This window comes from Solea senegalensis, linkage group LG19 (assembly GCF_019176455.1).
Source record: "Solea senegalensis isolate Sse05_10M linkage group LG19, IFAPA_SoseM_1, whole genome shotgun sequence".
NCBI classification, from domain to species: domain Eukaryota; kingdom Metazoa; phylum Chordata; class Actinopteri; order Pleuronectiformes; family Soleidae; genus Solea; species Solea senegalensis.
This window is the reverse complement of record NC_058038.1, coordinates 11,990,858-12,051,805: the sequence shown is the minus strand read 5'-3', so window position 1 is coordinate 12,051,805 and position 60,948 is coordinate 11,990,858. Positions and strand designations below refer to the sequence as shown.

The window sequence follows — 60,948 nt, the reverse complement described above, 5'->3', positions numbered from 1 at the left end:
TTTATTTCATTGGACCTTAATGTGGCATTGTGGAATATATGGATGTAGTTGTTTGTCTTTTGTTATTTATTCTGTCTACTATATATTGATTGTGGGGTTGGTTGCTGCTCTCAGAGCTCTTACAAAGGTACGAGGGAAGAGGCCTTTTGTCCTGTCTCGCTCCTCTTACTCTGGCATTGGACGCTTCTCTGGAGTGTGGACAGGTGATGTCAGGAGTGACTGGGAGTAGCTGCGATTCTCCATCCCTGGTGAGGAGATGAGCTGTAGTTTCCAAAACGTCCACAATAACAATCTTGTTTCAAAGTGGGTTTAGGTCTGTGGTAGTCTTTTTATGGACTTGCATATGGTTAAATGAAACATCCAGTCCAACAATGGAAATAATTATTTATATTTATATATATTTTATTATTATCATCATTTTTTTAAATGAAACGGATTATTTGATATACAGTATTTCCATTGAGCTTTTGCTTTTGCTACCCCCCAGCTGTGCTGCAGTTTAGCCTGTTCGGGGTTCCTCTGGTGGGGGCGGATATCTGTGGATTTGAAGGCAACACCACTGAGGAACTGTGTGTGCGATGGATGCAGCTTGGGGCCTTTTACCTATTTATGAGGAACCACAATGACAACTTCAATGCTGTGAGATCCAAACACTGTTTCTGTTGACTATATGTGTCTTTGTATTGATTCACTGAGTTAGTTCCATTTCTCATACTGTATGTGCTGTCACAGGGGTGGGGTGGGGTTATGATGGAGGTGAGGTCTGCCCTGGATGTTTAAAGCGAGTTTCTCTGTGTCATGTATCATGAGTAGTGGTTATAGTATCTCCTCCCATTGTCTGTGTGTTTTTGTGTGTCTGTGCCCGTTAGCCTCAGGAGCCATATGTATTTGAGCAGGAGGCTCAGGCTGCCATGCGGAGTGCACTGAACCTTCGTTACTCCCTTCTCCCTTTCCTCTACACACTCTTTCATCATGCACACACCTCCGCTGACACTGTGGCCAGGCCTCTCTTCATGGAGTATGTTTCATCATTTTAGGTTTCCCACTAACCCTAACTGTCAGACCATTAATTAGTATTAACTGCTTTCCGTGTGGGGTCTGCTCTACTGTCTTTTGCTCTCTAGGGTCAGCCTTTTTACAGTAAGGGTCAGTACCTGCTCCTGTCAGCCCCTCTGGACACTATCAACGTGCATGTGAGGGAGGGACACATTATCCCACAGCAGGTACGTGTCTGTGCTGACCACACAATCTAAATGTAACATTCAGTAGGAGACAAAATGTAGTTCCTGAATAGGGTTGGGTTCAAAAATCAAATTTCGGATTAATTTAGATTTTCATTTAAAAGATCTGATATTAATTCATACAATCTTTAGATCAATCTTCTTATTTATGCCATTTTCTATATCCTCAGCACAAATCTCATAAGACTTGACCACGATAGTCTTGCATGAGAGAGTCTGAAGATTTGTTCATTAATTTGTCATTTATGGTGTAGAACCAGAAATGCTTCCACACGCTGCTTTTCAGAAGCGTTGTTGTTTCGCTCCCACAGCAAACCCGCTACTGGATAACTTGGTAATCTCTTCAAACTGTGTAATGCTCTTCTAGACATTTTTTGATCTTAAGGTTCTGGTTTTTAAGGTTCATGGTTTGAATTATCATCTACAATTTTAGTGTGGCGTTGCACTGTGTGGCCATATTAAATTCGCATTAATACAACTACTTACTATGGTCAATATAAATGTGAACATTAATTTGTTTTTAGGATGCACCAAGTTAAAGACCTGCGACCCTCTGGTGGAGGATAAAGCGGTAGATGATGACTGACTGACCAAGTTAAAGACATCCAAATTTTGTACAATTTGCAACATTCATTGTGATTAAGTCTATTTCATACCCAAGCAAAGTTGTTTTGGACGGTGAAACATCTCCAAATGAAATGATCTTAAATCAAATTTAATTGGGACATTGTGAATTGGAATTTAATTGAATCGGGACATCAGTAGCTATACCCGGCATGATTTATTAATTATTTATAAAAATAATTTAGTTTTAAAAGAAATCCCAAAACACCTGGATTGCCAGCTGTGTGAAGAGACGCTCTAACTTCAGTTATGGTTCTAATGATAAACGAAGCTGAATCCAAGCTGCCAAAACCGTCACAAAAAAAAATTAAATGTAAATATATGTAATGTTAATGTTTTTTTTGTTTATTTTACTATTCTCAAAATGATTATTTTCAGATTGTCGTAAGTCTTAAATTCAAGGTTGTTTTTTTTATAGTAAAAGCCCCTGACATTCCGGAAGCAGTGGAATTAGAGGGGTTTGGTCTCGATCGGCACAATCAAGTTGCTGGACATATACTAGGCTTATTACAAGAAGTGGGATAAGTGTAGCTTTCAAAATAAAAACATTTGCGATGCATTCTTTAAAATTGCATTTTACTTTGAAAGGAATGGCCGGAAGGGTACGTGATGCTCTAAAAACAACTGCAGCGACGGGCGTATGGTGTCACTCTTGGAAAACAGGGGGGCAAACAGGGCTACGCTATCCCACACCTGAGCTAAATCCTTGACAAGTGAGGAGAAACGACGCCGGTACGTGCTGCTCCGTCGCCGCCCGCCCGGTGACATGGGTGTCCGACACGGGCTGTAGACTCCTGCAGCAGGGACTGAAGGTGAGAGCTCAGCTGTCTGGTCCCGTTTCTCTACACGGTGCCTGTTATCATTCATTTATTCCTGCTACTGGAACAGGTGTATGACTACACGCCTCTCTGGCGCGAGGGGCATCTGTCATGGTTATCTTCTTTAGCAGCTAGCGAAAACAAACTTTTAAGTTGCAATTGGCGAGGGTTTCGGCCCCGACAGAGGCAGCTAAACTAAAATACTGATGGCTCACAATAGATGGAGTATCCCACACAGCAGATAATGTTAGTATGGGCCTGTGTGCGAGTAATGCTGCGGTGTCGAAAGCCTGGTCCCATCTTCTACATCTTATACCGTCCGCCGGGTGCTGCTAACTGTCAGACCTCAAGATGGGATGAGACTAACGATGATAACGTGCATCACGCTAACAAAAAAATAAATAAAATAAAGAACCGGATCAATCGATCGTGGGGAATTTCCATTTACGAGATTATCTTGGACAGGAACATTGTTGATATTTCACATGAGTGGTTTGAAAATGCTTTCTAGCTCGCCAATATACAATCCTAGTGATTTAGGTTGAAGTTCCACAAGGGGGAGCCATTTCATTTCAGAACCCCACATTTATTAAGTTATCTTATATTAAGTGTTCAGTAAAATATATTCCTATTGAAATAGCATTTTTTTTGCAACACCTCAACAATTTGTAATGTTTGTTGTCAATGCATTTTATTGTAATATTGGTAACACATATTGTACTATTACAACATTTTGTAACTACATTTTGTGTGTTTTTTGGTTATGTAATATTTGTGTAACATAAGTTCAGCTGGTTCCTCTGTATCCATAGGCTTTCAGAAAATAAGCACAAATATGTGCATCCACAGTAAAGGGAAATGTTCGTTCACACGTATAATCTTTTCCACTGTTCTTCTGTGTCTTAGTTTTTCTCTTTTTCACCCTTCAATCATACAGTATGTGTCCTGAAAAAACACAGTCCATCAAAAGCAACATTATCTAATGAAATTTGCTCAATTATACTTCGAGATGAAATGTGTGAATATATGGGAGAATAATATCACAACAATCCTTGCGAATTTAACTGGGAGTGGAAGACAATATCTCAGTAGCTCTTTGCTTGTAATGATTTCACACACCTTTTATTATCCTTAAATTAACAACTGTTCAGTACACACTGAACAGGCTTCAGGATGGTATGGAACATAAACATTAGTCCTCATGATCAGGTCTTTTTATTTGTTTACACCTTGATTGTTTTTTATGGTGATGGCGTATGGGGAGTGGCTGATTAGCTGAAAGTGCAGCACGTGTGGGTGAAGGGGAGATTGTATGATTTTTACTGCCATACAAGGCATGTTGACAAATTATTTGTGGTGCCAGTTTCTCCAGTTTGTAGCAGAGGCTCAATAACGGGGGGTTCAACCCATAGATTAAGTTTGCCTTGACACCCATTCAATGAAGCGCTTTACCCACTTTAAGCAGACTGCCTAAAAATTGGACTGATTAGTCACTAAAACCACTATATAAACACTGTTCTTATGACTGAGTGCATTTAACCAGAAGTCACTCATTTTGGTAGTTTTTAAACAATTAAGTCAGAAAACCAAGTGCAATGTGACATTTCTTTCTTGTGTAGAAGTTTTTCACGGTCCGACTGCACAAAGCTCTTGAAATTGCTATGTTTATTGTTAGTTTTGTTTACTTATGAAAGTCAAACAAAGAACATCTGTAGATATGTGTGCACATCACTGAGTCACATCATAATGTTTCCTTATTCCACAAGAACCTTGTTTTTCAGGCTTCTTTGTGAGTGTTCCCTTCCCAATCTGCCCCAGGCACGTTAGCATACTGTGCAGATGATAAGGAGAGGATGTTCTACATAGTCTCATCTATTCAAGTGTAGCTGACAACTTAATTAATATTGCCCAGAGTTGAGAAGCTAAGTTCCTGGAAGCGTGTGGCTTTTATACTTGCAGCTAAATTTCCATGGTTTGGGTTTCAGGTTTCCGAATAAAGACCTTCTTTTACCAGGGAAACTGTAAAGTATTTTGAGGGCCACACAGTGGTGTTAGACAGAGTTTGGGATGGTTTTTCAGTCCAAGGTATGCGAGTCGTTTTGATTAAAGGGAGAAAGGTCATAGAGGAGAGGCTTAGCTTCAGCACACTGAGGTGTTGACAGCATAAAATGATGAAGTGAGAAGCAAGCAGTGAGAGGAGTCTGTGTGGATGGATAGACCATATCAATCTGACCTGACTCACCCTGTAATCACACAAAGACCAAAATAGCCACTGGATAGTAACGTTTCTGTTGATGCTGTTATTAGTCTACTGGATAAACAGTTGTGTGTCATGGTTAAAGTGCCAGTCTGTCGATATGCACATGGTTTTCAGAGCTAGCAGCTTGTTTTTTTGGTTGATTCGCAACTGGTTGACATCAGTCATAAGAATCTGAACTCTTATTTTGAAGCCTCCAAGATTCATGATCAGGCTGGTGCCATGTTGACATTTTGCAAATGGAAGTTCAGAGGCATCACCTGTGTGTCCGTCACACTGGTGTCCACCCATATGTGCTGTGCTTTATTGCCAATTTTCCTCTGAACAGGAACATCAATTCAATTCAATTCAAAAATCTACATCATGTGCCATTTAGGAGACTGTCCTTTCTTTGTAATCAGGAGTTTTCTGGTGGCTAATCAGTATATATATTGTGTGTGCGTGTGTGTAATGTTTTAGATTATTGAGATCACACATTAGCCTCTTTTTAGAAGATGTATTGCTCTAAATTCATCCATTCATTTCCTACTGCTTTATCCTCCACATGAGGGTTGTGTCCATCTACAAATAATAATTAGTACCAATGGTCTCTTCTCCTGGGTCCTGCTTGGATTTCCTGTCTGTGGCCTGGCATCAGGAAGTGGGGTGCCTGCTTAATCAGGCAGAAGTAAAAATGCCCTCTGAGGAAAAAGGAGGGAACATTCCTCAGATGGAGTGAGTGAGTATGTGACCAAGAGCCAGCAAGAGATCAAGGTTGCACACATGAAGTGGCTCCAAAGATGCAGACATACATGTCAAAACAAGAGGGAGAGAAAACGATGACAGTTATAGGTCAGTCAGCAGTCACTCATCACTAGTCAGTACACTTACATGATGATATAAAGAACAAAATGATTGTGTTATTTATACGTTCAGCAGGATGTAAGCTGGCCTTGACACTCTACACGTGCTCCTCAGTTCCTAAAACTAGGTTTGGACATGAAAATAACACAAGAAGCAGGTACACAAAGGAAGAAGGAAAAACATGGCAAAATCTATACCGCTGCATTTTTTGACTGATCAGCGTAAATAATTCAATATTTTGAAGTGAATAACATGTTACCACTGGCGAAAGTTGTTTTGGTGTGTCACATAATAGGTAAACTGGGAATCACCTCAAACTAACGAGCTAAAAGGGGGCATATCACCACCTAGTGTAGCGGAGGCAGACACACTTAGTGCAATAAATCACTCCTCCACTAGTACTAGTGCAGGTATATTGGGACCAAGCTAGTTGTCCAGTTAAGTGGCACAGACGACCTACAACCGTAGTTCAACTTAACTGCATATGGAAACTTGCTGAGTATATGTGAATTGATCGTGGTGACGTTTCTCACATCAAACAAGGAAGTAGACAAGTTTAGCAGTGGTGACATGACATGCTGGTCCCAGTTGAGCACTGGTGTTGATGACATCTGTTAACCACTGATAACTACTTGGAATTTCACACGGATGGAGTGAAGTGTGTTTGCTTTGCTTACGTCTTCCCGTGCGTCTGTGTCTCCGTGTGTTGTTTACAAAAGGAGCGGCACACTAGTATCCACCGTACCTGTGAATGTGTGAGTAGTTGCAGGTGTGAGTATGTGTAAAAAAAAAAAAAAAAAATGTGGCAGGGAAAAGTACTAAGGGGAGGGGACACTGTGAGGACACTGCAGTAAACAGGTGGAAGGGGAAGTGACGATCTGTGCACCCTCATAGCGCTCGTCCTTACAATGACTGGCATCTTTGTTTTCTTCTGTCATTTTCTCCCATCTGTCTCCTTGTCCTTATTCATTCTCCTAAAACTTCCTGTTCTACTCCAAAATCCCAGAGGATGGGCCCGGTGTCCCAGCGCCTGAGGAGATGTCTCTGGGTCGGCTCCTGCGGCGTGCCTCCTCCAAAGCCTCGGACCTCCTGACCTTTAACCCCGGAGCAGGGGGCTCAGCCTTGCGCTCGGGCATTGATGGCGAGATCATCTTTTCCAAAAATAATGTCTGTGTGCACCCTGCGGAGCCACTGCCTGGTCAGGCTGAGCACCACCCAGGTCAGACTGGACTGATGTTGAAACTGTGTTAGGGCTGCAATAATGAGTGATTATTAATTCATTCATAATTACTAAATTAATTGCTAAATATTTTGATAACTGATTGCACAGTTTAAGTTTTTTTTAACACAATAAAAACAATTTCTTTGATTTAAGCTTTTTAAATTTAAATATATTGTGTTATTTAGTTTGATGGCGTTATATTGCAATGTTCCATCTTGTTTTAAATGTATGAGTGAATATTACATCGAAGAAAAATTTAAAATGCAGTTGCCGTATATGTCAGATAAATTGTAGTTAGACATTTTGTAGATATATTAAAAGACACTTGATGTAATTGAAGCCGCTCTCTTAAGGCCCTCTTCTTCGATTTTTTTCAAATCCTTCACCTCTATTAAAACTAACAGAATTTCTCATCTCTTACTTCCTGTGATTGTCCTTCTGTCTGTGTGCTCTGGGAGGTTACGACTCACCATTCAGGTTTCTGTCTGAGTCGTCATCTTTTCGTGGGCTCATATCTTCTTAGGTTTCATGTTTGTTTTAAACCTCCAACTGCCTTTGACTTGTAAAAACTTTTATCCTCCCCTCTCATGTAACCTGAATACTCTCATTGTGATTACTACTCACATGAATGTGGTCTATGTTGCCCTCTGTAGGCTACCTGTGTGTGCACGTGGAGAAGGACGAGAGCCTTGGCTCCACTCTGATTCTGACCTGGGTGCCCAATTCCCGCATCCAGAGGCAGGATGAGGAGGCGCTGCGCTTCATCACCCCCGAGAGCTCCCCTGTACGCAGGAATGCGCGCCGCCGAGGCAGACGGTGGGCAAAGTACATCCTGAAAATGTCATGCATTCAAACAGATTATTTGAAATCCTTAATTTAGTTTGAATGTTAAAATCAAGACAACGTGCCTCTGTGTCTATGGTTCCCCACTATGAATCAATTTGTCATGCTCTAAAATAGTGTCTGGCATGGGTTAGTGATATCATGTTTTCATATTAGTCCATCCATCCATTTTCTACTGCTATATCCTCCACTTGAGGGCTGTGGAGGGAGGTGGAGACAATCCCAGCTGACATAGGGTGAAAGGCGGGGTACACCCTGGATGGGTGCGCATGCAAACTCCACACAGAAAGTCCCTTAGTTCAAACAGGGATCTGAACCATGTGGGCCTTCAAATCAATTGATATTGATAATTATCACATATATTCAATTCTAAATTTAATTTTAATTTATTACATTATAGTTTTTCTCATTGGTGAAAAATGTAGAAAAATTATAATTCTGGTTTTAAACTTCTTCGTGTGTCCACAAATCCGAAGTAACATATTCAAAGTCATTGTATGCGTTACACCACAATTTATTTTTTGTCCAATGCATAAACAAAGGGCTTTCAAGAAGTGTGCTGCTCTGCCTCAAGGCTACATATACGTTATACTGACGATGTGTCAAACTTGCCCTCCTGCGCAGACCTAACTCCCGTCCTCGAGTGGCCCAGGAGGAAGACGAGGATGAAGAGAGGAACATTACCAGCAGCACCTCTACGGACAGCCAGAGCCTGGTGGTTGAGGCTGGAGTGGACGTCTCCTTACACCAGCAGCAGCTGCACTCGGCTGGGGACGAGGGGGACGAGTGCTCCTGTGAGCTCTCCGATGAAGTGAGCAGGGACAGCACCATGGGTTCTGACTCGGACACCTTCTCCTCCCCTTTCTGCTTATCTCCTGTCAGCGAAGCTCTCTGTGAAAGCAGCGGCTCTGTCTTCCTGGACAATGAAAGCAGGTCAGTGAGAGGGTTGAAAATCGACATTCCTTATCTAAACTCTTACTAACACAACGGAAAAGTTAGTATTTGGTTTTGGAAACCCTTTTTGAGAAGTCGGGGGACTTTTCTATACAGAAAAAAGCAATTTATGTTGTTGGTGTTGATGATGTTTGGTCTTGGTGAACAAAAACAATACATCATTATTTGTGTGCTGGGTAGTTAACCTAAAAATGGGGTCTGTTGGGTAATCCGACCTGGCTAAGAAAACATTTATGTACATCTGCAGTGCAGGGGCAGGTGGGGAAAAGAAGCATTTATTCTGTCAAACTGCTGAATGAATAAAGAGTAGAATTTCCCTCTGAAACCTTTCAGGGGCACTCAATACTCCAACTTGTGTGTAGACGTTTCACTTTATCAGCGCGATGTTGCTATTTCCTGCTATCTGTTTTGACTTAAAACAAATCAAATAAAAGTAATTTGTTAATTTTATATCTGCTCTAGTCCTGGTTTGACCGTGGTCTTTCTGTGTGGAGTTTGCAGGTTCTCATTTTCGGCTACTCCAGCTTTCTCCTACAGTCCAATTACTGTTGGGTTAAGTTATATGGAGACCCTGAATTAAGCTTAGGGGTGAATGTGAGTGTGAATGCTTGTTTGTCTCTCCATGTTGGCTCTGTGATAGGCTTGTGACTTGTCCAGTCTGTACCCTGCCAAATGTCAGCTGGGATTGGCTCCAGGTTGGAGTTTTATAACACTATAACCGTGGTCTTGGTTTACAGCCTCGCAACAGAATTTGTAGCATCACAGAAAGATTTGGCCAATCACAGGACAGTTCAGAGAAAACGCGGCTTATTCTATCGGCTGTTCCACCACACCTACTCCCCTAGTTAGAATTAATGATCCTCCAGTACTGGCAACAACATCTGCAACAAAAGCCTGAAAAAGGAAGCAGTCTAAAAGAGAGTCTGTCAATAAATGCCATAAACTAAGAGTAGAGAGTTAGAGCAGGAACTAAGCTCAGAGAGTGGCCATCCCAAAACACGAGTGACTGAATAACCTGCTGATGAAACTAAGCAGTAAACTGTTTTTCCAACAAACTTGCCTACTGCAGCTTTTAAGGATAAGATGGCAAAAGGGATGGATGTCTCTTTGAAAACAGGTCATGTATTTGCTTTCCAACGTGCAGACACAACATAGGAATTGTTCTCTTAAAAAACAACAAAAAAAACAGATTGAAAAGATTCCTCTTGTAGCATAATAATCACAAATGTTTATTTGTTCCACAAGATTCAAAGTGGATTATAAGGGTGTTGTAGCCACCACTACAACCTACCACAAGGTGGAGCCAAAAAGAAAAGAATGGATGCCTGAAGAGTCATTTACACCCTTTGGCCACATGGTGGCTTCCTGCACTATGTGAACAGCAGAGATGGCTTAAACAGAGGCAGTGAAGTGTTGTCAGACTTCAAAGTGGCTTTTCTTATTTAAAGCAGATCTCAATTGTGTTTTATGCCATAGATGGCACAGAATAAGTAAAGACCAGAGACCTCAGCATTTCCAGTGCACTTTCTCTAATCAAGAGAGCCATCTGGACAGTCACTGTGTTAGACATTTGACTTTATGATTCCCCCCGTGGTCATTTCCTCATGCAGCTATTTGGTCTGACATGTTGCCCAGAATGTGCGAGTCTGTTTTAGTGTGTGTGTTGAGGGGAGAGAGAGAGAGGGAGAGACAGTGTGTGTTTAAGCCTCTTTTAACCACTCTCAGACCCCAGCTTGCTGTAAGTGCAGTCAGTGTGTGACTTGGCAAGGCTCTGAGCTTCACAGCTTCTAACCTTTACTCTGTCCTTCTCTTCCTGCTCTCCTCTGTGCTTCACTCACTCACTGTTAGGGCCTCTCCAGCTCTCTGGCACTAACATCCATCTGCCTGTTTTTCCCTTCTCCTCTTAGTTTCTACCTCTGTCTCTGTCTGTCCATTCCTTTCACTCTTCATCATGTATTTTTCCTCTTGGTTGTTCTCTCTGTTTTTCTCGATATTGTTTCTTTCGGCATATCTACCTCTCAAATATCTTGCCCTCCTCCCCTTGCTAAAGTCTATGTGAAGCCCTTTGATTCCTGGTGCTCTTGGGGTTGTTGTGCTGTGCTGAATGTCAGCTCTCTGGATTAGAGGACTGAAGAGACTGGAGCAGCAGCCAAAACCCTGGAACCCACTCAATCTCTATTTCTCTCCCTCTCTCTCTTTCTTGCTTTAATTGACACTGTTAAGGGGCCAGAAACTGGAAACATGTCACTTGGAATCACTCAATGAGAAAGAACTGCATATGAGAGTGCAGGAATGGATGAAAAGGGGAGAGGAAGAATGAGAATGGTGGGAGAGGAAAATCCACAGCACTCTCTATCAAGCTTCTTAAGTTTTTTTGAAAGTTCAACAGCAGTTCATTAAGATACTTTTGATTGTATTTGTGTTTTTTGAGACTTTACCTGCAGAATTATATCTCAGTTCTGTCAACTTTTCAATCCAAAAGTGAAAAATGAAACCCTCACAAGTCCCTGCTCTCTGTTTTCAGTGTCCTGGCCCTCTTTTTCGTTGATTCTTAACATGTAGAAACTTGAACTTGTAGTATTTTGGTTCTGTGAATGTCGATATACCACATGTTTAATACATTTCTCAAAAACCCAACCTGCACTGACCGATTTCCAGGGTTTGCCCTCAGAGCCCACACCAACTCCTTTACTTGAGCCCATCTTCATGTCTTTGTTCCGTCCATAGATTAGTCAAAGAGCCTGGAAGCCCCTTGAGGCCTGTAGCCCTTGGTCCTGGTTCTCAGGGTGACCTGGCAGCATCTTCCCCCAGGGTAAAGCCTCCTTTATGTGGAGAGAGGTGTTATGAAGAGCCTGAGGGCAGTTTGATCTCTCCTTGGCCTTGTGGGACATGTCAGTTACAGGAGCCTGGCTTGTTTACATAATGTATTCTGTGTACACTTTATGAGGAGACTTCTGTCTATAGTACATGTTAATCATTTGTTGAGTTTGTGCTTGAATGCAGCACAGCGGGCAGCCTGTGTTGTAATGACAAGCAATCAGAACAGCACGGCCTGCTGTTTTTCAACTGTGTTTCATTTTGCACATTTATGTCACCGCAGGGAAATTCACAGAAACGCTCATTTGAAGATGTACTGTACTCGCATATGTTGCATGCTAGTAAGAAGAATGAATTTCCGCTGTAAATGTGCTGAAAAATTCAGCTGTAAATGTGCTTATAAACGCGCTAAGATTGACAGTCACTGGCATCGTGAAAAAGTGTGAACAGTAGTCCTTTTTTTTTTAAAAAGAGCTCCTCCACATTTCAGATTGCTTAACTCTCTGAACAGAGCTCTATGTGCCTCTGCCCCAGTCTCCTCCTATTCCACAGTCTGGTCTGTGGCATGATACATGAGACAGAGAGCAGTAAATCACCAGATAGCAGAGGAAACTGTGCAGCTTGGATTGATCAGCCATGTTATTCTCCCATCTGCTAACGGGGAAATGATTAGCCGGACATGATTGATTCAGGGTGTAATAGATTAGACCTGGTCCTGCCTCCCTCGTCTCTTCAAAATGCCCACATGCCAATTGTGTTTGCCTTGTAAACAGGTGATTGATTTCTGAGCGAAAAGATGTGCCCTTTTTACAGAAGGATACTCGTAAATGCACACATGCTCAAAACAGAGGTAGAAATGGTTCTTGTAGGATACTTATTCAGGCAATATGTGTGTGTCATACTAAGTGGTACACAGCCTAATTTAGATGTGTGTGTGTGTGCTTCTCGGATATCAGTTGCTTTAGCTCATTTCTGTGTTGGCCTGTTTCTCAGTGTTAACATGTCTTGAGACGTGTTTGAGAGCGCATAATGGTCATTAGCTCTGGTGTGTGTGTGTGTGTTAGTGAAAGACGTAAACATGCCAGTTAGTCAGTGTTTGTTATAATTGCAGAGTTTGTGTGTGTTTGCTGTGGAACAGGGTGTGTGTGTGTTAGCCACATATTCTATTTAGTCTGTTTTGTCGCATGTGTGTGTCCATATTTATTTATATAGGTGTGTGTGTGTGCTTTTGTGTGTGTGTGTGTTTGTGTGTGTGTGTGTGTGTACTTCTGCAGCAGAGGAACCATCAGATCAGGTTTCGGTGCCGGGAACAACATGCTGGCCATGGGGGAATGACAGGGGAAAATGGACGGCAGGCAATGTGATTTGTGTGTGTACAAATTTCTGTGTGTGTGTGTGTGTGTATGTGTGCATGTGTGTGTCCTAAGAAGCCGCCATGCATTCCTCCCATTCTCAGCGTCTTGGAGGAACCATATTGAGACACTAAACAACAGGCCAGAACTAAGCTGGGGATAATCCCATATGTCTGCACGGTTATCACTGGCTAAACGCTGCAGGCTACTGTCGACATAATATTTATTACCAAAGTAGTTGAGTAGATCAGTATCCGAATATGAGACACAAGAATGGAGAGATTTTTACACAGATGGGATAAACAACATCATGGAAAATATGACTCACTTCCCCCAGTTAAGAAACAGCTTAACATCCTAATTCATAAAAAGTCATTCACCTTTACTTCTTCTTCTTCTTCTTCTTTTTTTTTGTAATTGCCAGAGAGCTCTGTGATGAGACCATGACCCACTCGGCTAGTTCTGCCTCCAGCCTGGACAGCCATGTCCCGTTCGAGAGCAGCGGCCAGTTGCAGAGCATGCGATGGGAGGAGCAGCAGAAGGTGCTGGCTCTGGAGCAGTTGTGCGGTGTTTTCAGGGTGGACCTGGGTCACATGAGGTCGCTCAGACTCTTCTTCAGGTCAGCAGGGTGTGCCAAAGGTCATAGGGTCATGTGGGGTCACCTCATCACACTACTGTTCTAGGCACCACACTGTGATGTACTAGGTTTAGGATAATGGCATGGTTTAGATGATATTATAGAGACAGATAAAAGAAGCCCACTGCAAAATTACAAGAGAAGTTGTTTATTTTTTGTTTGAGTTGGGCAATTGCACATTAACTAACTAAAGGTTAAATTAACAAAAGGTTGCATTCATAGCTTGCCTCTGCGAAGGAGGTACCTGAGGACACACTGGTCATCAAATGACAGAAACTCATAGACACTGTAAAAAGTCAGGAGCGCTTTTAGCCATAGGTTGCTCCTGTCTCACTGTGCCAGAAAGTGGCACAGGAGGTCATTCCTCCCTAGAACTATCAGACTTTTGAACCCCTCTACCTAAATACAGTATATACCACCACTTTAATATATGTTGGCACCATTTATCAGTGTGCAAAATGTGTGGTCCCCAACTGTATTTTAACTTTTTAATTTTGAGACTTTTACTTGTTATATCTATGACTTGTTTTATTGTGTGGATTGTATATTGCTTACCGAGCTATGTAGGTGTCGTAATGCTGCTCCAAAACTAGATAAAGTCTATTTGTCTGTCCGTTTGTTCATCCATCCATCTGAACTTTGTGTTTTTTTTTCCTTTTTAGAAAGAATGGAAAAAGAATATTAACTTATACTGAAAACTAAAAATCACATCACAAGTCTAAGCATAGCTCATCCCGTTCATTTGTAAAATACAGAAACTGTTGTGGTTAACCACATGATTCCTGTAGGATGTGTGTATATTAACACAGTGATTTTTTTGTCTTTGTTATTCATTATGTGGCTGCAGTGATGAGGCATGTACCAGTGGTCAGCTGGTGATAGCTAGCAGAGAGAGCCAGTATAAGATCCTCCACTTTCATCATGCTGGACTGGACAAGCTGGCTGAGGTCTTCCAACAGTGGAAGTGCTGCAGGGAAACTCAACTGAAAGACCAGGTTGGATTACAATCAAACATCCCGTGTGGCTTTTCAGCCATGGCTTGTTTTTTTTTTTTTTAAATTTTTTTGTTATGTCTTTTTTTTTTTGCTACTTCAGGTGTCAGATGAGAAATCCTGCATGCAGTTTTCCATCCAGAGGGCCACCCTGCCATCAGCGGAAACCCACCCAGAGGAGAGGCTCTATCGGCGGCTGGATGTCACCACCTGGCTACGTCATCTCAACCACACCGGGCAGGTAGAGGAAGAGTATAAGCTACGCAAGGTATGTCCGGGGATGCATGTGATTATTTTCACAATGTTTTCACTAGGGATGAGATGGTATGATATTCCAAAGGTATGATAACTTATCACAGGGTTGTGATTACAGCTACAAAATGTCTCCTTGTTTGACTATCGTACCATGGGAAAACACAGCTGAGAGACTGCTTTCACCAACCTGTCGGGGGTCTGGTGGGGTCACTCAATGCTACACACAACATGAGTGATTTCTGCACTTTGTTTTTAGTCATTAAAAACAGCTCAAAGCTCAGGCACGGTATGACTGCAAACTTAAGCTGTGGCTTTTTAATATCATGGTATACTTTGAAACCAGTAACTGGCCCACGCCAAGTTGTGAACTCAGTCAGGAAAATACACAGACTGGCCTCTCGAGCCATTTCTCCTGCTGATATCCATACAATCGAATGTCACATTTTCTTGGGTTTTCTTTTCAATCTGACTGACTCAAAGTCAACTCCACAGTGTGTGACTTTCAGTTTTAATCAACTCCACCTCCACTCTGTAAACAAAGAGAGCGTTGTTCTTGGTCGATGCCTTCCCGTGAGTCATTTAGGTTTCCTTGAGATTGACTCAAATCAAGATTCACCATCTTACTGAAATGAGTCAGCGGCAGTTTGACTGTGACCGAGTCAGAATAAACGGTGTTTATCAATGTTTCAGTTTCAGTTTTGCAACATTTTGCAAAACTCGTTAAATAATATATCCACTGTCCGTTGCTAAGGCAATAGCTCTGTGCATTTTGTGCTATTTACACCTTGCATGCTGATGTACGTGATATTTTCACACATTTATTTCTGTTTGTGTGGCCCCTGTTTGCCCTCTGAACATTTGAGAGCACTCCCTTTGAATCACTCCGCTTGCTCACTTTTCACCAGGCCATTTTCTTCGGTGGTATTGACCCATCTATCCGTGGCGAAGTGTGGCCCTTTCTGCTCCACTATTACAGCTACGACTCCACCTCCCAGGAGAGGGAGGCATGGAGACTGCAGAAACGCACCGACTATCATGACATCCAGCAGAGGAGGTGAGGATAAAAAAAGAAAAGATAAAGAAATGAAAACTGACAAACAAACAATACGTTAAGATTATTTTAAAAGTCTGACTGAGGCACGGCAGTAGTTTTGACACCGTGAAACGGCAGATAAACTGTCATGTGGCGGCAGTATCAGCTGCCAAATGCTCACTCAGTCAAACATACAACCATATGTGACTCCATTGTGGCTTTTCATCGCAGGCGCTGAGCAATCAATAGGCACAATCAGGGAGGTGTTAAGGGGAGGTGCTGGGTGTGAAATAAAAGGTCTCTGGAGAAATAACATGTCGGCGCATATCAGATCATACTCTTGTGAAACGCAGCTCTGGTGCACACAGATGAGCACATGTACACATGTCACACGCATAAGCACTTACGCCGGTCTTAAACTGCACTCCACCATCTGAAGGCTAAGCATGCACATACTTTAACATGTTGTGCCATGCTCTCTTGTAATGAATATGATAATTGGACTGGTTTCCTCTCTATGGCCTATTAACATTTTAGTACATCAGAAGCTCTTATTGAAGTCGGGTAATTAGAGGCCTTGTTCTAACTCTGATATGGATTCCTTTAAAGACCATTTGATGCAAGCAACCTTCAGGGCCACTGGTTGATCATTAGGTCTAAGGATACATGTCTGTGGTTTCCTTCTCATCTCCTAACCCCCTTGTTCCTCCCTTAGCTGTAGAAATGGAGACAGTGCAGTTGTAACAAGTAACTGCACTTTGTGCAGAACCACAGGCATATTGGATTATTGCAGGCATAAGCCAGCAGATAAAATTGAGTGGCATTAATACAAGTGACAGAGAAAAATACTTCGATTGTTGAGAAAATGGTACAGATTCAATGATATTAGCATCTCAATGACATCATCTTTCTTAATATTGACTGGCTTTCTTGTTTTGTCAATGTATCATTCTGCCATACCAGAGTATGCTGTAAATCCAATTTGTTTGGGATACATTTTGAATTTATTACATGCTGCATGCTTGATAAAATGTCCTTGGCAGCCAACATGAACAAAAAGGGCCGTTTTATATATAGTTCTTGGTTTTGAACATAAAACTTCAAGGATTTGTCTTTGGTTTAAAGATTTGGAGAAGAAGAAATTCCCATTCAACTGTCAGTACCACATTCTTTGTACTTAAATTTACATTTACATATGTACACACCAACTGCAAGTTATTGTATTCATTATCACATGTTTTTCATATATTCAATTTGAACATCATTTGTCTTGCTTTGTCTGACTAACGGAGTTTATATGAAAAATTACTTTTTTACAGTATCAAAATGATTACTGATAAAACTAGTGTCTACTTAATTGTCTCTGTTGTAGAGCAGTTTGTCTTATCCATTTTGAATTATTGAGCTTGAAGCTAAGAAATCAGACTTCTAACTTCCCTTATGGCGTCATGAACGGTAACATTTTCAACTTGAGTTGAGGAATCAGTCATGTGGGTGATTTGATGTGGTTTTATGTTACTTTTACTGTGCCATTTGATTGTGTTTTGTGCTGTTTTTCCTTGTCGTTTATGGATTTTAATGATTTTGTACAGCACTTTGGCCATCACTGTTGCTTTATATGTACAACTGGATTGGATTTTGTGCTTTTGAAGATCAAGTTTTAGCTTCCAGCTGTAGTCTGTGGGTGTGTGCATTTCCCTACAATGAATTAAAATAAAACGGTTAGTAAATAGTCTTAATGTTGCCTTAGCTTCCTAGCCTCAGAAATATTAAGTGTTGAAAACACGAGGTGAACTCCTGAGTAAAACATCCTCCAGAGAGAGCAGAGTAGAAATGACACAAACACACGGCACTGAAACTAAACAGTTGCGTGGCATTGCATCAGGTGTGCGCTTATTATTCCTGGTGGGGCCACATGGAAAACAAACAGTGTTAATTAAATCCCCTCTGCTTGTTTGGACTTGAGTACATTAGTGCCATACACAGAGTACAGTGCTAATACAGTCCCTAACATTTAGAGGCATGGTTGGGGGTTTTATGATTGTGGTGTTTTCCTCAGTGGGGTGCTTGATGGTGAAATAGCCCTTCAGTCTACTGCCTGCCCACCCACACATTTCTCACTTTGTTGTCAGCTCACTATTAGTTTCTTTTTACACCAGTGTAACATTTAAGTTAAAGAATATTTGATTGTTTTTCTGTATCCTAATTAGAAGGCATCCCCTAAGAGGTTATATAGTAAAAAGTTAACTTTATAAGCCACTCAAGAACAAATGCAATTTTCTTTTAATATATCTAACTTTTACATTTCTGTCCATTGTTGGCATGTTTCCTTCAGATTGTCGATGAGCCCAGAGGAGCACAGTGAGTTCTGGAGAAAGGTCCAGTTCACAGTAGATAAAGATGTGGTGAGAACAGACCGCAGCAACCACTTCTTCAGGGGAGAGAATAATCCCAATGTGGAGATCATGAGGTTAGATCCTTTTCTCCTCATTTCCCCTTTATCCCCCCCCCACTGATGATCTCTGTTTCGTTTGTCCTCTTTTTGTGTCACTGAGTCCATCCTTGTCTTTGCCATATATTTGCCGTATATTCCTCAGCCCAACACAAAGGCGTACCAATTAATTTCATATTCTAAACTTATTGACCGTGACTAACCCGTCTGAGTACTTTTGATGCATAGGCTGAGCTAATGGCTTTCTAAATGAGGAGCAACAGGATTTAAACTGCATTTTAGTTGAGTGCCTTTTACCAAGGTTTTTCCTGGTATTAGGTCTTATGCTGTTTCTGGTGCTGCGCATGTTCAAATGTAGGGCCCTTAGTTCATGCATCTTCTGTTATCTGTTGTTCTGATATGTTACGGATCATTTTCTCATTTAACTGACAGTGGCGTCCTTGTATCTTTCCTTATCTTATTTTCAACTGACAAAACCACTGCAAAGTCTGGTTCTGCAACCAGACAGGAAGTAAACTCCTAGTTTACTTCCTGGTTTTTGCAAAGGACATTGGTTCACTCCTTTTTATTAAAATTGCACTAAAACTATATAATACATCCTCAGGGTTTTCTCTTTGTTTGTTCAACACTTGCTAATCACAAGGACTGCCAGGGAAGTTTTCTTCAAAGTAGTTACCATAGACAAAAAAAAAAAAAAAGGAAAGGAAAAAAGAAAGATCATTAATTATCTCCCTAGTTACTAGAAGAGTTGGCATAGCAACCTCTAAGTGGAGCTCGTCATGTTTTTCTGGGCATTAGCAGCAATGCAGAAACACATGTTGGATCATTCAGAGTGTTTGGGTGGGACCTCACTTTTCAGTGGTTTGGCAGAGCTGCAGGGTCGTGAACATTTCTATAGAAGGGAAATTAAAATGTTTATGATGTTTTATTGCCCCATCATGTCAGTGTGTTTTCTGCTGCGATGTTAACCTCAGCACTAAGATGTCCATGGCTGTTCTTGCCCCAGGCGGATTCTGCTCAACTATGCAGTCTTTAATCCAGACATGGGCTACTGCCAGGGCATGTCTGACTTGGTGGCCCCCCTGCTCACTGAGGTCCAGGACGAAAGCGACACCTTCTGGTGTTTTGTTGGCCTCATGGAGAACACCATCTTCATCAGCTCACCGCGGGATGAGGACATGGAGAGGCAGCTGGTAGGTCTTGATCTTGAGAAATGACAAATTGAAACACTGATGTGGACATAAAGGTTCCTGTTTACAGTATATTAAATTCTTGCATCAATGAAATGAAAATGCCAAAAATGTACACCATTTTTACAATCATTATTATTTTTAATAACATGATTATTGTGTCTCTCACCCTTTCATTGAGAGCAGGCTTTTTCACCCCATCTTCAAATTCACCAGTTTGTCAAACTACTATTTAACTTCTGACATGATCAGACCACATGTTATAGCATTTGTGGGCTTTTGTTGACATTGTGGATTTGCTAAACACGATTCTGCTTCCGAGTCGCCATATACTGTACAAGTATAAAGAGAAAGACATGATATCTGTGCATGTTCACTCACTTGCAACCTAGATAAGCCTGAAATATTACTAGAAAACACTGGACTGTGTCTGTGTGTTCTTCCTGACCTGTCTCTAGATGTACCTGCGGGAGCTGCTGCGTCTCATGCTGCCCCGCTTCCACCAGCACCTGACCAGGCTCGGGGAGGACGGCCTCCAGCTGCTCTTCTGCCACCGCTGGATCCTGCTCTGCTTCAAACGAGAATTCCCAGACACGGAGGCTCTGCGTATGTGGGAGGCCTGCTGGGCACACTACCAGGTCAGGGCAAAGTCTGCGCAGCTCCTTTGCCCACACCACTTTGTTAAAAAAACAAAAAACTGCATATGTGAGGGCATGTGGGCGTTTCACCAAACCTTCCATTTCACCAAAGTACTACAGTGTTTCATGGTTTTTCTTTCAGAATGCGGAAGATAATTGTTAACATGTGGCATCACCACAGACTATTGTCACCTTTGAAATGTCATGTCTTTTCCTCTTGGTCCAGGAGAGATTAAATTCAACAGAGATTAGATTTGATTTCATAAAATTCACATTCCATTCCAAAGTACAAAAAACGCCGCTGCTTTTGAAATACAAAATCTTTGCATCTAACTCCACCGTGTGATCGTCCAGTAACTGTTTCTGTGTTGTATTCACTGGCAGTACTTAGCACCTGACTTTGTCATGCCATCTGTTCATACGCTGCGGGTTGTTCTGATCTTCAGCTACAGGTGGTGATAGAGGCGATAAGAGATAGGAGACTGAGACTGAGACCTCAATGTCCCAAACTGGATTTTCAAATGATATCTGATTTGTCTGTCAGTTGAGGGCAACGTCATCATCATCATTTATTGTTTTTTTTGTTATTCATTCTTGGCTCTTGTAATCTGATGTTGAAGCAGAAGCTGAACAGCTGAACTTAAATGATAGTATATTGTTGGCAGGATCATTTGTTTTATTATAAGAGTTTATAGTTTAAAGAGATGTTTAGGGTACACTTTAAGTGATTAAGTGTGAGCAGTACTGGGCATATAAATATCTATATACACATACATATCTTCTCATATGTGATCACAAGTCCTTGTGATCACATATGGTCCTACTCGTCCAACTTGTATTTGTCTTCTTCAAACGCTGCTCTTCATTCAGTTTCCTTTTAAATGAACATTTTCATTTGTTCATTGTCTACTGCTTCACCAGCAGCCCATCGCTGGGCAAACACACTCACACTCTCACATTCACACCCACCGTCAATTTAGATGTGTCCAATTACCCTCTGCATGTTTTTGGACCGTGGGAGGAAACCTTGAGAGAACACAGAACCTGGGATCTGAACTGGCGACCTTCTCACTGTGAGGCAACAATGCTATCCACTGAACCATCTAAATTTACATTTTCTATTCCTATAATTTTGTTTCGTGGGTTACAGCAATTTAAACCTGTCTTCCTATCTGTTGTTGGTACTGCTTATTTATCAATTGCTTTATTTTATTGATTATTTGAGGAGTGAAATGTATAAAATTCAGTTTCAGAACGGCAAAAGACAAAAAACTAACGATTGACAATGTTTCAATGATTATCAAAATAAACATACATTGACACGTACAACAATGACATTGACTAACTACAACAAATAACAAGAACAATTGAAAAAAAAGGTAAAAGGTAAACTTATTAATATAACCAGCATCTCAGTGTTTATAACCAGAGTTTTATTTTAGGGTTCAAAGCTTTTGATCATTTCTAATGTCAAGCTATTCCAACTCTGTGCACCTTTAACTGAAAAATAACTCATCAAATGTGTTGCGTTCAGGTGGTTTACGGTCTCTTTTAGCTGCTCCCCTTTGAGTGGCTCTTAATTGTCATGGTTTAGATTTTTTGATTCACTATCTTTGTGGCAAGGTTATTCACACGCCTTTGTGTGAACATTGAAAAGATATTGAAGGTTTTTGCAGTAGTGCCATTCTTATTGGCTTCTGATCCAATATGCAGTATTCAGAGCTTTACCGCTTCACCATCCTCTTTTCTTCTCTCAACAGACAGACTATTTCCACCTGTTCCTGTGTGTGGCCATCATCGTTCTCTACGGGGAGGACGTGACGGAACAGCAGCTCGCTACCGACCAAATGTTGCTTCATTTCAGTAACCTCTCCATGCACATGAATGGAGAATTGGTGCTACGTAAGGTATCGATTTACGCTTTTCTTACCTCCTTCTTTTGACTGTCGGTCATTTATTGAGACACGTTCAGAGATTTCTCAGTACGTGAAGGTGACGTTAAGGTTTTTATGAAATGTGTGTTTGTTTTTTTCTTGAGGTATTAATACATTATCAGCACTGACTTGTGCCATGTGCACCACCATTTCCATGTTCCCACCAGCAGGACACTTGCTGTCACTGATAGCATGGCTACTCAACAAAAGTACTTCCTAAATGTACTACACCTTCAGCCTTTTCTAGCTATAATTTGAAGTTGGAAAAACTGGTATTTGTCTGCTCCAAAGTCCATAGAGAAAATCGCCAATCAGGGAACACAGGAGTTGCTCATCCACTACTTTTTCTGTCAGTTCAAATGTGTTAACTTGCGATTTCGGTGTTTGAAATACTTAATTTGGATTTTCCGTAAGTGGCATAAATCTAACAAACAAGGCAACCTCCTGTGTACCAAAAATATGCAGATTTTCTTTGGTTTTCAAACTTCAGTTACCCGAAAAAGGCCTTCTAATGGAGAGTTAAAGCAATAAAGCTCCTACGCAGGTTTACAGAAAGGGCGAAGACGCTATTGATCCTGTTTCAATACCTCATACAACCACACTTCGAAAAAACCTGAGCTATCCCTTTTAAAATAATAGAATAATCTGTGATTAATGTGCACGCTCACAGTAATACCTCCGCAGTCTTCTGCATTTCTATATGGTGTTATGTATGTATCAAGTGGCCATGTCCAGTGCTGCAGCAAAGCAGCTGTGATACAGTGTAACCTGCCCCGCGGAGGCCTTGAGATGCTGCCACGTGGAGGATTTATGATGTGCATCCCTGCTATTGTGTCTGTGCCTGCATCCTCATGTTTATGGATGCTGTGTTAGTACTGCTTCACCACAGGCAGTGAGTTTGTGTTAGCATGCAGGACACACTACTCCTGTTGTTGTTGCCTGAGATTTTGCATCCAGCGTTTCAGGAGCATGCAGAGCAGCTTTTTAGCTTTAGGTAACACTGTGGAATGGTGACCTTGACATGCAGTAGATTTTCGTCTACATGATATTAGAAAAAAAATGATTGTGTTAGTCCGACTGAAACGGGACTTTTAAAATAGATGTAAACATGTTATTCAGGTTGTAATAGCTACTATATCAGAATTCTCAAAGTCGAATTAAGACACCTGGATAATTATTATTGCATGTATATGTTCAGTCAAACCAGGGTTGCATGCAAACTGGCCCGAGTACTCTGTGCATGCTCATGTTCTCATCCTCCCCGTCTTAAATCCAGAAATAATAGCAGAAACTGTTAAGATAAGATAATACTTCATTGTCTGTTTGCATAACCATTCTGACAGTCATACCAGACAGAGATAAGACAAAGTCAGACACAGGACAATGCAGCCATAAAAATAAAGTCCATAAAATACACAAAATTACACATTAAATACATTAAACTTCCTCAAAGGCATAACCAGGGGATTCATTTTGGCTGAAAAATTAGATGGAGTAAGGAAAGAATGAAAGTATTATATTATATCTGTTCCCGGTACACAGGAAAATAAGAACAACAACATTGACAAAAAAACATTTTTGGACTGACAAGGAGACCAAATTTATGCTCCGTCAGCCTAAATAAATGTAATATTTTTTCAACAGTTCATGGATGGTAGCAAAACTTGCTTGTCATGCTAACTAGCTGCAAGCTGAACTGGAAACCACCTCCCCTAACACGCAGAAAGGGCCCACATCTTGTAGCGGAGGCAGATAAACTTCATTCAATAAATAGATTCACTGCTAGTTTGTTTACTGGGACAAGGACAGAAGTCCAATGGAATGACGCAGTCTAGCGGTGCATGGAAATGTAGTCTTTTAGTCCACTTAGTTTTACATCTTCCAGTTAACTTTTTATGTTTTTGTCTGATTCTTATCAGTCCAAAGCTCCTTTTTCCTCTTCTACATTGAGAATTTTTAGTTCATCCTTCCCCTTTCGTCCTGCTCTCCCAGGCCCGCAGCCTTCTCTACCAGTTCCGCCTCCTACCCAGGATCCCGTGCAGCCTACATGACCTTTGTAAACTGTGTGGTCCTGGGATGTGGGACAGCCGCTACATCCCCACTGTGGAGTGCTCAGGTGAACACCCAGACTCACAGAGCTGCCCCTATGGAGGCACGTCCACTCCGCAGCCGTCCACACCCTCCCCGTCGTCCACACCTTCACCTTCACCAAACTTCACCCCCACAACTCCGTCAGAGGGCAAGAAAGGAGCCAAAGCCCGGGATATTTTCACTTTCCGCAAACAGTCCTAAAATTGAGTTTTTTGGGGGGGGGAAACAAATGCGTTTCCTTCAGCATTTGCTGCCCTCTGACTCCTATGTCCAAATGCCCTGCTTCTAATTCGTCACCTGATCCTTTCCCGTGGTGCAATGTGGAACAATGCCTTACTAGAGTGTTATTTCAAACATTGACAGAACCTGCGATGGGGATGGATTGCTGTTGGACATCCTGGAGGTCAAGAAGCTGCTTTCCTCTCAAAGCAGAACAGACAATCACTAGCCACTATGTTGGTCTGGAGCTACTTCAGGTTTTCGTCTGCTGCTGGCCTGGCACACATCCCTGGCCTTTGTTAGCAGGAGTCACGCAAGAGTCTGAGGCAACTGGCCTGAAATCTCTCCGGCTCTGAGCACAGGTCGAAAGAACCTGAAGATTCATTCACAGGAACTCTTCCCTCACAATGGGATATTTGTGGAAGTCTGAGCAGAAACATTTTTAAATCAAATCCACACCCTCGGTGTTGACAGACTCCAGAAATAGGATTATAACAAATTACTGGTACATTTCATTTCTTTCTTTTTTCTTTCTTTTTTTTTTTAAATTTTCATTTTTCAACAAGTGAATGTTTGCTTTTTATATCGGCAGTTACAAAAATATTTAGCAATATATGCTTGCATGAAAGATACTTTCCGTATAGAGGGCACTATACTGTATGTTTGCTGGAAAACACACATAAGCCCCAAACAGACGCAAGAAAGCGTTTACATCAACGTCGTTATAGGGCTCTTCATATTTCCTCAACAGAACGTGGTGAGAAACATGATCGGGTTTTTTTTCTTTTTTCTTTTTCTCTCTCTGTTACAAAGGAGGAAGCTCGCCATATGTTTCCTTCTGACAAACTCAGACACAGATGTTCATGTTACCTCTCGTGCAGCAGGAGCTCCATCACTTTCACATTAGCATCACACGATTTAAAGACGAGTTCCCTGTCAGAGGAGTACGGATGGATGTGACAGCGCTGTCTGCATTAGCGAGCACAGATCATGTTCGTCTTGACAGTGAAATTGAAGGCCTCCTGTTTTACTTGAAATGTTACCTTCTGTGTTGAATAATGTTAAAGCAGGGTTATGGAAAAAAAACAAAAAAACACAACGTCAACACAGTGCTCCACCCTCACCGGAAAAATGAATGATAAGGCACTATCAACACTGAGAATCAGTCCACGGGAATGTACCTGTCTTCTCACTCCACTAGAGAAGTGTGAAGCTCTTGTGTGTATACGTGCATGGATGTGTTGTGTGTGTGTGTGTGTGTGTGTGTGTGTATAAACTGAAGTGACCTCTCAACATCTGGTAATGAGTCGGAGAAGAGCCGTAGAAAGCCTCCCCTCTGACCACTCTCTTTAATTATAGCAGTCATCGTGGGGAGAAGCAGGCAGAGGAATGACGAAAGAAAAAAGCTGGCCTTTTAGACTCCTCCGAGAAAACAATCACAAGAGAGGCGAGAGAAACGCGATGATTTAGGCCTCAAACGGGGGATATGTAGTAATATGCACCTTGTCTCCGTGATTTACGATTTCCAAATGGAAAAGATGGCACATGGAGGATATTTCCCCCCCTGGAGTGGAAGAGGAAAGAGAAATTGGTGCTAAAATGTAACATCCTGACCTTCAGTCAGTATCTCTCTCTCTCTGACCCCTCTCTTTCGCCTCTCTTTCTCCTCTCTCACTCAGCGAGCATTCTCTGCAAGTGACACTCAGAACCTTTTTCCTTCTACTTATCGTGTGCAGCTGTTCACTGGAAATGCCTGCAGGGTTTTAAGGATTGGTGGCTGCAGTGAAATGAGCCAAGTCAGAGATGTAGGATGGAATAATCTGTGTGTGTGTGTGTGTTGAGGTCCTGATAGAGTCGCGTTGTCCGCACAGGCACATGTAAATCGCAGGCCTAATTAATGACCACTCCTATTTAAAGGGGGTTGTGACCAATCATCACTGAATGTACCACTGTGTGTTGCTGTTGAGCTCTCTGACATGTTGCGATGACTATATAAATCACAGGAAAAAAAGAAAAAAGAGAGAAAGAACCGACTCTTACTCAATGCAGTCATGATTTCATGAAACATTTCTAGGAAGAGTTTTTTCAGCATAGTCACCAATTCTTTCGTCATTAAACGCTGCTGAAGTAAAAATGAAAATGAAGGGTATGTTGTTTGTTTTTCTAACATATTTAAAGAATGTAGCAATATATGCATGAGGTTTCACAGAAAGAAGCTTTTTAAACACACATTATGTGAATATATTAATCTAACACTGAGGCTGGGAATGAGAAAAGAATACATTATTGAATACCTGCAGGCCCAGTGTGCTCATTTTATAGTCATGTTTTCTGCATTCATTTGTTCACAAGCTAAACTGAAGATTCACTCAAATGCAGACTTCCTTTTGTGTCCTGTCTGTTACTTTAATAGTGAGGTCAAAAAGAACTTTTATCTGGTCATTTGAGCATAAAAAAAACCTGACCATGAAATCATGAAGTTCTGCTTTTCAGAGCTCACGCAGATTTTCTGAGGTTATGTATGTGATATAGAGGACATAGATGTCGGATAAAAAAAGGTGTAAAGAAGACCTTAAAAATGCTAAATGATCATGAAGAGGTTTGAGGCATTTTGTGTCTCTTCTACTGAGGGGTTCCTATTTAAGAGGACAGAGACCCATTTCTGTCCCACTGCCCATTTTCTCATAATCTCTCCATTATGAGAAAATGGGACCTATTTATGGTGAACCGTGGCCACTGAAGCCTCAAATAAGACGTGCTGTTAAATTATGAACACTGTGAAACAGCAGCACGATCACTTTACAACTATGCACTATAATGTTGGTCGGTCCTAGTGTTGCTTTTCTGTTCGTCTCCTTTTGCCGCAGAGAGAAGAAAGCACTGCTGTGTTGGTGTAAAGCTAATTCATTTACCCAAGTGTTTTTCCCTCGTCAAAATTAGGCACAGAACTGAATGGTAAGCTGCTTCTCTTTTATCGTACACTGGGACAGAAGACGTCGTCCTCTGCAGTTTGTGGTGATTGTACATACACGCAGCTGCAGTGTCGATGAAACGCCACATTTCCGTGTCTGCAGCTGACGTTACCGTGTTTTTGCTTGTTGAAATGAAAATGGCAGATCAACACTGAGACAATGTGAAGAGAGAAAAAAAAACATCCTCCCAAAAATACTCCCACCTTCTTTCTTATTTTCAGAAATACACTTGACCAACTGAAGTTCTTCCTAGTGCTCTTACATTCCCCTCAGCAGCTATAAAATATAATGTATTTTCTTTTTTTCATTTTGCCTTCTTTAAACTCTTCAGAGATTTAAAAAAACAAAACAAAACAAAAAAAAAAAAGGTGTGAATTCTGCCTCACGGGGGATTTCCTTTCCACTTCTCTGATAAACAATACAAAGCCTCCCATGAGAAAAAGTCAGCAGAGGCAGAGAATGTGTTTCCCAGAGTTTAACCCTAAACGATCCAGCAGTCTTATCAGCCACTGCTGCTTGTTGTGGCTGTTTGACAGTGTTTGCGATGGCTCGGGCATTTGCCAGCAGTCAACTGACTGTCACTGCCAGCTGTGGAGATAAAATCAGACACTGTAGTCAGGTGGCTGGTTCCTAGAAAACGAAGGAGACGGTCGTTGAGAGAAGATATTCAGATTTAGTGACTCAAAGAGTAGCTTGAGGAAAACAAAATTTGAATAATTACCTAAGTATATGAATTTTTAGTCTTTATTAGAGTTTTTTTTTCCATCCTGAGGCACTGGAAAGTCCCTTTCACTTCTCCTTGTCTTTCTGTTTTAACCGCTCACTATATTAACCACAATGATTAATGCAAGACATTGCCGGGATGAGTATAATGGGTTTCAAAAGGAAAATGAGTTGGAAATTACCTTAACCTTTACCCCAGGGACCCAATCCATTGTAACCAATTCTCTACTGTACGTGTGATTATTCTGCTATCCAGAGACCCTGTTGCCTCTGATGTGGGGGCCCGTCTGCCTGCAATTACAACCCATTAGCCCCTGATTGATAGCTTCTCCGAGGGGCTAATGCATTTCTACAGCAGAAAACAAGATAAAGGGGGAAAATGACAATAAATACATAAATGAATAAAACGCCACTTTTAATTACTCCAAATCTTTGGCCTCCTTGCATCAAAACCATAACCATAAACTGCCGTGTTGGCACGATACATGAGTCCACTATTTAATCTACCTGACGACTGTAGTGCTTGAGATGTTACATCCTCAAATTGTACCAGCAACCGTGTCACAAAGTATCAGTACACAAATCATCTAAACCCTGGAGACTCTTAGACTTCCTGTGCTCTATCGTGTTTATGCCTGTGCTTCACATGTGTTACTGCTCCCTCTACCATCAGTGCTCCATCCCCTCCTTGTTGAATTACAGACCACCCTTCCCCTTCCTCCTCCTCAATCCTCTCCCCCCCTCATCGAGGGACAGTGTGGGGCCTGGCTACACTCCTGTTGTGAGGCCTGCACTGAATGCCGGGTTATTGCCCCCTAATTTTCAATTACAGGGCCAGGCTTCTACACCTGGAGCAGGCCAGGCTGGGAATGAGCTCAGCCCATTAGGGTGGACCTCCGGCTGGGCTGTTTATGGAGGGGGCTGGGCTCTGCCCTCTGGAGGTGTTAATGGACCTTCCAGGGATACGGACAGCATGCTGATCCATCGGGGTCGAATAACAGTATAAGAGCGCAGCTTCATGCTGCATTTGCTGCTTTCATTTTCAAGATCTTCATATTTATTCATATATTGTCTATCTAGTTGCCTGTGTCCATATATATACATATGTATATGTATATATACATATGTATATATCTGTATATATATATATGTATATGGAGGTCTATATAGAGGTCCACATGAATTAATCGGTAATTTCACTCGTGCTTATGCAGGAAGCCGGCGAATCAGCGTCTTTCTCACCAGAGAGGAGAGAGTTGGAAAAACGCCTGTGCATAGTTTCTTTTTTTTGTTTTTGCATATTGAGAAAACTAAAACAAATGTTACTTTATAATGTAAAATATTTTTTTTAATTGTTAATACACTATTTTAACATACAGTAAATTGTCAATAACTGCCACCAGATATTTAAAGTCATCCTGGAAAAATGGCATATTAATACCAGGTCAGACAAAAGACAAAAAAACAGATTTTACCCCATGAACAAAAGACTCACCTCATCAAATCTATGGCTGCTTAAGTGAAAGCTGTTGCTGTGAAAGCAACAATTTTCTCTTTGCACTGAAGTGTTGCTTTCATTCCACAACCAAAATCCTGAACTATAAGTGGTAATTATGCCAGTTTACCCACTTGAGTATGAAAATCATGTCCCTCTGCAGCAAAGATTAATAGCGGCTTGATTAAGAGTTTTGTCTCTAAAATGATTGCTTCACTGCTAAAGCTTTCTTTGAATGCACCATTCAAAAATATAATATATTCAGAGCTGGTGCAACATTTAAAAAAATAAAAACGACTTGAGTTTGAATATTGCCACTTGCAGCTTTCTTGATACTCAGTGAGTGTGACAGAAAACATGCTCAGGCTGCTGCTCTTCGAGTGACAGAGGACACAGCCACCTGTGTCATTCACTCTCATTCACCCTAAACAGACGTCTTTTCACCCTTGAATGCAAAACAAATTGACTTTGCCTCTTATCGTTTGCAATTGTCGTTCCTAAGAACCGTCTCATTTCTCTGCCCCGCTCAACTGTTTAGGTGGCGTTTAGGTGAGGAGTCAGCTTATGGCAGACGTGCTCTGCATTGTACAGAAGATTGAAATGAAAATGAGGCATTTATCAGAATAGCTGCAGGCGAGCGGGTTGGGAAGGAGGATCGAGGGCGATGGGGGTGAAGATATATGTTGTGAAGGTGTGTGTATTTTAGAGTTGTTGTGGAGTCTGCGTCGTGCTGAATGCTTCTGAGATATGTCAGAGGTGTTATGACAGAATGAGGAGTGTGGTATGTGCTGCATTAACTTTGTAATTGGTTTGAAAATGTAGGCACACACAGAATTTACAGGTGTACGTGAGTTCTTGTGAATGCATTTGGATCCCCTGGCTTCCTGCATGTGTGTGCATACCTACAATAACCTATCTTGCTGGGGACATTTTGACCTTGTGAGGGCATTTTGACTTGTCCCCAAAAAATGAAAGGGCCCCTTTGGGGTTAGAATTGAGCTCCACTGTCTACCCTTAGCCACATCAAATTCATATCACTCATGCTGACCTACAATGTGCTTCATGGGTCTGCTTCCTCCCACTTAAATGCTTTCATAAAGGCTTATGTTACCCCTCGACTACTCCGTTCATCAAAGGATTGAGACAAGACAATCCAGACTCTTTTCACGTGCCGTTCCACGCTGGTGGAATGACCTACTGAGCGCTAACAGAACAAGGGCCGTCCCTGTCTATCTTCAAGAAGCTCTTGAAGACCCAGCACTTCCAAGAACATCTCCTGCTTACCTTACCCCCTCCCCTGCACCATCTCCTTCTATACATGGATCCAGTTCTGTACTCTCACCCTCGGTCAGTCCACTGTTCCTGTCCAGTAGACTTCTTTCGGAGACTTCTTCTCTGGGGGCTCTGTTATGTCTTTCAGTGTCCTCATAGTCCCCCCCGTGTGTCGTTTATGTTTTTTTGTTTTTGCATAATTTTAAATAGGAAATGAACACGGCTTTGCATTTATTCTTCTCCGTTTAAAAGCAATGATGGAGGTTTTAATTTGATCCTTTTCTCCACCTCTTATGTGAATGCCTATTTGAGCATTTGCAACACTTTTTTGCCATATACAGACCATAACCGTCCGTTTTCTTGATTTTCCCTTCCCCGTTTAATCTGTATTTCTGAAACCTGGGAAATGGGAGACCTATAGAATAACAGGTCTTGCCATATCACAACAACACATGCTACAATAAATAGATGATTGTATAAATCAAAACAAAAACAAACAAAAATCAACCATTCATCACAGTCAACCATTAGCAGTGTTGCCATGTAGTATCCACACACTCTCAGTGCATTAGGCCTCCCTGCTGTCTCCTTTCGTGGCTCACTGGGGCTGTGGGATATGTGCACTGACGCAAGCTTTGGTCTCTCTTGGGCAGCCATGCAGGTAAATAAAGTGGCGATTGTGTGCTGAGGGATGACATCACATGCACAGATGGAAAAGCCTGTTGATTCCTGATTGCTTTGCTGGGCTAATAATATTCTATGTCCTCGCACTGAGCCTCGGGATGTATATGTGAATCTGTCTCATCAAGTTTCTTATCTCTTTTGTGTGTGGGCGCTGAATCAATCTCAGAGTGTCTCACCTGTCTCAGCAGATACAATAGTTTGGCTACTAGATAGTCAAACTGCCTTGTGTGTTTTCCTGTGAAATCTTTGACTGGCGGGGCTGAAAAATGTTGAAATATGCGTGCAGTAATATAATATATTATGAATTCTTCCATGTCTATTTGATTCTTTTTTTATTTAACGTTTTGGCACATGCATTTCCCACTTGTGCCACTCTCTTCTCTCCTGAAACTACTGAAGTTAAGGAAGTAAACACACACGCACACACACACACACTTAACATGGTTCTCAAAAAGACAATCACTGCCATTTTCAACAATGCACCAATTAGGGTATACCCTGTGCAGACAAAGTGCTTTGTTGGGGGCCCAATTCCTCACATTCTTGATTCCATATCTTTGCCACTTCAAATGAAAAGCACTTGTAACAAGCGACAAGGCCTATCCACCATTATCCCTCTTTACCATTATATATCTGCAGTAAGCAGCAGCTCCCCTCAGGGCGACAAGGCAAGGTTTGATGCAATCCAATCCTAATCAGTCGCTATTTGCCTGTTTTTTGGATTGGGTGTTATATACTCTCTCACAATGTGAAAGGCACTGCGCCTCAGGCACAGCTGACTGTGACAGGTCCCCCATGAGGGACCCCATGGCCACTCCATGAGGGGGAGTTTCTAATCCTGGATTATTCCCCCAGACCCACAGCCAGCTGGATTAGGGGATAGTCGGCAGAAAAGGGCACCGTCAGCACTCTTTCCTTAGCAGCTCAGTGGATTAGAGTCATGCAGACGCTGAGCTGCCTGTGAGGTGCAGAGACTGAGAGGAACAGTAAGCCCTGCCGGTCCCCTCGCAGCTACACAGCAGCACCATACATGGAGATGGAAAAAAAAAAAGGGGATGGTTGAGTGAACGCTCATACACTATGAACCTTGATTTTTCCAGTCTTCCCTTGGTGTGCTCAAATATGGTGGTGGGAGATAATGGTTGTCTTTGCGGGTGCATGGTGCTGAACTTAAGTGAGGACATTTAAATAAAAACTCCAGTCGCACTTTCTGCAGCGAAATCCATATCTCACTGTCCGTATACGCAGGCCACACAGGCCCCACACAGCTGCAGCCTGCCGTCCCTCATTAGAGAGATTATCTACATTACAGTCACAGCATGGGTGTGCATTTGTGTATGATGAGAGCGTCAGAGGGTTTGTAGATCTTGGCTTTTTACTGTGGTTTGCGCGCGCGTGTGTGTGTGTGTGTGCAGTGCACAGCAGCGGCACAGTGTCAAATACCTCAGCTAGTTTTCTCCCGCCAGTAATCAGCTACTCTATTGATTGTGTAGTAGTCAATGAGAGTAAAGTCTCAATATGCACTCAAAGCTGCTGAAGGCAGATCGATCACGGCCTGCTGCTGCTGAGCCTTTTGTATGACCACCATAATGGAATGTGCACGGCAGTGTGCGGTGTTTGCGTTCCAGAAGAAAATAAGATAAGAAGAAAAGAACATTCACAGGTTCCACCCAGTGCAGGTCATTCACCTGCAAGATGCTCGCGGGTTATGTCGTGAGTTTAAGTTTCTCTTCCTTCCATTTCTAAAACGTGACACAGTCTGTTAGTCACCGTGACAGCAACGGCCTGTGTTCATCCTCGACACCGTGACGCGTGCGACCACATTACCTCCCCATCAAAAACACATCCTATCTACTTAATGCAGAGTGAGAGGCCATATTGAAATTGCCAGGTGCCTAATTTGGTCTTTGTTGCACGTAATTGAAAGCACTCACCCCACACCCCACCCCCTCAAGTGGAGGGGAGAAAGAGAGGTGGAGAGGGGGAAGAGAGGAGAGAGAGATAACTGCCTTATAAGGCAGTGGGCCGTTATGAATGTGACGTCTCATTCCCAGCAGCGTACTGGCAGATGATACGGTAAAGCCCACATCTCAAATCCATCTGAAGAAGGCTGGCTCTCACAGGCTTTGGTTTGATAGCTCCAGCTGTCTCATTCAGGGCAGCGTGTGTGTATGTGCACATGTATGTTTGTGTATATGCATGTGGTTGGAAGGCGGGGGATGGTACATATTAGTGTGTGTGTGAGCGAGTGCATGTACACTGTGATATTGACTCCTGAATTACTTCTCTGCAGGGGGATTTTGTTGGAATTTTGTGTGTGTGGCAGCAGGCAGGAGAACATGGTTGATGAATAGAGGTTTGTGTGTGCGTGTGTGCGGTTGTGGGGTGCTGGTCAGGTGGGTGATTTACAGTGTTAACATTGCAGAGCAGGTGGAGGCGTGCACACGCACACACAGAGACATGCCATGTGTAACAAATTTCTCCCTCTTCCTCCTCGGCTTCTGTGTCTTACATTCCTCCTCCCTGCCTCCTTGTGCTTCCTCATCACTCATCCTTCCCTTCCTTCCCTTCCTTCCCTCGCTGCGCTCTTTTCCTCGTCGATCCTCTTTTCCTCTATCCATCACTATCCCTCGCCGTCTCCCTGCATCTCTGTTGCACCCCTCCCCCAACCAGACAGCCAGGCTGGATCTGGATATGTGTGCGCATGCATGTGTGTGTGCATACATGTGTGTGTGTGTGCACTCCCAGCTGGGGGCAGCAGTAGGGAGGGATGTTCTTTGGGGAAATGGAGGATGGCATGCAGTCTGCTGCTCTTGGAAAACCGTCAGTGTATCATCTCTTTTCTGTCTCACTGCCTTTTGTCAACTGCAAATTTCCTTTCTTAAAATCAACCTTACTACTAACATTAACCAGGTCCACAGAAATCAGGTTCTTCCTCATTAGGACCAGGTGTTGAATAGCTCCAGACAGTCAGTGTCTATATCAGAGAAGGCTCTAAAGAGGTAACAAATACAAGGACTCGCTCTCTTTTCCGCTCTCTTTCCATCTTCCTCCGCTGTCTTGTACTGCTTTCTCTGTCTGATGTGCCAGGATTTTTTTCCCCTGTTGCTTGTGCCCTCTCAGCATGTGCTGCTAACCCCCACAGAGAGGGGTTTCTGCTGTCACTACACACTCCTCACAGGGTATCCTCTCACTACCAGCAGTCTCTTTAAAGTGCAGCCCTCCATTTATCTCGCTTCTCCTTTTTTTTTTTATCTCCCCTTTTCCCTTTCATAGCAGAGCCGCAAGCTCCTTTCAATTATCTTCCTCTCAGTGGTCGCTGGGGGACCGCTTTTCTGTGCAAATATTTGTTTTTCATGAATATGCCATCATTAAGCACCCTGCATAGGTGTGGGCGCAGCACCGATGAAATGTTAATTTCAGCACGCCGAGGCCCTCTCGTGCATTCCTGCCCTTGCAGGAATCTGGCAGGAGCTCAGACGGGGAACAGACGTCTGGGTCAGGGCAGGCTCAGACAGAAAAAAAAGAGAAAGGAGGACTGAGAGTGAAAAAATAGAGGGGCGAAAGAGAGCAAGGAGTGTGAAAGAGCCTGAGTTAGATGTAAATAAATGAAGAATATAACATCTGAAACCATCAGGTTAAGTACACAGGCCTCCAGGTCAAACATGAGCCACAAGGGTTTCGGTCTTTCAGTAGAAAGACCGCTTTGCACAACACACAGACACACTCGACTTATTAAAAGAAAAGAAATCCCAGAAATATTGTCCTAGTATATCAAAGTCTTCCCACAGCTTCAGATTTGACATTTTCCCTGTTGTTTTACCTGCTTTGAATGTCCATGCAGCTCCCTCCCCCTATTTCCCCTTTGAGTGAACCGTTTAATGAAATTTAATTGATATTTATACATTTCATTATCACCATCATCTCCAAAAAATTGATTGCATATATACTTTAGGGACTTTAGTTGTCAATTCTAGTGCAACTGGATAAGAACCAAGAGGCCAACATGAAACAAGAGATTAGAGCAGACGTGTCAAACTGGTGGCCCCCCAATTAATATCTTGTTATAATGAAAGCATGACAGAATACAATACTAAATTTGCTATAAAAGTAATAAGACATTTGTCTAATATTACATTAAAATTACATTATTAAATGTATTACATTCGACATACAATCACATATGAAGTTGTTAGGTGTTTTAATTACATTTGTGCACATCATCATTCAATTGATGTTAGATTTATTTCTCTGATTATTTTTTTCATCATAAATATGTTATTATTGTCAATGATTCATCGTTCCTTATCAGAACAAGCACTTTTACTTTAAAATTCAGTGGAATATCATCATTTAATATCTTTTTTTTTATTGTCCAACTTCTACTGAACATTTGCCCCCCCCTTTCTCTCTAGTCCGACTCATTGCCCCTGGGTCATTTTGAGTTTGACGCCCCTGGATTAGAGTCATTTCACCATGGAGCTGGTATCTGTTGCAGGATCATGTTAATGCGGTGAACAGCAACAGCTTTGTTGCAGGTTTGGAATGCAGCCGGTCCAACTAATTTGGAAGTGGCCATGTCTGTTGGTTATGCTACGTTGGCAGAGCGTCTCCATGGTAACGCCACAGACACGGCGAGATGGTGTAAAACAATGGACTTGGAGCCAATCAGAACCAGAGAAGGTCAGCTGACCCGTCACCACATTCACATGATGTCAGAAAAAACTGTGACTTTTGTGCACAGGTGCTGACCTGGAATACTAGGAATGACGCTCACCGGGCTACTAACCAGCTATCATTTGTAAAAGCCTGTCTGACTGCAATAGATTGTCTTGTAGTGTTTGGATGTGTGCCGCGGTCGCTCATGTTCATGGCTCTGACAAGAAAAAAAACAGTCAGTCATTCATAGCTTTAGAGAAGACGGACAGATACATATTTGAGGCTTTCTGTGTTGTGTCTCTGAGGTTGGAGTGTGAGAATATGTGTGAAATTGCTGATGCAGACAGGGTGCAGTCACAGGACTTACACATGACATGATTGTGCTTAGTCACAGTTAGGCCAACGTGACTGCTGCCACTGCTCAGTGCGGCTGCTTTGGTATGTCGCGGCCCCCCCGTCGTAAAACAGCTCCATATTGTGTCTGTCCCAAGCTCAGTCTCGGCGTCATCGCACTTCGCAAGTTTGTTTTCACACTTTGAAGAGTGATGGAGCAGGCAAAGATGCTCCTCCATATTCTTTTCCTGCAGACTCGTACACTGAGATGCATCTGACATGTGTGAGTGTTTGTTTGGGTGGAGAGATTTCTTCTTTGCCACTCTCTCCATCAGCGGCAATCTTTTATTTTCCCTGTCAGTGTCATCCACACTCAAACATGAAACTGTCTGGGAGTGGAGGTGTGTGTGGGCAGAGGGATGCTTCCCCATTCCACATAATGCCTTTTTTTTTTATCTGTTTGCTTCAACACTAAAACATCCTCCTCTTCCTCACCTCTGTTCTGCTCCTTTTCCACAGGTGAATTCTCCTGCACATCCCTTTCCTTTGTCTCTCGTCTATCACTCTCCCCCAACTCCTCTCCCCCTTCTTGCCTGCTGCTCTCCCAGAGATGTCAACCTGTTATCGGCAAAGTCTATGAATAGCACAGAGTTGGAGCAGCGACCCACTCACCTCCCAAACATAGCTCATGTCTTATGCATTACTCCCGAATCCCTACAGCACAATTTCTGCTGTTTTCTCGGCTCTAGTTCTGCTCGTTTCCAACATCCGTGGACAATACAGAACAGCGATTTAAATATAATGAATTATTGAATGTGGACATTCAAGGCTAAAATAATCTTTCACTTGATTAGCAGTAGACCGTTTATGCCAGCGAGTGAATGCAGATGTGCCAGGTGATGCATTATCTTTCTGCTGCTCTTGCACTGAAAAAGATGATGAAAAAAAATGTGTGAAACACTAAGGAAATTCATTTTCTGCTCATATTCTCTCCCACCTTTGCTACTGCAGACTCTGGCATGTACTGTACATTCATTCTAAGGATTTCAGCTCAGCACTGACAGCTGCATACATACATACATGCATACATACGCAGATGCAGCACAGCGATAAGCAGCGGCTGCTGTCGATGCCATCATTCTCCTCACATTGCCTCTGAAAATGCAGTCATACAAGATACTTAACTGCCCAAACACTGAAACTGTTTACAATGCTGTGAGCATCATCATCATCATCATCCTCCTCCCAGTGTTTCTCCTCCGTGCCACAGCTCCAATAATACACCAGGGACAAGGAGCTTAGCAGTGACAGCCTCAAATCCCTATTTCCACAGCACTGATTTGTGGATTAAGGAGGGGAGATTTTCACACCTCTGAAATTGTATTGTGTTACGGGGCTCATTGCATCTTTTCATGCATCTTTTCCCTTTCCTCTGTGCATTGGAATGGGAGCCTTATTTACACAGATTTGGTGTGATTCTGGACGGAGCAGAGGAGGCTCAAGCATGGATGAGGTTTGAAGGGAAGGGACAAGGTGGAGAATAATGGTGATTATTGTGGTAAATCCCCTTTATACGGTGTTGTTTTGCTCATGCATATTTTAGTTCCTGAAAAGCATGTTCTGTCAAGGCAGTGCAGATTTTATTTTAGTTTTTTTATTTCATTTAGTTTAAAAAAAAAAAAATCAAGCCTCAAATCTGGATTCCCAGTCCTCCCGTTTCTTTGACAGATTTGGAAACCTCCAAACGCTATATTTTCATTCCAGTGTGATAAACCTCCTTGCTTCATTGCTCTCACTCCTCCTCTACTTCTTTTTCTCTCTGCTTTTTCCTCCCCTCTCCCTTGCTCCTGATATTAACTACAGGAGCCTCCTCACATCCTCCGTCATTTTTCCACCGATTCCATTACTGAGCACTGTTTTGACATTCCAGGTTCCGCATTCCTTCACACAGCATTCCGACCTGTCAGAAGAATTCCTGGCCTGTGATTATCCACTCATATTTCATTCACACACACACACACACACACACAGGACACGGCATTGACTTCCATTTATTTGGACAGCCTCGATAAAGCATCATCCATAACCTTCCACTTAATACCTAACCCTAACCTTAATCCAAGCACAATCCAAATCTGAGCCCCACACCTCACCAGCTCCCCAGAAATGAACCTATGCCTCATTAGGACCAGGTTTTCATCTCCACGAGGACGACTGGTCCTGACAGGGACAGTGTTTATGCCAGAAAAAAGGTCCTAAAGAGGTAACACACACACGGGGGGGGAGGCAATAAATTAATCGAACAGGCTTTACTCTTTTATTACCTCTGGAGAAAGGTTTATTGTTTCTTGTTGTACTGAGTTGAGCTGATTTATTGATGCATTCCGAAATGTCTGAATGCCATTGATTTGCTTTTGAGTGATCAATCTGGGGTTACTGGTGTTTTTTTTTTATTTGCTGTGTGGCAAGCAGAGCGTGTGCAAAGGTGTGGGTGTGTTTCTCTTTTGAGAGCCAAACTATGTGCAGATTTATTGCGTGTTTATTTTACATTTACTGGCAAATTAACTTCCCGAAGAGCAATTAATTAGGAGACGGAGATTATGAACATTTAAATCAGTCAAACAAAAGTCCGCCCCCCCGGTGATGCATCTGCAGATATGTACGCCTACATGTGCATATTCTTAATTATGACAAAACACATTCTGTCAGTGACACAGTTATTCTTTACCCAAATGAAAGAAGAAGAAAAAAAATCAAAGGTGTTTAAGTATCGAGAGCAGACACGTTAATGCATGTACACACACACACGTATGCAAATGTAACACACGCGTGCGCACACACACACACACACACACACACACACACACACACACACACACAAGACACAGCCTACCAGTTGTCAGTGGGTGTTAATTGTGTTGGGCCTCAGGGCAAAAACAACATTTCACCAATGACAGAGTGAGCGAGTGAGTGTGCTCTGTCTTTCAGCGACCTGCGACTTTCTTTCAAGACAAAGCAACACAATCATATCGCAGCCATTAGACACACACACGCACGCACGGTAACTCCTTTATTACTGCAGAGATTATTACCCATTTTACAGTGTAACAAAACCACTTCTTTTCTTTCCTTTAGATGTTCTCTTCAGAGCCCACATCCCCCAGTGAGTCCCAATAGGCAGTGTTTTCATGACTATATGACTGTTAATTGCTAATTAGGCTGGTGTAGCAACAGACCCCTGTGTGAGGTGATGGCACTGTCGTCGTACACAGAATAATTACAAAGAAAGGTGTCGTAGGAGTGTGTCAACATCTGCTGAGAGAAGAGGAGAGGGTTTGAGAGAAGCTCTCGCGAGTGTGACAGGTTGTACTGCATCAGCACAATAGTTTCTGTGCACATTTTGCGATCAGTAAGAGCTGAGAGCGTTTGTCTGAAAACTTCTTCTTTTGTTTAGTGTAAACTGAGTCATGTAACTTCTGTCTTTCTTTTTTAGATGCTTTGTTTTTTAAAATATGAAACAGGTACAAGGTCAGAGAGTCGAGAGAAAGAAGATATACATACACAATCTTTACTGATACAAAAAAAAAGTGTGTTACGTTCACCTACCAAATCAAAATCAACAAGCCTTTATTTCATGTAGAAGTTTAAATACGGTTGTGATTACTGTAAGAGTTTTGGTCTGTACACAGTCAGTCAGTATATAAACTCACCATAGGAAAGAAATTAAATGAATATAAGTAAAACCAAACCAAAATAAAGCCCCTGCTCTTCTCTGTGGCAGTTGGATCTCCTGACTTTTTGTGAGTGCAGCAGGGCTGACTGACACGCACTAGTTTTTGCACTCAACACACGAAAAGAAAGGGACTTAAAATCTTGACCTTTCTATAAAAAAATAACTGAAATAGGTACAAAAACACTGTGTTGTTCCAACGTCCAGAGGCTTCTGACCTGTTTTCATTGGTGCTTTTTCTTTCAAAATTCATATCAAAATGCATTATTCTGTGTTGTATGTCATCAGTCGCTGGTCAATATTCTGATTTCATTCATTACATCACATTTTGCAACACAGAATAATGTCAGCTATAGGTAAGGCTTTACATAAACGTGAATTATATTCAGAGAAAATGGCTACACCACTTTTTATAGTTGTGCATTTTACAACAGGGTTCACTGCCGTTCTAACACTGTGGACACATTATTGACAGCATTTGTTTAACTTCAATTAACTTAAAACTTAACTCATCAATTCTAGCTGTGGACTCTGCGGATGAATTAGTGGAGGGGGAGGAGTCCGTCATGAAGCTAATTTAATTCTTTCTTTCGTTCTCTCTCTCTCTCTTTTGCAGTGAGACATGAAGATGTGGGATTTGAAAGCGAACCAATCTAGTGATGATGTATTGTTCAAAATGAGCAAACTGGGACTGCATCACTCACCACAGTTGAATGTAAATTCACTTAATGGGGGGAAAACATCCCTGATGGTTAAAAAATGAACTAAACAAACAAACAGATAACAAACCAAATTTGTCAATAGTGCAACTACTGGAAAAAAATGAAGTCCCTTTACCCTAAATGACTACATTGTGAAGACATATTTTAAAGTTAGGCTGAGGTTAGTGTTAGGTTAAGGTTCAGGGTTAGGATTAGGCCTGTAGAAAGTATGGTTAAGGTTAGAGTAAGTCTACAGGAAATGAATGTAAGTCAATGCAATGTCCTCTGAAGTCATGGAAACGTGTTTGTGTGTGAGAGAGAGACAGACAGCCCAATCTGTGTACCACAAAAAAGGATTTTAAATTTAACAACAAAGACCTTCACATAAAGCAGTTGTCTCTCTGTCTTTCAGATTGTAGCTTTCATGCAGCACACACACACACACACACACACGCACCACACATCCCCCCCCATGATCTTCTTTACTTGCTGCCCACGTGAAGCATGTGCCTGTGTTTGAGGTTTGGTACTGCAGCATGCTTGACAAGCTTGTCTGTGGGCAGAGCTATCCTGAAAACACATGTTGGTCTAATGGCTTTAATATGGCTGTAAATTAGTCAACAGAGTGCTGGAGCATCAGCACCACTTACATGGAAATGTGCACTACTTGAGTGCCTTTTAACATTGCATTCAACGCTTTATCAGTGGTGTGTGTGTGTGTGTGTGTGTGTGTGTGTGGCACATCTTCATTTCTGCACACCTCACACAGGACCGGTTTGACAGTGTCTGCAATCAGCTGCTGCGTTTTTCATATTTTAAAGGCGATTCTTTTTCTTTTCGCACATTTCATGCCGTGCTTCATAAACCGGGGCAGATCGCACTTCTCTCTCTCACTCTCTCTCTCTTCAGCCTATGATTAATTTCATGCTTCATTTGAATGGGTGGTCTCATTAAGCAGACAACTGATTAAAATAACCGGCGAGGGCCATAGCGAATTTAAACTGCAATTTGTCTGCATCGCTATTTATTTCTCTATTCATAATCTGCATCATTAACACCGGTGTATGATTTCTCATTTGTGTGTGTTTTTTGTGTGTCCGTGTGGTAATGTAAGGAGCAACAGTGGCAACGCTCCTGTTCATGTCAGTAACAAGCTGTGAAGCACAGGTGGGTATATATATATATATATGTAAATATGTGTGTGTGTGTGGAGTATTTTCATGCATTCATAGGTGAGTGTGCGCGTGTGAACGTGTCTGCCTGTAGGTGTGTGTTTAAACAGTTGATTGTGTGAGTGGTGGTAACACGCTGGCAGATTTTAACCTGCCCCTCTGCCTCATTAGGCCTGCCTCCGTTGCCATGGTTGTCTATTAGAGCAGCAGAGATTAAAGCCTAATTTACATGTGAAAGACAAGAGTGTGTGTGAGAGAGACAGGAACAGACAGAGAGAGAGAGAGAAGAGAGAGAGAGAGTACACTTGAGTATATTTTGGTTGAGAGGGGGTCAGATAGGCCACAGGCAAATGTTTGCTTTAACCATGTACGTGTATTTGTGTATGTTTGACCTGGATTCTTTTTTCTTTTTTGGCAGCAGCAGCATTTTGCAGTGAACTTCTCATCAGTCTGTACGTGTCTGTGTGCATTGAAATAACTACCATTAGCTTTCATGATTGGGTGTGCTTGTGGCTTGTGGTTGCAAACACAACCTGGACCTCCTCATGTTTCCTGTCTACTTACTATACTGTCAAATAAGGACCAATAGGCACCTTAGCAACTGAAAAACAAGCAGACATTTGATCCAATTAATGTCAACTGTGTAACGTGTGAAGATATGGTGACATAAATCTTCGAGTGTGCGCGCCGTGTTTGTGTGTGTATGTGTGAGTCACACAGCTTCCTAACCCAGAGAGCCAGCATTATTTGGTTCAGTTGAAAGAGTCTAATGTAATCCAACTGCCGTAAACTTTTATGATGTCTATAATGTTCCTTTTGGACACTGTCTGGTGGTATTATTTCAGTCGGAGATCATAGCAAGTGGTGGTGTTGTGTTGCACTACACAGGTTTCTGCCTTGCTCATGTTTGTTAACGCAAAAAAAAGAAAAAATAGAAACACCTCTGCTGGTTGCAGAGAGAACTCTATGGGAAAATTAGGCTATACTTCCTACTTGATTTATAATGACAGTTGAGGGCCTCACCGTGTCACTAGTGTCAGGTCTTCTTCAGTAGTATATAATGAGTTTTGTCATTTTACTCTCATTTAGAGGATCATGGATGATAAAGCACGGCACACGTGAGTGGACGCCAGTGTGATTGACGGCTGGTATCGTCCAATAGGAGCCTGGTTGCAGGTGTTCAGATTCTTATGGTCACCTAGTTCGGTAACGACACATTTCATGTTGATACTGGTGTACAAAATTGTGTTTGATTGTAAAAAGAAAAAAATAGCAGCCGAGTTTATTTTGTGTGTAAGTGAGAGAGAGAGAGAGAGAGAGAGAGATGAGAGAAGTTTTGCATACTGATTGTGGGCCAACATCTGGCACCCTGCCACGCCTGGTCCTCAAGAGAGAACAAGAAATAAGAAGAGAAGTGAAGGAGAACAAGACTTTGAAATTAATTACAGTGTAAGTGAAACAAGTCAGTTTGAAAGAGGGGTGGGGGGGTGGGGCTATGTGATGGGTGGAGGAAATGCAGTAATATTTTTGTCTTAATGATGGAACATGTAATTACCAAAGCAGGACACGGGCGACAGGAGTTACACCTCACCAACTGCATTCCCTGCACTCCTCCTCCTCTCACTCTCTCTTACTCACTCACAGGGGTGTTTCAAGAGGACTGAGGGCCCCTGCCCCTTGGCGGTTTGCAACCATTTTGTCATTGCATTCTGTTCAAAACAATACATTAAAGTTGTTTTTGCTGTGGATTGACAAAAGCAGCCCCAGACATCTGCAGACATGCTACCAGAACAGGGGCGTCCCTGTCTGTCTTCAAGAAGCTCTTGAAGATCTAACTCTTCCCAGAACATCTTCTATCCTAGCACTTACCTTTACCTGCTCCCCGGCACAATCTCCTTCTGCACTCTCACCCTCTGTCAGTCCACTGTTCCTTTCTAGTGGATTTCTTTCCAAGACTTCTTCTTTGTACTGTACGTTATTCCTCTTTGGATAAAAGCGTCTGCTTAATGCTTCAGTGTTAAATGTAAAGGTATACAGTTTTGCGACGCCGCTGGTCACTCCACTGTGGTGGCGTTGACCGCAACACACCGAAAAGATCAAGCAGTTCGTATAACAGTGGATTGTGCTATGTTTCACCTCCACATTAAAAGTCCATGCAGGCAGTCTATGAAAATCACAGTAGCCTTTCCAAACACAGAGCCTGCTGGCCAAATTTTAAATTTCTAATAAGCCAAGTCTGTGTGCTACAGGCAGCAACAGACAGCAGGGCGAAAATCTTCTCTATGAATATTAATGTGTGGTTTGGGGGAGGTTGAGGGGCAGGAAGGGTGGGGATCCAAAGCCTCTTCCAAATCCTTCGCAGATAAACTGAGAAGGGAAGGGAGATGATTACACGCATGGTTTTTCACAGAGCTCTCCCCAAATCTCATTTTCAGTAGTGCATTTTAATGGGATCCTCGCACACACCTCAGCCAGCTAAGTCCCTGGATGCTGCCGCTAAGAGAGGGCACTGATAAATTCACAGCTCCTGTGAGGGTTTTTTTTTAATTTTTTTATGTGGCACAGTGAAGATGAGCCACACCGCGGTCTTGTCACGGTTTTTTATGCGAGACGAACATTTCTTTGAAAAAATCTTGTCGACCCTTTGTCTTTGTAATGTGCCGTATGCATCACTGTCATTTAAATTCAGCCCCGGACAATGGAGAGCTGCGAGAGATGGATGAGACTGAGGCACTGAAATAGGAATCAAAGTCATTCTCTGCTGCAGATGATGGAAGAGGTCACCACATAGAGGCCCAGAGGGAAAAGGATTTAGACGTATGTGTGACATGAAGACATGATGGAAAATTAGTTCATATGAAGTGGAATTAGTCCCGTTTAACGATGCGGTTACAGTTATTGTAGGTATTTGGACTCACTTTCCAGTATTTATAATTTGGAGAAAAAAAAGAACATTTACTCCTCACAAACCCATATCCTGTATCATAATTTCCCGTTTGGGAATCGGACACTCTCACATTGATCCCAGTCCCCTCTTCCTCCCTGTTTGTCTCCTGTTTATTGCTGATAGCCATCAGGGTGACCTGAGTACACACGAGGGACTGTTTAATTACATACTCTTTCTCCACGTGTCCATCAATAATATGACTGATGCAATCATTCATGTGGCTACTTTAATCAATAGCTGCAGCCGAACTCTGGGTCGCGTGTGACTGAGGCTGTAACATTGACTTTTATTGCATTGTACTCTACTCATTTTACTATCTGGAGTTGACCTGTGGTTTACTAGCAGACTGTTTGGCCAAATGAGCTGTTCATGAGGTGATTTGAAAGCATGTAAAGCCTTTCAAACAAGGGTGTTAGTAAAAATATCCAGAACATACTTTAATTAAAAATAACTTTTGTACCAATACCAGAATAAATAAATAAACATGGCAAGAATGAATCCTCAGAAGTAATATAACCTGCAGTTCAGTCAATTGTGCAATGGCTGCTGGAGCAAAGTTATTTTATACTGCCTTTTTACTGTTTTACATCCGTGCACTGTCGAACTTTGTCCTACAGGAAAAGGCTTAAACTCACAATGTAGAGGCTGCGAGTCAGCTTTTTAAAATTGTGTTTGTTACAGTTTTGTTTTTTTTTATTTACTAGCATTCATTGATCAATGCTGAAGCTGCTTTTTCCAAAACTCTTCACACAGTCTGCAGTACTAACACGTGTCTCAGCAAAACAGTTCATCTCACCTCCAAAACTCTTTATCACCAACAAAACACATCATACATGTTAAAAAAAAGAAAAAAGAAAAGCCCATTCATCCACAACACTGGCAACAAGTCTCACTCAGGAAGCAGACACTCTTCTGTCTGTCAAACGTCGAAACACATCTGTTCTCGCTGGCTTTTCACACTGTAAGACAAATTTGGTTTAGACTATTTTAATTGACCCATTTAACGTTTTTATTGTTTTATTACTATTAGTATTCATTTTATTGTACATAATACCTTTGTCAGTTGCAATTGTTGTTTTATTTTTTTTTTTTTTTATATATGTTTGGCCTGTTCAGGACTTTTGGTTTTGGTTTTTAAATGTGCTATAGAAATGAACTTAATTTACTTACTCTGAGGACATTGATCTACAAACATTTTAAAAACATTTTATCACTTTGAATGTTTTTTTCCAAAATGAACAGTATTTTATTATATCATGGGTATATTTTGCGTTACCGTAATTACGAAATAGTTGGTGCTATCGGGAAAACTCCAATGGTTTCTGAAAGCTGGGAAGTTGCATGTTAAAGCCAACGTGTGGTTACTACAGTAATTTCACTTGCGCTGTTGCAGGAAGCCAGCGAATCAATGGCTTTGTCACCAGAGAGTAGAGAGGGGGAAAGACGCCTGTACATAGTTTCCATTTTTTGACCGGTTTTTGCACATTGAGATGTTTTATACTGTTCAAATTTCTAATTTAACATGCAAAATTATTCTCAAATATCCTACAAGAAAGGTTTCAGGTTCCTACAGCTGTTTTGCATGTGTTTCCCTTGTAAATTCAACAGTATTGTTCCATGATAACGGGGCTTCTGCTTTCTTAAAACCATGACGCATTCATGATTTTCCTAGTCAGAGGCCATTGTCTCATGCTTATGAATGTGGTGCTAATTGAACTGGTTCCTTTCTTCACCATCACACACATGCTCACAGCACTGGAGGCCCCACATGCTCAGAGCTTTATTTTCAAGCCTGCATCACTGAGTAAATTTACATGCATGTGAAAAATCTGATTTTAGTCTAATACAATAATTCAGATTTAAGTCCAATTAAAATTGAGCCAGTCTTAGTCGGACTAGCATACCTGGATAATGCAAATCATAATCCAATTACTCCTGCATGTATACGCTTAGTCGGGCACTTGTCGTGCACCAAAATGTCCGTATAAACTGCTGTACTGTTGCCGGAACTCATATGGCAGTGGTGTCTTTCTTCAGCCAACAAAGCAACCACACGAGCCATGCATGCTCCATCTAATTTGCATCACAATTAACCTGTACAGCAGATACCAAACATACAGAACGATCCATTTTTGGTTTTCCTGCTGTTTTAGTGAGACTATGACCTTTGCTCGATTAAACTGTGCATGTCTGACTGTGACTCTGTAGCTTCACCCATTCAAACATCGTGCACAAACAGTACGTGTCATTTTGCTTAAGGTCTGGGGGAAACCTGTTGAGAGTCGCTTTGCACTTCCGCAAACTTCCTGAATACAACCTCATGCAAGTTTCCATTGTAGTCTTCTTTGTTTTCTCTTTTGACCAAAACAATGTCTACATCACGTGGACCCTCGTGGACCTCTGTGTACATGCACACGCAGAATATATGACCCAGCCTTAGATGGACTTTTGTTGACAGGTCACCAAATCACAGGTGTAAATGATCAAATGGTTGACGGTTGAGTTCCATTGAGTTCACTGTCACACTGACCTGACTTACGTAAACAGAACGGAGCAGAGCCGCTGTCTTTTCATGCTGCACAGTTTGTGGCTGCCACATAAAATGAGAAGCTTGTCTCACAGGATGCATCATTTGAATTCAATCTCCAACCTCTCTTTTTGTCTGTCTGCATTGATCTGACGTTCAGGCTCGTGTTGTGCTAAGGCTTTGAAGGCGATGCCACCCAGAGAAACAAAAAGACTAACCCTGTGCATGTGCTGTTATATGTGGTAAGTCAGAGCCGATTCAGTGGGAAGCTTGAAGATGAAGTGCGAGTGTGAGCTCAAGCTCAGAGGTGTTAGATTGATATTACACATCTCTGCCCTTCTGTCTATGTGTGTATGTTCTTGTATTTGTTACCTGTCTAGGACCTTTTCTGGCATAAACACTGACCTTGTTAGGAGTCCTCATGGAAACCATAGAAAACCTGATCCTACTGAGGCAGAACCTCATGGTTAAATTTAGGGCTAGGATTTGAATTTTGGTTAGGTTAATGTTAGAGTGAGGCATTAACTGGTTATGGTTCAGGTTAGGGGGTTACACTTTGTTTAGGCTGTGTCAATACAGTGTCCTTAGAACCCTGGAAGAATAGCTGCACAAACCTGTGTGTGATTCTGATTCTGAAATAGGATCTCATCTCTTCTATAATTCACTTTTAGCTGCATCACTAGCACCGTGTGTGTATATGAATTCAAACCTACCTCACAGAGAGAGACAGAAAGGAAGAGCATCCAGCACCGGTGTGATGCTTTTGCAAAGGTGTGAAGCACATCCTCAGATCTGTGGTGTGGTACAGTAGCACAACACAATGTTCACGTCTATCAAATGCACCTAACCTCTTTGTCAGCGCCGGTTTGTGTATATGTGTTGTTGTTTACATGTGTATACGGAAGGAATGCTTTTGCAGACAAGACAAAGTTCAGGCGTGTTATCATATCGTGTCGTAGGATAAAGGTTTATTTGCAGCTTATTGTTCTTATGATTTCAGTCACACTCTGTGTCTCTGATTCATAAAAACAAGAATCCGAGGTACATCAGATTTGATGTGATTCACACCGAAGAAACAGGATCACACTGACAGCTTGTTAGTCATCGGATCTTCTCAGAGTGCATAAACACAAAAGAGGCGTTTTTTTTATTTTTTTAGGAAAAAAACAAGGCCCAGCCTCAACCCAAGAAGTTTGGCGAGAGCCTCACCCTCACAAGAGCTCTCCAACTTGGTACAGAAGGAAGACAACCTTCCCTTTGTCAGTGTGGGAGCGTGGGTGAAGCCGAACAGTCACAAACTGTTACTTCAGCTGTCACCATATCTGGATGTGAAGTGTCACTCCCTCGTCTCCCACCCACTGCCTCCTTATCCTTGCACATCAAAGGCTATTGGCTGCAGCGGTGGTAGGAATGATTAGGCAGGATTCACGACCCTCCCTCCTCCTCCAGCAAAGCCACACCAGGCGTGTGGTGAGTCACTGAGCGATTGCCAGTCGTGTCAGTGATGAAGACGACAGAGGAGGCAGTGACAGGCAGAGTGGAAAGTGTAAACAAAGAGGACCTGCCGGTGCCTTGCCTTTTGATGTCAGTGTTTTTGAACTTGCTGCAGATTAATTTCCTTGTTTTTTTTCTTTGATTCCTCTTCTTCTCGTCCTCTCGTTCCCCCGTGCATAAAAACATTCCTCACTGTAACCATCCCTGTCTTCTGTGCCCAGTAGGAAACAGCTGTCCAGTCTATAAGTCATGATAACAACCATCTTCCTCCTTTCCCTCGACCCTCCCACTCTCTCCCTCTCTCACACACTCACACACACACACACACACAGGAGTGAAAATCCACCTCCTTGCTCAGAGCATGATGTCAGACGTCTGCAGGCTGACAGTTCTTGCCATGGGAAAAACACTCTTAAATGCACATCAGTGAGTGTGTGCACACTCACCGCAGGGATCTTGCCGGCACACCAGCACACTCATCCACATGCGCCACATATGTGTGGAAAAACAGACAAAACAAAAGCATCCACATCTGTAATTGAACTCCACACACACACACACACACACACCAAAAAGCCCATTAAGAGGAAGGGGAGAAAACCCCCACATTTTTAAATAATGCAGAGGATTTATGGCGTGATTATGGATTTCATTTGACGTAATGATGATGAGAAGTTCTGCATTCAACGCCACAAATGGCACGAGTGATTAAACATTTATTTTTTTTAAATCCATCTCTCTGTTTTTGCCGAGACTCCAGTTCAATTCAGCCTCCCATCCTTTAGGCCGCTCTATGAAATGCCCACTATCCCCGTTTGGCCTGCGGTATTGATTTGCCATTATGTTGTATGGGGGAGAAAATCTATGGCTCTCCCTTTAAATAACCATCACATGAAGACAAGAGAGATATATCACGGAGAAACCATATCGAATTGAAGCACATGGGACGCCCAGCGTAAGCAAGGCAATCTTCTCCGTGCCTCTTACGTCTGACAAAGACGAAGCTGGTGAATTATCTTAAGCTTTGCTGAATCAGGCTTTTCCAAATACTCTGATCTTGGCTATTGTTGTGAGGAAGTCCTCTTCACACAGAGTCTCCTTTAATAAATCTGCATATTTTCATATCACCACCCAATGAGCATAGTTCTGGTTTGACCAAAACTTTTTCCCTTTGGTCAGATGAAGTTTTGATCGTATGTGGGTGGAATTCTGTTTAAAAGTAAAACTTTATATATTTAATATATATACAGTCGGCTTCTGGATTTCAGAGACTGTCTCAACGTGTAGTTAAGAGCCGCTGCACTCCATAAATTAAAGGAATAGCCTTTTCACATCTGTCGCAAACCAGAACTCACGTTTCCATCTGTATGAGTTAATGAAGAGATCTTATCCTAATGGGATTACAGTGTGCAGTTCGTCTGCAGGGTGCATCTCTTGTTGCGTCCAGAAATGCATTTTCAAGTCACTGCTAAATCCGACATAATGCTTGTGTCTGACTCAGTCAAAAGAGAGGACTGTCTTATGAAATTACTGTTTTCACTGTAATATACTCTTTGTGTTTCTATTCCTTCTCGGGAGCTCAGCAAAGAAAGTCTGTCTGTGCTAAAAAAAACAAAGCTTTGAACTTCAGCCAAAAATCCTCATAGTAGCTTAAATACATTTTATAAACACTATTTGAATCAAAGGGGTCCAATTACAGCGTATTCCACCTCTTCCAACGCGTATATGACACATGAATATCTGACCTAATCACTCAGTCATCCACAGCAATTCATCTTTAGTTTGCCTTGTTGTCTTTAAAGTGTATGTGTATTTAACCTTTTGTTGCCGTCTGCAAAGGAAATGAAAGCCCCTTGAAATCGGCATGTCTCCACCTCATTAAATAGTAATGACTAAATAAGCCCCCAAAGCTATATAAAAAAATAAAAGGACATAAAAATCATTTAACTCATCAAAATTGTCTGCGTGGGTGCGGTTTAGATCGAGTGGGTAAACAATGCACCGATTCTCTATTGTAAATTCAAGTATTGCTTACTTTTTAGCCACTGTAGCCAAACCAGCTTGAATCATAGATAGATAGATAGATAGACAGACAGACAGACAGACAGACAGATAGATGTGCAACAGGCACTTGTTCCCCTCCTCACTCAGATAAAACATGTTATTATGTGATTATTGGCTGTATCAGTGTAGGCACAACATCTTACTCACGACTGACACTAACAATGCACTGACATCAGGATGTCACCAACAACAGAGGGCGAACAATACAGGACACGCAGCAGACAAAGGGCTGCCTGTGCTGTTGTGTTCAGGAAGAGGCCTGTTCTGCTCTGATGTGGTGAGCTGCAGTACCTGTCACACGCACACACACACACACACACACAGTTCCTGTGTTGAGTGTATGATGTCTAGTGCACGTGTTCAAGACAGGGCGATGAGTGACACACACACACACACACCCTGCCAGACCTACTTATGAGTCCTGACATACTTGCCATAGGCTACGTGTGTGGGAGAGAGAGGTGATTATACAGTCATGCAGGTCTTGTGGCATGTACTTGTCAAAGTTTTCTATAATGTAGGATATTTTCATGCAAAGACAATCACACGGGAGCTTGAAAAACAGCTTGAGTTATATAAGAAGTAGAGTGAATTTCATTATTTCTTTCTTTATTTTTTTAAACTACCAGGAGTAAATGTGAGCAAGCAAACAATAGATACCATTGAGCAGCAAAGTCTTTGTACATGTTGTGCGTTCAAACTGCTGTGGGTGGCAGTTTCTGCCATTTTTGCAAGGAATCGCAACATGCCCGCTTGGTTATCTCTCTAAATTTAATACAAATCTCAAATCCCTGTTGTGCTCTTATGCTCAAGTGAGGAATGCTTGCTTTATCTCCCAGCTCCTCCTCTGAAGCTTCTTCTCGTCGCTCTCTACTCAGCCAATCAAACCCCAAAGTGAATTATGAAAAAAAAGAGAGAGCGATGCAGTGGGGTGAACGCTTGCGTGGCTGAATTTCCATATAGATAGACGAGCACATTAAACTTGTCTATCTGTCCACTCTTCTCCTTATTATGTTTTGATAGAGAGATGGCAGCTTCATCTACATCCTCAACTTGCACCCTTTCTCCTCCTCCTCCTCCTCCTCCTCCTCCTCCTCTCTCAGTGTGTTCCATGTTTCTATCTGCTCTTGACACTTGATTGTCTCTGAACCACCGTTGACCCCATAAAGAGGAACCTGCACCTGGTCCTCCTGCCACATTTGCGGTGTAGATGTCCTTACAGCTCTATCTCGCCTATTCCACCCCTTGTAAATGCTACAGTTGACAATTCCACAGTGGTGAGGAAAATGGGGAAAGAAGAAGAGGGTGTGTAAAAAAAAAAAAGAGAGAGGGAGAGGGAGACTGCCTTCCAGGCGTACATGTAAATTAAAATGCAATTAAAAACAGGCAAATAAGCTGTTCCCAGGAGATGAGGAAGGGAGGAGGGAGGGGAGAGGGGAAAAGCGAGGAAAGGGCTCTCAGGATAAGGGCCTGTGTCACTCATCATTAGCATGGCATTAGACTGAAGGGAGCTAAATCTGAACACCGGGTCACAGGCACAGGCTGTGTTTGCTGTAGCAAGGTCTCCACGGCGATGAAAATAACCACACCATGCCACGAGGAGGGAGCAATTTCTGCCACAGATAAGAAAAATAATAACAAAAAAAAACTATTCTGTGGATTATTCGGCTATTGTTCTCTGAAGCGTCGATTCTGTGCCTCACGTACAAGCTCACTATTGTGATTTCCTGTACAATGCTGTGGAGTATCTATCATTGATGGCAGTGGATGAATAATTCCAAAATGGAGGAGCACAGTGAACTCACAATTGTGGCTCTCTGCTGTTAGAACTCAAACATCCATGGTGTGCCCCTGAACACACACGCTATGCTGCTGCAGCTCAATACAGTATTGACAAGCCGTGGAAGTGCGCCCGCAGATTCTGCCAGAATTCCACTGCACCACCTCCTCCTCCTTCCACTGAGCCTTGGCCTTCACCCCGATACCACCCCCTTAGAACGCCTGCTCTCCCTCTTCCTCCTACTCTTCCCACTCTATCTCCCAGGCTCTCAGCTCCCCCATCCACCCACCTCCTTTTCAGGCTCCTGGGTTAGGTGGTGGGGGTCAATGTGGGGAGCGTATGGTGGCGGTGAACCCCACACGACGGCAACCTTGCAGGCAAGCAGGCAGTGAGGAGCAGAGGAGGGAGGGGGAGGGCACAGAGAGGAGCATCCCTCTCTGTAGACCTGTCGTCCTAGAGCAACAATAGCCATGACAATGACACTGGAGGAGGAACACACACACACACTGCCCCAACACACACACACACACACACGCACACGGCTCACACCTCCTCTTCATAGTGCATTAAAAAGCTGCTGCATCAAGATGAATGGGCCCTTAATAGCTTTCATTTGTTACAATTATCATAATTAAACATATGTCAGGGACAGACAAAGGAAAGGGGAGACTTCTGTGTTAACACCTGATGATGAAGAAGAAGAAGAAGAAGAAGAAGAAGAAGAAGATTGGGGTCCATGCTTCCGACAGTTCAAATATAGCCTTGTGTATAGTAATCATACGGCATATTTACAGTCGCTAATTAAAGATCTCCTTGTGTTTCCGTGATGTTTCACAGCACCAGTGTGAACCTTGAGTCTTTCTTGCCATGTTTCATCTGTGTGTCCTTGCTACATCAGCCTGTTTGATAGTGGAGCTTAATGACCGCCCGCTGAGCACTGCCAGAATGACTGTAGGGCCCTCTTAACATTTTTGCAACACTCCCCTCGTCTCCTCCTCTCCACCCTGCCCTTGCATTCTGCCCCTTAAACCAATCAGCTCTTTTCTTCCTCGTTACTGTGGAGAAATGAATCGGCTGCTTGGCAAAGGCCTTTTACTCCTCTCTCTGTCTTTCTTCCCTCCCTCTCTCCTGTCTCCTTTTTTTTTGTCCCTCTTGTCCTCCCTCTTTGCACCACACCTTATTCTTTTCCTCTCCCTCTGCATCAATCACACATTCCCAGCAATGCCCCCCACCTCCACCTCCACCACAACAACCTCACTTTCCTCTCCATTCCCTCAGTTGGCACTCCTGGCACTGTGGGTGGTGGGTGCCAAGGAAGGGAGGCCTCCTAGCTCCCAAGCCTCCATTTTGTGGATTGCTCCTTGAGCGAGCCAGTGTGCAGGCAGAGAGACAGAAAGAGAGAAAGAGAGAGGAAAGAAATTGGTGTTGCAATGGAAAACAGTCATGCGGCTGAGTTCAGTGTGCTTCCTGCAGCGAGCGGCTCAGAGATCATGACTTCACCTGACCCCGAGACACATTTACACCCACATAAATACACACCACTGACATTCTCACAGTCACTCACAATCATCCACTTTCAACTATTTCACTGTGCGTTCTCTGCAAAAACAAAAATGCACATTCAAAAACCTTCACCTCACAGGAATGACACAAATTGTTTGGCCTCAAAAACATATTTTGTAGCCCTGACACAAACAAGAACAACCCTGTTGTTGAAATAAAATTACGCCATAGGTTGTTTGAGAAAAGTCCCTTTCAAACAAGAGATAACGCTGACCCTGAGTTTATCCTCATGTTTTTGATAACAACTCATGTGACCTTGACGGCCAAAGCAAGGACAAAATACTCTGGGTTTCTGCTACAATAAAAAAAAAGCTCAGTTTGTTTCCCAGAATGTAGGGTTAGTTTTTAACAGCTTTAGGTACAGAAGCAAACGAGATTCTAATGTTTAAGACGATAAAGAGAAAATAATTACTGATATTTGTTAACCAAATTATCCACTAATTCTGATTCTCTTAAACACAAACACGTGATCTTCCGTGCGCTTTAAATTCGGATTCTCTTAACTGTCGGTAATCGAACCTCTCAGATTGAATTCAAATAGTGAACAAGTGCACGTGAACGAGTGAAGACACACACACGCGCACACACGCAGCTCCTTATAAAAACAACTCAGACGAAATTAAAATGACTGGTTTGTAATTCCTCAGATTCATGAGCAATCTGACTGCATCGGAACTCGTCTTCCTGCGCGCGCGGTGACGCTGTTACGCTTTTACATGACAGTCGTGTATGACTGAAGACCCTTTGAGCTGAAAGCACTCATTTTGGGTCATCTCTTCAACTATATGTGCAGGTTGTTTTATGACATCGAGCTGTGATCAGACGCTGCACAAGCCCATAAAATGACTCAGAGGGATTTTCTAAATGATCATCCGTGTCCTGACGCAGACACCTTTGCGTTCCTCCACCCGTCACAACCAAAAACACACAATGAATCATAATTTGTATTTTGGGTACCTGTGAGTAAACAAAGCTGAGCGTGAAAGCCTGCAGTTCAGATATGTTCTGCGCTGCTGTTCCGCCCTGCATGCGTGCTTATGTGCACTTCACTTCTTCCAGATCGTGTCAAAGACAATATGATGTTTGAGGAAACGACAGAATATTGGTGTCACTTCATCAAAAGCGCGTTTGTTTGTCACAAACTTAAATTCTCTCTCTCTCTCTCTCCCTCTCTCTCTCCCTCTCTCTCTCTTTCATGCTGTTGCTAGGGAAGCAGGGCGTATGCGCTCCCTGGCCGCGGCTGAAGGGCACAGGAAAAAACAGGAATCGTGCGAAAATACGACGCTTTAATCGAGCACATTCGGATCCCACGGAGGGTCGACCCCCTCCCGCGCCCATTTCACGACCCACACTCGAGAATTAATGAGTGCAAAATGTGATATTTCGGCGCTTTCTGTCCATTACCTTATATGGCAGGGCAGGGATATATCGTGCCTGTATTTAATAGGCTGGCCGCTGCCGCTCTGCTTGGAGGCTTCATTTTAACCCTTGGGTTGCTGAATTATTTTTGGAGCAAGAGAAGCGTCGGTTATTGCACCCATTTTAACTCTTTTTGTGCTACTCGCGCGACACATTGCAGCGGGTGGCGTCGTTTTGGTGTGCAAATTACGCACAGAAAGTGGTCATTTACGCACGGGCGCGTGTTTTCTCCCCTGTTTCTAATTATGTTCCCATAAATTATGTGACTTAAAGCACGGCTGACATTTACAGCGCGGAGTACATACTCTCTGGTGTTGCGGTTTATGTTGTTGGATTTAAACTGTCATGGTGCAGATATACAGTAGACCTTCTATAGATATACGTGTCACGAAAAACGGTGGTGATTGGCGGTGTGGAAACAGGCAGAATGAGAGAGTTTACCATTACGAAGTTGCCACAGGTATGCTGAAGGCTGCAGTGCGAAAACTCTGCCGTGTGTCAAATTAATGCCAGTTGAGCCCAAAGGACATGGCACTGGTTTTGACGAGCGCAGAGTGTGTGACCTATATTCGAATGGCGGCGCAGATCGAAGTGTGAGCCTCAGCCTGTACTCATCTACAACTGTGCAGCTTTAAGGGGATCGGAAATTCAAATAAAGGGGAACTTGTTTTCCGTTCGTGTGCCAGACTCAGTTCAAGTCATAAGCACACTGTCACATTAAGGAAAAAACTCTTTCTAGAACTGCTTTGTTTGCTGCGTAAAGGTGAGTTCAGACACAGGTGGGGATTCCAGCTCTTTGAAATGAGGATTTGCTGCATTAAACTGTTGCAAAAAAAAAATCCAGCTCAAATTTGTTGCCAGTTTTTTTTTTAGTTTAGGATAAGTTTTAGATTATATTATAAAAAAATTTCTTGGACCATTGTCCAACACATATTTGTACATACATGATCTGTGCTTGAATGAATTTCAATCTTTCAAATAAAAAAAAGTATCTTCTAATGCACAGTTGGAGAAGGAGAGGGGTGTGTGTGTGTGTGTGTGTGGTACAATCACCAGCCTTGTCATCGAACCCAACGAAACAACTGCATAAGTGGTCTGTCTTCGTATCGTGACTGTAACGTGGTGATTGATTTTAATTTCCAGATATCCTTCCCGCAGTCCAGCACTCACGGGATAAACCCCAACCTCTGTGCAAGGTCTCCACCTCCCCCTCCCCTCCTGACGTCATGCGCCGAGCTGAAGCTATTGCACGAGAAGAGCTGCTCGCAGCCGCAACACTGTGAGTATCTCTGTGCTCGTTGCCAGGACTGTGGGGTGTGCAAAGGAGTGAGAGAGAGAGGGAGAGAGCGAGCGAGCGAGCGAGGAGGAGGAGAGGTGGAGGGAATACAGTTGGATTTGGATACAACTGGAAAACTACCAAGCGCGCACTGCACACACCAAACGGAAAGCACATCGACGGCGCGTAGCCCACATTTCACCTACTCCCCGTTCGCGGCCGTCGGATTCAGCCGAGAATGGAGCTCCCTGCTGCCGGAGAGCACGTCTTTGCAGTGGAGGGCATCGAAAAGAAGCGCATCCGTAAGGTAACAGAGAGAGAGACAGCGAGCACGTTTGCAGCGTCGCTGCGGACGTTGAAATGTTGCGTTTGACGCGATCCTCACCCAAAAATGTTGTGCTTCTCCACAATGACAGGGCAAGATAGAATACCTGGTCAAGTGGCGAGGCTGGTCTCCCAAGTAAGTGTCTACAGCTTTTTCTGCAACGTCTCACATCATTTACATGCATTGCAAAAATATCAAGTGTTTGGCTTTAAAAAAAAAAGGCGCAGTTACAAAATGCGCGCGGGTACAGTGTGTGTGTGTGTGTGTGTGTGTGTGTCAGCGCGGTCGGTGTGTGTTTCAGTGCATCCGCGGATGCCTTCACTAATTTATGCGAGGGAAGGGGGAGGCACAGCCATGTAATCCCGTTTTAATTATTTCTGCTCTGCCAGCGAATTTACGAGACAGTGGTGCTAAAATGGCCGACTGTATGCTGCTGGTGCTGGAGGGCCGTTTGGAGACACTTTTTGTTTTTAGGGTTTTTTTTTCCTGCTGTGCAGTTGGATCATGTGCTCGTGGTTGATTTGCTGACCAGTAGTTGTTATTCACGATCCCGCAAATGCAGTTACCTTTGACCTTGAAGTAAAAAAAAAAAAAGCCTCAGATCATTTTTTTTCCCTTTTCAATTAAATTGGACCTGCTTGTCTAGTCTGTCTGCACAGTAATGAGGGAGATATGTTTACGTATGTGTTTATGTGAGTGAGTCAGTGACAGCTCTCTGACAGTTGTTTGCTCTCCTCTGCAGATACAACACATGGGAGCCAGAGGAAAACATCCTTGACCCGCGGCTCCTCGTCGCGTTTCAACACAGGTGAGAGGGATGTGGACTTTGGACGAGGCCGCTGCAGCCTCCAGTTCAACCATGACCTAATATGGGCATGGGAGGAAGGGGCGCCACAGTTACTATATCACCGATCCCTGCCGCCCCTTTGCCTATAGGTCTATCTTCTCCATGGGGAGGAAGAAATGGATGTGAATGGTGTGGATTCCTTAATCAGGCTGACTGGATATGTAAATGTGCATGGGTGTGTGCCAAAAATAGGCAAATGACAGCAAGTTGTAAGGAATCGGAGTTTGCGGTGACGTAAATTAGAGCAGAAGCAGTCGTCTTGTTTTCATAAAGTGCATGGCAGGCCAACACACATGGACATGTGGTGTTCTGCATGTGGATCAAACGGCAACCATTTGTTTGTGATCAAATCTTTACAGTTGGGTTTCCTAGCAGCCCCTAAGGCCTGAGCAGGACAGGTGCTAATTCAGCAGCTGAGCTGCTTTGACTTGATGTGCAGTACAGGAGCACAGTGGTTTGTTGTTGGGGTTTTTGTACGCAGGCCAAGCTGCAACCTGATGGGATTTCCATCATTACCAGAATATGATCTGCAAACAGACTGGACGCCATGAAACGGCAGCATTTATAACCGAATATTCCACCTTGGGTATGCGACTGACAGCCAACTTTCAGTCTGGGTCAACAGTAGGCTTAATAGAGGCCCCTAAAATAATCACATATAAATGTCAATCCCAAGGGTTGGGGTGTTAATGAATACAAATGATGCTGTCCTCTCAGCCTCGTGGCATGTGCACAACATCATCTTGTCTAGGTTGCTGGACCCATGAGGCCTGTGTGATATAGTCTCTCTGTAGGCCACCAGGCCTAAAGACATTATGGCTGGGGAAAGGAATTCGCATTTCTGAAAAGGCTAATTGACACGCACTGCTCTCTAGCGTTTCCAGTGTACCGCTCTCATATTCCCCTGCAGCCTGCCTGCCTGCCTGCCCGCCTGGCTCACTGTGTGTGTGTGTGTGTGTGTGTGTGTTTGTCTGGCTATGTGCTGATGGTCATGGAGCGCTGCCTCTGCGCTGTGTGTGTGGATTCCACTCTGCTCCCAGAGGATGGGGGAGGGGATCCAACAAGGGAGGCTGTAATAGCCAAATCTTCTGTGAATAGGGGTCACCCCCGTTTGGACGCCGCTTGAAATCGCACACATTATAGCATTAAAATGTGGACTGTATACTGTGGCAGTTTCCTGGCTGCTCTGACACTTTGAACATCTGCAGCAAAGGCCCAACAATGGGGTGGGTTTACTCATGCCCAGTTTTCACCCACCGCTGGTTATTTATGTGCCGTTGACGAGTCAAGGTTTATATCAAGGAGCAATATTTCATAGCAAGCCTTCTACTGCTTAACACAGCTATCATAATGTTTTTCCTCACTCCTCCCTCATTAGAAAACTGTGATTAGTCTGATATTTATCACTCTACACCTTCAGAGTGTAGGCCTCGTGTTGCCCAAGACATGGTGGTGTGTGCATTCTTTCAACAGCAGCATACATCCCAGAGGCACAGGCACAGTGTTGTGTTTATTCCATTTCATCCGTACCTCATGATCCTAATTAGACGGTAAATGTAAGAAGAGGAGGTTCTGCTGCGTTGGAGAGGATGTTTTTAAAAGACGAGGGGAGATTCTGCCTGCTGTAGCCGTAATTAAATCTCTTCCGGATAATGAGAATATGGAATGGGCCGATTACCATGGAGAGCTATGCAAATAAGGACCATAATGCTTTGCAGCGGGGTCACATGTGGGCATTCATTAGTCCTCCAAATCAAAATTCCACTTTTGACCTCGAATAGGTAGAAAAAAAGAAAAGAATGAATTCTCCAAATGTCGTGTAGCTTTCTCATGTGTTGCAGTTTGATTTTTTTTAATGTAGTAAGGTGCAACACTGTCAAAAGCAAGAAAATGTAATTATCTTTTGTTTCCACAGAGAGAAGCAGGAGCAGCTGATGGGATACCGAAAACGGGGGCCAAAACCAAAGCATCTTCTGCTCCAGGTAATTATTATCTTCTGCTACGGTTCGGCACCAACATGATAGTGTCTCTGCTTCTGAAACAGCGCGCTGTTTCAAGTTTCAGTCAGTGAGGATCCAAAAACAAGGGGGTTTCTGTCAGGTGGTTTCAAGCTGCCATCTTTATAGTTGAGGATATTTATAGATTTCTTTGCGAGAGATGGAGAAAAGGGCAAAGGGAGGATGGGGTTGTACAGCTGGATCTCTGTGTGCACTAATAATGAACCAGGTTTGTTGCCTCAGGTTACATAAGCACTGGGTGGCTGCACCAATCTTTTACCCACATGTTCATTATTTCCGTATGCTAAATAGCTTCATATGCAAAGCACTGTTTTTAAAGGGAGATTGTGAAGTTTCTTTTGTAGTGAGTCAGTATCTGAAACATACAATGTTTTCATTCATCCCCCTGTTTATAAATGTTCCCCAGACAGAAATAGATGAGGCTGAAAGTAGCAACTCTATTCATGCCTTAGACTATCTTAGCTCAGGCCTTTTGCAGAACTGTATCCAGAGCCAAATGTGATTATATATTCTGAGACTTGGAGCTGATTACTAT

General features: G+C 42.7%; 2 protein-coding genes across 4 annotated transcripts in view; both read left to right on the top strand.

Annotated features, from left to right (window-relative positions):
* The first annotated feature begins 234 nt into the window (after positions 1 to 234).
* Positions 235 to 26,415, top strand: tbc1d16 (TBC1 domain family, member 16). 3 transcript variants are annotated; one of them, XM_044050563.1, is made up of 17 exons: positions 235 to 639; positions 870 to 1,018; positions 1,125 to 1,223; positions 2,454 to 2,677; positions 5,578 to 5,658; positions 6,790 to 7,002; positions 7,659 to 7,821; positions 8,473 to 8,781; positions 13,396 to 13,590; positions 14,456 to 14,603; positions 14,704 to 14,868; positions 15,761 to 15,909; positions 18,224 to 18,358; positions 19,347 to 19,533; positions 19,989 to 20,168; positions 21,929 to 22,075; positions 24,095 to 26,415. In XM_044050563.1, exons 6-17 carry the CDS (start codon positions 6,822 to 6,824, stop codon positions 24,392 to 24,394), a joined length of 2,259 nt encoding a protein of 752 aa, XP_043906498.1. In that variant the 5' UTR covers positions 235 to 639; positions 870 to 1,018; positions 1,125 to 1,223; positions 2,454 to 2,677; positions 5,578 to 5,658; positions 6,790 to 6,821; the 3' UTR covers positions 24,395 to 26,415. The 3 variants fall into 3 exon arrangements, with proteins under 3 accessions (XP_043906498.1, XP_043906497.1, XP_043906499.1); XM_044050562.1 differs by lacking the exon at positions 5,578 to 5,658; XM_044050564.1 differs by lacking the exons at positions 870 to 1,018; positions 5,578 to 5,658.
* Positions 26,416 to 56,228: 29,813 nt separating this feature from the next.
* cbx4 (chromobox homolog 4 (Pc class homolog, Drosophila)) overlaps positions 56,229 to 60,948 on the top strand; it is an 8,541-nt gene continuing 3,821 nt past the window's right edge. The window contains exons 1-5 of the mRNA XM_044051152.1: positions 56,229 to 56,710; positions 57,091 to 57,530; positions 57,640 to 57,683; positions 58,291 to 58,356; positions 60,311 to 60,377. Coding sequence (XP_043907087.1) covers positions 57,462 to 57,530; positions 57,640 to 57,683; positions 58,291 to 58,356; positions 60,311 to 60,377 — 246 coding nt within the window. The 5' untranslated portion in view covers positions 56,229 to 56,710; positions 57,091 to 57,461. The remainder of the gene's footprint in view (positions 56,711 to 57,090; positions 57,531 to 57,639; positions 57,684 to 58,290; positions 58,357 to 60,310; positions 60,378 to 60,948) is intronic.

Bases quoted from the DNA above. Each gene is read 5' to 3' on its own strand.
- tbc1d16 (XM_044050564.1), top strand. From the start codon at position 6,822: ATGTCTCTGGGTCGGCTCCTGCGGCGTGCCTCCTCCAAAGCCTCGGAC. The intron at 7,003-7,658 runs GTCAGACTGGAC...TGCCCTCTGTAG, and splicing joins TCAGGCTGAGCACCACCCAG to GCTACCTGTGTGTGCACGTG. The intron at 20,169-21,928 runs GTCAGGGCAAAG...TTCTCTCAACAG, and splicing joins CCTGCTGGGCACACTACCAG to ACAGACTATTTCCACCTGTT.